The 72,089-nt window shown below is 32.9% G+C and overlaps 8 protein-coding genes across 8 annotated transcripts in view; 5 read left to right on the forward strand and 3 right to left on the reverse strand.

Annotated features, from left to right (window-relative positions):
* Window positions 1-7,799: 7,799 nt before the first annotated feature.
* Window positions 7,800-15,878, reverse strand: LOC114167110 (calcineurin B subunit-like protein). Its single transcript, XM_028052068.2, has 14 exons — window positions 15,322-15,878; window positions 14,019-14,199; window positions 13,858-13,917; window positions 13,232-13,395; window positions 13,078-13,141; window positions 12,907-12,972; window positions 11,983-12,078; window positions 10,706-10,750; window positions 10,225-10,295; window positions 9,345-9,411; window positions 8,942-8,992; window positions 8,632-8,742; window positions 8,497-8,544; window positions 7,800-8,396 (listed from the first exon to the last, which is right to left on the reverse strand). The coding sequence occupies exons 1-14, from the start codon at window positions 15,711-15,713 to the stop codon at window positions 8,235-8,237; spliced, it is 1,578 nt and encodes a 525-aa protein (XP_027907869.2). The 5' UTR covers window positions 15,714-15,878; the 3' UTR covers window positions 7,800-8,234.
* A 3,860-nt stretch (window positions 15,879-19,738) lies between these two features.
* On the forward strand, window positions 19,739-24,976 carry LOC114166530 (subtilisin-like protease SBT4.14). Its single transcript, XM_028051280.2, has 11 exons — window positions 19,739-19,926; window positions 20,454-20,545; window positions 20,643-20,740; window positions 20,838-20,981; window positions 21,100-21,205; window positions 21,777-22,290; window positions 22,733-22,830; window positions 22,907-23,131; window positions 23,268-23,376; window positions 23,474-23,687; window positions 24,101-24,976. The coding sequence occupies exons 1-11, from the start codon at window positions 19,807-19,809 to the stop codon at window positions 24,631-24,633; spliced, it is 2,253 nt and encodes a 750-aa protein (XP_027907081.2). The 5' UTR covers window positions 19,739-19,806; the 3' UTR covers window positions 24,634-24,976.
* A 1,007-nt stretch (window positions 24,977-25,983) lies between these two features.
* Window positions 25,984-28,854, forward strand: LOC114167111 (putative receptor protein kinase ZmPK1). The gene is made up of 2 exons (XM_028052071.2): window positions 25,984-26,686; window positions 26,791-28,854. The coding sequence occupies exons 1-2, from the start codon at window positions 26,166-26,168 to the stop codon at window positions 28,712-28,714; spliced, it is 2,445 nt and encodes an 814-aa protein (XP_027907872.2). The 5' UTR covers window positions 25,984-26,165; the 3' UTR covers window positions 28,715-28,854.
* A 3,121-nt stretch (window positions 28,855-31,975) lies between these two features.
* LOC114165554 (receptor-like protein 6) lies at window positions 31,976-35,021 on the reverse strand. The gene has a single exon (XM_028050146.2). It carries the CDS (start codon window positions 34,997-34,999, stop codon window positions 31,976-31,978), a length of 3,024 nt encoding a protein of 1,007 aa, XP_027905947.2. The 5' UTR covers window positions 35,000-35,021.
* A 10,415-nt stretch (window positions 35,022-45,436) lies between these two features.
* Window positions 45,437-48,442, forward strand: SBTI1.1 (subtilase family protein). The gene is made up of 2 exons (XM_028050719.2): window positions 45,437-45,611; window positions 45,963-48,442. Exon 2 carries the CDS (start codon window positions 45,968-45,970, stop codon window positions 48,257-48,259), a length of 2,292 nt encoding a protein of 763 aa, XP_027906520.2. The 5' UTR covers window positions 45,437-45,611; window positions 45,963-45,967; the 3' UTR covers window positions 48,260-48,442.
* A 1,833-nt stretch (window positions 48,443-50,275) lies between these two features.
* LOC114166001 (kinesin-like protein KIN-14C) lies at window positions 50,276-55,545 on the forward strand. The gene is made up of 17 exons (XM_028050655.2): window positions 50,276-50,411; window positions 50,487-50,726; window positions 50,813-50,957; window positions 51,413-51,522; window positions 51,615-51,734; window positions 51,927-52,130; window positions 52,464-52,673; window positions 52,747-52,821; window positions 52,946-53,092; window positions 53,181-53,310; window positions 53,426-53,535; window positions 53,706-53,867; window positions 53,952-54,166; window positions 54,482-54,563; window positions 54,644-54,748; window positions 54,834-54,941; window positions 55,111-55,545. Exons 1-17 carry the CDS (start codon window positions 50,403-50,405, stop codon window positions 55,297-55,299), a joined length of 2,361 nt encoding a protein of 786 aa, XP_027906456.2. The 5' UTR covers window positions 50,276-50,402; the 3' UTR covers window positions 55,300-55,545.
* A 5,701-nt stretch (window positions 55,546-61,246) lies between these two features.
* On the reverse strand, window positions 61,247-62,225 carry LOC146883341 (uncharacterized). The gene is made up of 3 exons (XM_085667516.1): window positions 62,118-62,225; window positions 61,783-61,914; window positions 61,247-61,738 (listed from the first exon to the last, which is right to left on the reverse strand). Exons 1-3 carry the CDS (start codon window positions 62,223-62,225, stop codon window positions 61,247-61,249), a joined length of 732 nt encoding a protein of 243 aa, XP_085523642.1.
* A 5,086-nt stretch (window positions 62,226-67,311) lies between these two features.
* The window catches only part of LOC114166574 (phospholipase D gamma 1-like), a 9,511-nt gene continuing 4,733 nt past the window's right edge, over window positions 67,312-72,089 (forward strand). The window contains exons 1-3 of the mRNA XM_028051322.2: window positions 67,312-69,089; window positions 70,122-70,238; window positions 70,564-70,758. Coding sequence (XP_027907123.1) covers window positions 67,632-69,089; window positions 70,122-70,238; window positions 70,564-70,758 — 1,770 coding nt within the window. The 5' untranslated portion in view covers window positions 67,312-67,631. The remainder of the gene's footprint in view (window positions 69,090-70,121; window positions 70,239-70,563; window positions 70,759-72,089) is intronic.

Raw genomic sequence — 72,089 nt, forward strand, 5'->3', positions numbered from 1 at the left:
AATATGTATAAATTATACCCAATGAGTGCTTGGATGGGAAAGATCTTTATTAGTAAATAAAATAAATTATTTGTATTTATAGAAAAAAAAAATTACATTGATTGTTATTGTTTAACATTTACTTTCATTGTACTTTTTTCTTACTAGTAATTTGTCTTCTAATTTTAAGAATAAACTATTGTATTTAAGTACAATTTGTAATGTTTATTATAGACTTTAGTTAGACTTTTGCAAGCCCAAATATTATTAAATAGTGTGGTCAAGAGGAGTACAAATAGAGAATCATAGGTGTAAGGATGAGGTAAAGAAAAAATGGCCAAATATTTCATACCTTCTCATTTTCATTGAAGATGAAAGGAAACAATGTGAAGTCAATGTGAGGCAAGCATAGGGAATTTTACACAAGAATGAAAAATATGAGATTGATCTTAACCCTTTATCTAGATGTAGAAACTTTTGAAATTCAAATTTTCCTTTCCTTTTCTTTTTTATCCCTTTTCTTCTTTGATTTTTGTCCAACACATTAAGAGATTTAGATCTAACATTTACATGTCATTATAAGTGCATTTAGGTATCTTTTAATTGTAAAATTTGGATGGCTTTGGTTATAAATAGCCATCATCACCTTTTGTAAATAACTTTCGAGATATATGCAAATTTGAACTTGCGAGAGCACTTTTAAGGATGGTTTCTTATATTTTTAATCTTATCATAATATCTTATAAGAAGCAAGTGTTGATTCTTCAAAAGCTCATTACGAAGACAAAGATAAGATCTTCATCTTAAAGTGGTACTTTTACTACAAGAAAATTGTGTATTACTGACAAACACAATTCGTCGATAGTAGACAAAATTCATCAATGATTCAAGTTTACTAATGGCAAAATATTTGTCAATAAAATGGTCGTTGATAAATTTCACCACCGAATCATGAAAACCGTTGGAAATTATCAATGACCACTTACCCATCGGTAATTATCCGTTGGTACTTAATGACAAATTCTGACTATCGATAAAATATGTTGGTAAATGTCATGATTGAGTATAATTCCTCCTCATCTTCCTTTTTTTCTCCCTTGTTTCTTCTTCTTCCTCCTCTCCTTCTCCCCTCGCTTCCACTGCCTTTGTCACTACGTCCATTGCCACCCCCTTGTGCTCCTCCTCCTCCTTTTCTCCTTTAACTTCAGCCACCACAATCATCGAGCTGTCATCGCGCCACCTTCAATGATGCACCACTCTCATTATTAGCCTCCTCCTCCTCCTCTTTCGCTTCCTATTTCTTTTTTCCCTCCTCATATTCCTCATCCTCCTTTCCTTGTCCTTCTCTTCTTTTTATCACCCATATCTCCTTAATATATAAAAATAAAATCTCATTAGACTTGGTGATAATTTTTTCGATCATTTTACCAATGAATTTATTGACAAAAATATCCATCTATAATAGAAATTATAAATTACCGACAAAATTTACCGAAAAAATTGACTGTTAGATACATTAAACTATTGATGAAATTTACTAACGAAATTTACCATCAGATACATTATTCATGGAAATATTCATCGGTACCGATAGATTAACTACCGATAAAAATATTTATCGATAATTTAAATCTTAAAATTCATCGGTAAAATTCGTTAGTAAATTTGAGTTTACTGATGAGTTCCTTTTTCAATTGAAATCATTGATTCAAACCTTTGATAGCATACACATAATTTATGAAGGAATGATTGGTGTTGTTTTTGTTTGTATAGATACACATATCTAAATACGTACTTCATCCTTATCATGATTGACTACAAGTTATCTAACTACTAAGATCAATGAAAATATGAGCACTCAAAACATATCCAAAATTCCAACTTTCAAAGTCATTGTATGAATTTATTCAAACTCACTTATAATTTAAACTCAACATCTCAGCTTCAATATATCGATGCAAATGTTTCTTGCCAATCATTTAGTCTTATAACTTTTTATGATCCAAAACACGCTTGAAGACATCATATATAATTTAGCATCCACATCAATCATTAAAATAACCATGTATTCACATATCATAAAAAGCCATCTATTTGAGAATTACATCAACTTAATTTAAATTTTCAACACATGAAAATCGTATATGCCAACATGCAACCCAAATGTGTTATACATGTCTAAAACAAAATTTAAATGCTAGTTGGATTTACTTACCTTAATATTCCTTGTGATCTAAAAAAAAACTAGAAAATGTAAAGAAAGGGTGAAACAAAACGTCAATATAGCACCTTGATCAGCTAAAAAGGTCTTAAATATTAAATACCCATAAGATGTAATATTTAGAACTTCCATTTCTCCCCACAAAAACCTAAAACAATTTCATTCAAAACCTTTAAGAGAACTTGGTCAAAGAAAATACTTCAACTCTTACTAGTTAAGTAACTAATAACTTGATCTATTGGAGGCATAAGAAAATTAGAGATGAGAACTTGGAATCTTTGAAGAAGATGAAAGGGAAGGAGAAGAGAAAAAAAAAAGTAGAATTATGGTTAAGTTTCTTGTTTTGGAAATGAGAATAGAAATTCTCATAAATGGCACCTTCATCCCTTTAACCTTCACCTCTCTTCTTTTAATTTTCTGTCTAAACTGATTCCAATTTAAAACCCATAACTTTATCGCTAAGTACACCACTCGTACACTACAAAATTTTACTATAAAATTATATTTATAAACTTCCTTAACCATGAGTAAAGAGATTTTGTTATTTGAAGAAAATGAAATAGTATATCTTGGATATATTAGATAATCAATTATTATATAATGAGATATTATATCTTAAAGAAATAATAAAATCTTATAAATAAAATATATTATTTTATAAATATCTCACAAAATACTAATTAATTTTATAAGTTCAGTCGAACACTGTGCTTTATTTGTTTTCGTGAGTTTTCAATCTTCTAAATCGTCCAAATTATTCGGATGATATTAAATAAGATATTCCGAGGTTCAAGTTAATTTAAGTTCGAATACATATTATAATAAATATTATATATATATATATATATATATATATATATATATATATATATATTTAACATCATTTGTGTTTGTTTGTCCCTTAATACCAACTTAATATTAATATTTAAGCGGCTTAGTCTATTCAAACTATACAAAAAACACTTGATTTCAACTTTTTAAGGTTCATAAAAATTTACACAAAAATTTTTACTCTAGTTTGTATAAAATTGTTTTATAATTATGTATTAAAAACCACACATCCTAATATTTTGTTATATCAAATCAAAATTTTAATCTTACATGACAATAAGAAAATAGGTAATAATGACTAATTTGTGAGTAGTTAAATTTAATAAATTAATTTCATTAGTAACCAATTTAAAGAAAAAAATTGTATCCATCACTATAACAAATTTAAGGTAAACGAGAGAATCAATGGCTACTACTCAAAGATTAAATTAGAGACTAATTGGTTTAGTGACTACAATTTGGCAATAGATTGATTGATTAATTAAGTGATTAAATTCTATTTACTGAATTTGTGACCATTCGAAGGTGTTGGTTAGTGATAGATTAGACGATTGATTTGACAATTTCAATGGCGATAATGCTATTTTGGCAATATTTAGAGAATAATTAAGTTTAATGATTAGTAAGATTTGTTATGTCCTTTAGCGACTGATTAAGTTTATTATCGGTCACCTATTTAAGATTTTTTATACTATTGTTTTCACTTTTACAAAACAAACGTAGATCACAAAAATATAAAATTTATGACAATATATTGATACAAAAAAAATCTGGTAATGAAGAACATGTTTTTTTAAGAATTCGTTGGTCCAAGCAAAGAATAAAAAAATGGTAAAATCATGATGCATAAAAGTATCATAGTACATCAAAACATAGATATTTATAATTTTATAAACTTCCAAGTCGTACTTTTTTCAAACTTTATTTCATTAATCTTGTTTGGGAGTAGAAGAAAGTTGCATTTCAAATAAAACAAAGTATATCTTTTTCATTAATTGGTGGAAGAGTTTTTTGTTTTGTTGTACATCTCTCATATGGTTTAATATCTATTATGAAGATCATTAATCTTGGTTTCAACAAATTCCAATTTAAATCAAAGAGTTAATTATGTTTTTCTTTCTGAATTTTGATGAGAAATTGAGATTATTTTTGTCCAAAATTTTGATATATTTTGGTTCTCAAATTTTAAAAATAGATGGATATGATCATTTTAACTTAATCATGTTAATTTTTTTTTATCTGTCAAGCACATAAAAAAAATTAAGCATAATTGAGTTAAAAAGACTATATCCATTCATATTTTAAAATATAAAGACTAAAATATATCAAAATTTCGGATAAGTATGAATATCAATTTTGAATCAAAATTTAGGAATTACAAACATATTTAACCCTATATAAAAAAAAACTCTACAAAAATCATGCCATGAAACAAAATCTCATATCCATATCCATGACCGACCCAAGAACAAATTACCATTTTGTTAGTACTCTACGTTGAGAAGTGATATATACATATATATATATATATATATATATATATATATATATATATTACTTTTATATTAATGTATCTATACATATTTAAGATTTAAAATTAACACACTTATGTATTTTGTTTGAAATTGAATATGTTTAGTAGTGATGGGATATGGTTTGCAGCATTCTTGTAAAAGCATAAATTAAAACAAATTAATTATGAATAATTTGATGAACAAAATTAATTGAATAAAGGGGAACAATGAACGAAGACAAAAGAAGTCTTAAATGGAAATACATAAAATATCAATACTAAGAATGAAGATATGACAATTGTATTAATTATTATCTAAATTGTGAGGATACAATAAAAACAATGAATTTTCAAACCCACCCTCTCTCTAAACATGAAGAAGCAAACCCTAACCATGAAAACTAAAAAAGACAGAAAAAAAAGTGTCATACCTACATTTGAAGGTTGTACAAGGAGAAAGATGACAAGGACACATGACAATGATAACATAAGTGAAGACAAATAATTTATATAAAAAATAAAATAGAGTTTGTTATGATTGTTCTAAGTCCATACATATATCCACACCTCTGTTCTATCATAATCTTCTTATCTTTCTAGCACATACATTATATTTCCACCACATATACTTAAACATAATATTACTTATTGCATATGTTGATTTTAAATTTTATTTGATTGAAATATATTATATATTGTAGTTTGAACTTTAATTTTAATTCTTGTGAATATATTTAACAATTAATATCATATATTCAAATTGATACTTTTTTAAATTAAGTTTTTGTTGATAAAAAAGCATTGTTTAGTAAACATAACAATTATGAGAAATTTTGATTAACAAACTTAACATTTATAAGATTTAGTTCAAAGGGATATAATTGTTTTTATTTTATGCTAAAATATAATAATATAACACGTTAAATTCAAAATAATATTCTCTTAAACATTTCATGAATGATAAATATAAACAGTAAACATAAAATGACATGACACGAAAAACTATATAAATAATAATATTAAAAATAATCATAAAACTGACATGTCATAACTATGTTTTATGTTACTTAACAAAAAATATGTTTTATAAAAATGTAGCAAAGAAATAGAAAAAATAATATTAGTTGTATTTATGTACAAGTGTTTAGCCATCGAAATAGTTCAGTAGAAGAATCAATGCTTTCATACATACCAATTTGTTTTTTTCGATATTTGAAATGTTCAAATACAAATTAGCAACCGAAACAGTTTCCATCACAAAAATCAATTTAATATTAAATCACAAAACCAGTTGCGACTGAAATAATACAGTCATTAATCGTTATTTATTTTTTTTTATCAATCAACTTAATCAAAAACTTCATTACGAAATTTTATTAATTATTTATTTATTTAATATTTAAGACTTTAAAATATTTACATTTTTAACTTATTCAATCTTTACTATAAAACAAATTTGTCAATATTACCATACCATAGTTAATATATAAAATTTTAACAGCATATTTCTATTTAGTAATATTGAAGAAGTGATAAAATAGTTTTTAGGTTTAAAATTGTAATTTTAGAACATCTCAAACAATTCTCTTGCCCCTTTTCTCGGGTGAATTAATCCACATTTTTGTTTTTACATAGCATATCAATTCATCATATAAATACTTAATCAACCATATGTATTTTTGACATCTTTCAAATCATTCTAACTCATGAAATAAATTATAAGTTCATAATGATGAATTTAATTACCACTATATTAGATATATTATGACAAAAGTAAGGTATTTGTGTGTTGACATTGGAATTATAGGATGAGGGGATTGGTTAGGTTTTGTTTAATGGTTAAGGGTAATAATTTGTGTGATCAACATTTATACACATCATTTGATAAAAATGAATGGTGGTGATGATAAGTTGAAGATACCTTACTTTAACTGAATAAGATTTTCCATCTAATTGTGGAGGCAAGTGTAGTGGAAAAGAGAGACAAGTTCATTCATGTCAATTTGGTGGTTAGATACAATCTATAGTTACAAATCATTTATGGAATTTCAAATTTACAAAAAATTAAATGTTTGGAAATTGAATTGTTTTAAAATGTATCTTTTAAGATTATGGATTGTGTTGGGTATAGCAATTTAGTTTTTACTATATGAAAATGTTAAAATATATTTGAAAAGTAAAATTTTTTATATTAAGTTTTATGAAAATAACTAATATTTGGATTCCTTAAACAAGATTTCGATATTTAATAAAAAAATCTAATTTGAAACTTTATATGTAAATTACAATTTTAAATTAATTAATATATAAAAAAGTTATATGATTGATAAGAAAGAGAAACTAAAGTTATTTATAAAATAAATTTTACATTCAGTTATATATCATAATTTTATTTTATATTTGGTAACAAACTTTTTAATACACTCCTCACATTATTAACTAAACATCTAAACATCTTGAATGCATAACTATATAAAACTCGTAATATGTGGTACATTAAATCTAACAAACTTAACTAGTACAAACTTTATCCGATTTTAATATCATTTCAAAAAATAAAATTTAAATTTAATTCAACATTGCACAATTAACTTATAATGTAAATTATATATCATAATCCAAACGTTTCATAATTCAAAATGAACCTATAACACATATTATGTTGCTAATTTTCGTATATATTATAATTTTAATTCATTGAAAAAGTTTGGTATCACTTTTTCTTTCAATAAATTATGGGTCGGTTTGTGGCTAAAATAAAGGGTGGCCTAAACTTTTTTATGGAAATTACTCACCATAATTACCTAAAAATAAAATATTGTTTTAAGATGGGTTTAAAATTTAATACAATGCTAATTAAAAAAATCTACCTTTGATTTATTATATGATTCCTTTATATGATTTATTAAAAAAAAAGATCTATTTTAAATTTCTTAACCAATTTAGATCTAAATAGTTTTAACACGTAATACTAATAATAGACTTTAACATAATTATTACTAAAATAATATTTGATTACATTTGGATAAACATTGTTTAGAATAAAACATGATAATACATATTTGATTTCTTTCAATATTATTTTCTTTCCATCTAATGTAAGAGAATGAGAATGTGCTAACTCTAATTCTTATATATTAATTTCTAAAGCATGGAGGTTGTTAATCTGAGAGTTATTTCTCAACATAACAAATATACGAAATTATGATAACATTCTAAAGCAGCATATGTCAGTCTTTCATTGAGACTCAAATCTAAATCCAACTTTCATCATGTTCACATCTTTGAAAATTACAGTTATAATGTTTGTTACAAATTGACACGATGGCTCAAACTCTACATGAACCACACTGACCCATCTGAACCAAAACTCAAATGTAAACTCAAATGTTGGATCAGTGTGATCACAACACCCAGGTTACTCACATCTACCTGTGAAAACTCACCTATAGCTAAATATTAAAAAAAAAAGAAAAAGAGAACGGATGGCACAGATCTTCATAATATTTAAGCTTCATGAGTAATTAATCAGAGCAAAGTAAAAAAATTGAAAAAAAAAAAATGAGGCAACTGCACCCTACACTGTATGTATTCACCAAGAATCCCCTACTGATTTCTTTTCTTTGTAGTCCACAAAAAAGACAACATCCTAAAAAGCCAGACTATCTTATCAAATGTGAGATTCATTCATCACACTATCTCTATCACTCCATTACCTTCAAATTCCTTTTGCTTTGGTTGAGGTGTAAAAAATGCAATGAGAAGAGGATTTCTTCTAAGGCATGAAACAAAATCATTTTTGTCAACTCTTCCATCGTTATCGTTATCAAATAACATAAAAAGTTCATTGACCTACAAGTAACCAGTTTAAGTCAGCCAAGCTACAAAGAGTTTAAGAATTTTAATTTTTAATGACAAACAATGCAGAGAAAAAAGATTAAATGTAAATCACCTCATCCGCATTCCAGCTGATGATAACAGGTTGGATGAAATCTCGTAACTGAGTTTGAAGGGAATTGAAAACATGTTAGAGATAACCATACACTTTGTAAAGGCGAATGAATAGGAAGGTGAAAGATTACAATACCTCTTGTTCTACAATATAGGGCTTTACTGCACCACCACACCCAGCAAAGGCTTCTTCACAGGCTTGATGGAACCCTGGTTGCGACATCACATGGGCAGATCCATACAAGAACTGGAAGCAACATGCAATTACAAGCGAGTGCACAAGACGTAAGTGTTGTAATCAAACAAGAACAATTTGAACCTTGTGTTGCAGTTATTGGTTTTGCACAAAAAAAAAAAAAGTGCATACAGATGTCATAGTATTATTTGCTACTAACAATCTTCTATATAGCACAGAAACGTGGTACATCATCATCACAGATAGTTACCTGTCTGAAAGTAATTGTCCCACACTTCTCCACATCAATGAATGAAAATATCTGTAATAAAATATAAAACATAATATAATAAGATGAAAAAGGCAGCAAAGTGAACTCTCAAGTCACGCTCGAGTTCAGGTTTTGGCAACAGAAAGTAGACAAATGAAAAAGAGGAAATTAGAATAAATTTTGCTAAGCTGAAAAAATGCCACAGAAAAGGAAGAAAAACTGAATGCAGAAAACATTATTTCAAAATTCCAAGTAAAAATCTTTTAGCATTCTAATAATAATATACCATAAACCATGTCACGCAAATGGAAGTACAGAATGTAACAAGATATGCAGATCGCAACATCAAATCTTGATTTAATCCCTCGATATTAAAGAAATTTCAAGCTATTTGATGACTTACCTTTGCAGATAGCGGGCAAGCCTTAAGTCTTAAAACCCTCAAGAAGTCATGATATTGGGCACGACCACTGTAAGCAAGATAGAGAGTCCGTGATACAAGTGGTAAAGTTCACCAAATACAACATATATAGGTTACAGTTGCTAGTAAAAAAAGCAAAAAAAAAATATTGAACTAAAACATGGATGCAAAAACCATTATCTTACTTTAATGTCTTTACCCCAATGTGTATAAATGCAAATGCAAGATGGATAGATTTTTAGCTGAGAATTGCCAGCAATAATCACGGACAGGAGGATTAACTAGCTTGCGATAGGTTTCTATAGCTCAATGGAGAGGTACTTGGTGTACTTGTACCTTATAGATTATCGTTAAAGATTCCCGTTATATATATATATATATATATATATATATATATATATATATATATATATATATATATGGGAAGGATAGGAGAAATTCAGATTTGATGACATTGTAAATTGAAAGGAGATCCTTCGTAAAGGATAAACCTTCTGAGAGAGTGCTCTCCTATTTCTTGTTCTTTTGATCACATTCAGTCCAAAATTTATTTTCTTTCTCATTTCAATTCTTGGTTTCTAAGACTTCCTGTGAAGAATTTCTTTCAAGAGACGTCTTGCAAGGATATACATTAAGTTAGCAACCGTAAGTATTTCAACAACCATGTCCACAAAGAAGGTTATTTCGTTTTGGAATGTATTAACACCATTAATTCAAGTAAAAACTCAACACTGATTATCATCAATATTTCAAATGCTTACCACCAAATATCAGTTAATAATGTTAGCCTCCCACTGTACTAAGCAATACACGTTTTTCTAGTTAGCTACAGTTACAACTTACAAGAATGTGACCTTAGTACCTGGGATCAGGATTCATGGCCAAGAATTTATCCAGAAAGTCCACCACTTCCATGCTGCTGACATGAAATGACTGAAAAGTACAAAATCTCTATTATTATTCAGTAATAACACATAGGAATATCCGTCAACGAGATAGGATGTGTCATACTAACACCATGATTAATATACCACAATACATAATATTGTATCCCTTTCACTAGGATTACTATTAGGCTCAAACATTATGGAGCCAATCTTGGCCACTTATCAGTTACCTATAGCATCCACTGGCATAGACAAAGGATTACAGTGGCATTTGCGTATACTAAAAAGGAAACAGATTTAAAAAGTGTAACCCAAAAGCTAACTTAAGTCTTAAACAAGCTGAGCAAAAAATATAATTTGCCAGAGACTTGACAATATCAGGAAAGAAAAAAAGAAGTCAAGGGTATATTTAGAAATAGAACATCAATCCAAACTTGTTTTATTTAAGGGACTCACTGCTTCAAACTTAGTTACTTCAACCATATAACTTGAGGGGTTCTCCTGAAAAATTCAATCAGGTTAAAATGTCAGCAACAACAAAGTTGGAATGCTAAGCATAACTTGAAATTTTTAAAGCAATGATGTAAAAGAAAGGAAATATTAAACATAATCCAGATTCCTAAGGTATCTATATTTTGCATTAATACTCTACCTTTTATTCCTTAAGGTGGATAATTAAAGAAATACACTGATTTAATCCAAAAAAAAAAAAACTCAAAGCATCCCCCTATACATATGCAAGTCACTTCAAGAGTGGACACATGGAGATTTAGAAAATAGTCGTGGGACTGTAAAGCTTAAAGAAAGATAAGTTAACCAATGAGAATTTTGATTTTATGTAAACATCACTTTAATAGTTAAATAAACAAAACCTTGCGAGGAAAAAAGAGGACTTCAATGGAAGCATGTGGCGATGTTAAAACTGCTGGGTATTATCTATATTAGTAGTAACAAAGAATTAGACGGAGATAAGGATTGATGTTAGCAGATAATAACATGACTAGGTTAAAAATTGACCCGCTTGTTCTCTCAATTAGAATAATGATATGATTAGCCAACAACTGTTTCCCATATAAATTTTTTATTTCAATTTCATAGTAGAAATTTCAAGTTGCTGCATTCAAAATCCATGGCATTTGTCTCCATCATCAAGAAAGATTTCTAATATCAAGCCCACAAAAATATTTTTGGTACACATCAAAAGAATTTCAGTTTAACCCAGATTGCCATTCGACACCAAGAGGAGTCCTTCACACATACCACAGCACATTAAAATCATCAATCTTCATGAAGAAAACAGTAAGTAAAAAAAATAGTATGCTAGATTTGTTTACTTGGTCGTCTCTTCACAAGTTTCACTTGTGACAAACTTCTTGGTTTTCTTCCCTTTTTGTTGGCTTCTAAATGTAAGTGAATACATATGTAGGTGATTAGAGACTTACTCTTAGGATTTTGATAAGAGAAAAAAAGGGAGATACCCATGTTGTCACTTTAGTAGAGATTACATGCAGTAGACAACATTTACTGAAATATAAAAATGTTTTTAAATATGTGAAACTCTGGATATTCATCATCACATACACAATAATATATAAATGCACACCATCCTGACACTTGATTTTCATGTTTGAATTTGACTATTATATATAATAGAAAACGAACAAATTTAAAAGTAGAAAAAAATTAAACTGACTACAATCAAGATATAATTGAAACCAATAGGAAAAACACACCTGTTTTGCTTCTTGTGCTTTCAAATAAAGCATTGTGTCTCCATAAGAATGTCCTGTCTGGACAGCATTCATTGCAGTTGCAAGAGCACGGCTAGTCTGCATTTATCCACTTATTAATTGTTGAATAGATACTAACTAATACACGGATTAAATTCAAATCATCGAGTATACTTCTATGTAACAAAAGAAAGTGATAGAAGAGATTAAAAGGGAAAAAGGATGCAATATTTAGAAAATATTAGATGAGATTTGCTCAAATTCCCTTAGATAGGTGTTATTATATATATATATATATATATATATATATATATATATATATATATATATATCCATTAATCCACTTCAGCAGTATCATCTCAGTTTAATGTATTGGTAGCATGCCATTTATAAACATTAACTAACATGGAGCATTGCTAGCCCAAATATTTGACCAGTAGAATTTTCCTTTAACTTTGAAAGGCACTTTGTAATACTAGTGAGTCACGATATCTAAACCAATCAAATTTTCCATCTACCGGAATCCTGTGTGCAAGCGCATCATCCCCATTAAATCTTGGCATCACTTTGAAAGATGGATCCTAGAGACCTAGACCCGGCAATCCATCAGATTAGTGCCTCCTTGAAATTTAAGGTGAAAAAATTCAAAGATAAATTTTTTACAATCTTTAACATCAAAGTTCACCCTTAATGTGTTCACCCCTTCATAAGGAAACCAAAACATCAGACTGACCCAGAGGTAAATGAAGATTCCAAGATTTCCATAGACAAACCTTCTTCAACTCATTCACAGCAGAAATTTATAGACCAATAGAGATTTCAAGGATCATACTGTTACAATTGTTTTCAGCATTTACAAATATGAGCGTAAATATTAAAATCCTCTGACAACATATGAAAATTGCACAACAAAACCAGAAAACTCACCCTCTCCCGAAAATGAACTGCAGTTTCCTTATCATCCAAGGGATAAACAACTGGAAGATATTCTATCTGCTCAATTCAATATAAAAGTTCAAAGTCACTTCAAAAAAATAATAAGTTTCTCAAAGTGATGGATTACTCTATTAAGAAAACCCAATCCATAAGAGAGTATACCTCAAAGAAATTGTGAAATTGAGTGAACATCCTGATCATAAGCTTCCCCAAAGAAACATTACCCCTAACAAATTTGCATGTAAAACAATTATTTTGATATTCTATTCTTACAAACAACAGTAATGAATTGCAAGGGCTTTCACAAATAATTTACCAGGATTGGTCAAAGTGCACATGAGGATAGCGTACAATTACAGGCTGGATTGGGTATCCTGGGATAAATGCACCAAGTTGGAAGGAGATAAGGTTCCTGCCATTGGTTGTCGTCCCCTCAGGAAATAATAAAACTCGAGGAAATTTATCACAAGAGGCCCTTCTCTGTTATTCAGTTCCTTAAAAGCAGATTTCTGTATCAAATAGCTTATAAAATTGATAACATGCAAATTATATAAAGTAATTCATGCCCAGCTTATCTGTTGTTCAGCCCAGTTAGTTAAGAATAATTCTTGCTATTCAACTCCACAATCTGAAGCTACTGTTACTTTACAACTTGCTCAACCCTCACTCGGTCCGTGGTTTTTTCAAGATTTTATGGACAACTAGACTTTTCCTTACTTATTAACACATTTTATACTAATAACATATTTAACTACACCTTCCAAAGGCCAATAGAAGAAAGAAAAATAAGGAAACACTTTATTGCACATCAAATATATTTTACAAAACTTTTCTAGAGATTTTATTAAAAAGTAGGAGTGTCAAAAGATGAGAATAGATAGGCGATAGCAATCTCCATATATAGATCAAATAACAATAGCCATGCAAATAGAAGTGTTTTACCTTTATTTCCCTGATAGCCTCCCTCCTTGATGATGGTAAGAATCTGTTAACATATATGACCTGAAAACATAGAAGTGGAAGAAATGGAAAATGGCTGAATGGCAAGTGTACTTGTATTTGTGAATGTGCATACATAAAACGTAACCAAGAAATGAGATTACCTGCATTGCTCTTATAATGGTGCCAACAAAAGGTATGGAGTCATGAGACTCAGATGCCACAATAGTGGGAAATAATTCGTAGAAATAGAAGATAGGTTCAATGTATGATACATGATTGGATACAATTATAGGAGCAATTTCCCTGGGTGCAGGTTTTCCTTTCCGTTTTATCCACTGATAGCTGCAATGAGCAGAAGGAGACAACAATACAAAGATATTCATGTTTCAGAACCAAAATAAGGTGTGTAAACAATGTAGAAAACAAAAAGAACCTTCAAGTAAAAACAACCGAACCATCATATGCTTACCTGAATGAGACAACATAAACTAGTATTTACCTGAGGTTTGTGGTCATACAATACGCAATGGCAATTATTTGTTTCCTTCAGTCTTTTTTTCTCTAATTTACTTTTAGTTTTTACTGATCTCTCTAATGAAATTCTTATACAATTATACACACGTGTACACTTACATGGCACACTCTATGCCCATATGCTACCTTCCACAAAACATAACACTACAAGGAAACCTCCAATTCTTATTCATAAAACTATAAAGAATATTTCCTTCTTTTTTACTCGTCCCGGTCCTCCCTTAAACAAAAGGATTACTAAAACTATTTGCACGAAAGCCAATTTTAGCATTTCTCTGGCATGCGATTCACCTATTTTTCCCCCATCATTACCCACCGCCCAACCCAAGAATAAAACAAAAAAAAAAAAAAATCACTGACAAACATATCTGCTGAAATAACGAGAAAATCACCCGCCCCATTTCCACCATTCACAACCGAAAAAAAGTCCCTTCCGCCATTCTCACTCAACTTGAATCTGTCCTTTTTCTCACCAACCACAGTTATGAACTTCACGCCCTCCAATCCTCATTAAGCAATTCCCATCACAACGTAACAAATTACCATGTCCACAGGAGCAATAATAGCATGTGCCCAAATGCCACATCAACGTACTCACCGCACGTACCCTAAACCATTGTTTTCCCTTGGATACACTCTAATAATTCCAGAAAAAAAGAAAAAAAAAAAACTTCCTTCCAAAACCCCTCTTACCAAAAAAACACATAAATAAGCAAACAAATCAGTCCGTGTTAGCTAAATAGTCATTCTCCCAAATCAACAGTACAATTCTTGGAAACAATCATTAAAGAACAGTTCCAACTTCCCAGAAAGCACTTAATCCTAAAAACAAAACAAACATCTAAAAAAAAAACGGTCACTGAAAAAAAATTAACTAAGATCTAAAATCAGTTGAAAAAATCGTAATCGAAAGAAAAAACAGAAGAGTACCCAAACGAAAACAGAATGCATCGGGCGCACATTCTTGTGATCCACATAACCCTACACCTCCACTTCGGCATGGGATTCTCCTTGTCCTTCCACCCTTCCAGCGCCACCTTCGTCGCCACGTACCCGACGGCGAGGCACAGCCCGAACAGCGCGAGCCGCAGCAGCGCCACCGGCAGACACAGCACCGTCTTCACCCACTCATACAGCCCCTCCACCGTCGGCGTGCCGTTGCGGAAGGGGTCCAGGGTTGCCGGAGGCGGCACAAGGAGCTCGTCGTCACATCCGAGCGCGCGGTAGGGGTTGCCATCGGCGGAGGGAGCGGCGGAGGAGTGGACGGTGAGTACGATGTGATCGGGGGAGAGTAGCGGGGCGGTGAGATCAGCATCCGCCATTGGCCGGTGTAGAAGACCGTAGAGATACGGTATAAATACTGTATAGTGGGAGTGGACTGAAACGTGGCTAGGAAGAAAAAGAAGAGCGCAAAAGAAAGAAAGAAAGAAAGAAGAAGAAAAAGCGAGTGTTGTTGATGAATCAGAAAATGCAACGGTGCCTCATTTGTGGTGCTGCTGCATCATTTTATTTCCTTTTCTTTTATTTTATCGTTTTTTGTTGACGTTTGTGTCGCTTTGCGGAAAATATTCAAAATTAATTTCATTATGTTATTTATAATTCCTTTTTTTCAATATATCACTCATTCCTTTGTTGTTTTAGGCTTAATTATTTCAATTATTTCAAATCTCTGCTAAATTTTTTTTCTTATCTTTTAAATTAGAATTAAAATTTAATTAGACTTGTTGATAATATATAAAAATTAGGTCGGTTTAGTGCGGTGACGACAAGTGGGAAGATGGCATATGTTGGTATTATTATTATATATATTATATATTATATATTTATTTATGTTTATATAAGAATTAATTATTAATTTAAGAAAGCGTTTTGCACAGAGAAACACGATCTAGCCATGGATGTGGACGGCGTGTTTCGTCTCTTTCACTTGGTTTTCACATGGATTCTTCAAAACCTTAATCCATGGATTTGGAGAAAAAAATAATATTTATATGTTCTTATTATTACTATTATTATTGTATAAATTATGTAATGAAAAATAATATTGTTGATGCTTGGAGGAATGCTAGTTTGTTTGTACTTTGGGCAGCAAAGTAGTTTGGATTTTGGAAACTGAAGAACAATAAAAAGTCTTAAAAAATTTAATGTGATTGGAAATGCTTAATTTATAGATACTATAAACTAATAAATGGTTTTTTTAAGAAAAACATGTGAATTATTCTTTAATAATATTATAAAAGAAGTCAACACAAGCACGAGTTTATTTTTTATTAATTTTTTTCTATTATTTTTTATTATACTTTTAAAATATATCGATTATCACTAATTTTAAAATTTTAAAATATATTAAAATTATCTTTAAATATTAAAACAGTGTGTTTTTAGTGTTTAGTAAAAGATAAAACAGAAAAGTTTAACAGAAAAATGAAATTCATATAATCACGGCAATTTTATTGTTGTATTATTTCTTTTTACTTTTTTTTATATTTAAGAGTGGCATGAAAAGTCTTGTTTGAATGATGTATTTGTAAAAAAATTGTATTGTCCTTGTCTTAAAAATAATTTTGGATTTAATTTTTTAAGAAAAACGTATATCTCTTATTCACGTTGGTGTTTGGAAAAATAAATGATACATTGATAAAAGTAAAGTAAGAGTTGGAAAAAATTATTTAAATGAAGCATGGGTTTTGGTATGATCTAATCGTGTTGGATATGGTTTTTTTATGTTTAGATCATGTGATCACATAATAATTATTAACTATTTCAATGTAAAATTTTATCATGAAACTAAAATAAAGTCGATGCGATCAACTAGGGTGTACATATGAAATGAATTTTTTTTAAGAATTAATTCAAATATAATCTAAAAGTTTAAATTTATATTTAGTGAACATAATAAATCTTAAATTCTCATCATCATAACAGTTGAAAAAGATTACTTTGTTTTTTGTTTTTATATAAAAATTTAAAAACCAGAAGAAGAAAAAGAAGGAATGACCAAACACTATTGTGTTTTATACCATTGGTGGCAAACCAAATTAATTGTCATTAATATTCAATTCAGCGAAAGGCAAAGTAATATTTAGTCTAAAATTAGAAAGTTGCTAAAAGAAAGGAACACAATTTTAAGAATATTGTTTGAAAAGATTTTAAGATCTCATAATAAAATGCTGAATGAATATTATAAATGTGGATCACAAACCTCAACAAAATAGTAAATGAAATATTATTTCGTATTTATATAATTATAATTTTTTAATATTTGACATAAAAATAAATATGTATTCCTTTGTATTAATTATTTAATAATATCTATTTTATTTACTATTATTTTATATTTTTTAAATTATTTAATTATTATTTGATACAATAAAAAAAACACTATAATTGTTCCAATTCTCTCCATAAAACACCAAAATTTCAAATCTATCAAATATAACAATAAGAATTTTTTTTTTTTTACCGAACCGTACCTACTCCTCCCATCCCCATTTTTAGTAAGTTGAAATAATTAATTCCTAATCTTTCTAAATTTGGTCGTATTAGTTAGTTACGTTAATTAGGTAATTAGGATATGATTAAAGTTTTTTTCCATTCACATCACTACTTGGGTTTATTCTTTACGTGTTATGTTTTAGTTCATTCTAAAGTTTTGGGTCAAAGTTGCATTATTTTATGTTAGAGTCAATATATTTTGTTAATTTTATATATGATTTATCCGGTTGCAAGTTTTTTTATTTAAGAAAGATCGTAAAAAGCTATTTTCTATTTTTAATAGTTGTTGATGAAATTAATTGTCAATTTCGTGATTATATTTGTAGTTATTTGAGTGTTTATTGCACAGTTTATGGCATCACATGTTAACCAAACATATTATACGTATCTAAGACAAATTTGTAATATCTGTTTTTTAATGTAAAATATTTAGAACATTTATGATAATTATTAAAATGATGGGTTTGATTTTTGTGTTATCTTTCAAGTTTTAGTTCTCTTCTAGTTTAAACTGAAAGATTCATCGAAGTCTTAGCATAATTAGGTAAAATCATTAAGGTAATATATAAAATATAATCTAAGAGTGATAAAAACACAACTATATAAAAAATAATGAACTCGTGCTATTTATAACGTGATGGAGGTTAGTTGAAGTATGACTTTGTATAAGATTTTTATTCTTTCTCCTTTTTGCCAATATGCCAATAGTTAATTCTATGGTCAAATATGTTTTTTTCTCTTGTGCTGAATTTTAGAATTAGTTAATTTTAAAATTTTAGACCAATTTAGTCTTTCATATTTCAAAATACATAAATATAGTTTTTTTAATCAAATTTTGTTAAGTTTATTTGATGTTTCATACACATTTGAAGATTGTATTTAAGTTGTTTATATTGTTTTTGACACATTTTTTCTTTAATGTTAAACTAAATACTATTATGAAACGTGTACGAAATATCAAATTAACCTAAGAAAATTTGATTAGAAAGACTAAATTTACATATTTCGAAAAATGAAAGACTAAATTGGTCCAAAGTTTCGAAATAAACTAATTCTAAAATTTACTGAAAGTTAAAGGACCAAAAACATATTTAACCCTTAATTATAATATTAACTTCAAATAATATGCCCCGTTTCGTTATCTAATTAATTATATTTTTTTTAATAATCAAATAAACAAAATAGAGAATGATATATGAAATATTCATCATTTTATCATAGTCCTTTCTCACAACAAACAAATCACGCTTGGGTAGAAAAAAATAGTTTGAAAGTTATAAGTTAACAAAAATATGGAGAAAGCTTTAATATAAAAAAATGTAAGATAACTTTTTGGATATATATATATATATATATATATAAGGTAATAAGAAAAAGCTGAGTATCACATGTTTAATATCAATTTGTGATTGATTTAGGTTAAACTTCAAGCCATGCTAATGAAAAACAAATAATATTTTCCAAATGGTTAACTCTCTTGCATTGGAATTCAAGAAATAAGGTGTTCTTAATGCAAATGACTCTTTTTTTAAGCAATGTCTCTGCTACACTTAACAGTGACCTCCCTACAGTTTCAAAGCTAATAAAATTGTCCAAGTTAGATAAAAATTAGTGAAAGGAGTCAAAGATAAACATAATGGGAAATTAATCTTCATTAACACTGCTATTTGATAAGGCCAAGAAAGATAATGAAAATGAGAATGTTAATGGAAGTTTATCCTGAAGAAGCAATGTGATGTTGACTGTAGTCAAAGGTGGAATCAGAAATTCTGTAATCTGGCTTGCAAGTTTCCCCCACCAAAAACCTTCATTAATAAATTGGAAGAAGCAAAACTGGTTGAAACCTGCTTCTGTATTCTTCCTTTTCTATAGTATATAAGCTTCTTCTTGGAAGTTGTACACTGTTCATCCTGTGTGTTAATGAATTATAAGCCTAAGATGTCACTATGTTCATGCAGAAACTTTCCTGCTCCTTTTCTCTGGTTTCCATTGTTGCTCATTCTGCTCAGCAATGCTTCAGCTGATGCTGTCAAACAAAAGGCAATCAATTTGTTCTCCTTAATCATTCTTTATGTCTGCACACACACACACACACCATTATTTTAACTTTGGCTTAAATACGTTCTTAGTCCCTGAATTTGAATGTGAAATTGGAATTCATCTCTATCTCAAACTTTGATACATTTTGATCCCTAAAGTTAAGAAATGAATGTATATAATACTTTTAACCCAACGACGTCAACTTCTTTTTACGTGTTAAATAGTATTTCAGACTGGCTTTTGAGTTGTTTAGATGAGTTGACACATTCCAACTCAAATATCAATTTGGAACACTCTTTAACACCTAAAAAAATGATATTTTTGGGTTAAAAGGACTATATTCATTGGTTCTTGAAGTTTGGAAATCAAAATGTGTCAAATTTTGGGACATGGACGAATTTCAGTTTCGCATCTTAGGAACTAAAAACATACTTAACCTTTTATTCACGGTTTATGCTTAGGTTCTAACATGTCAAATTCTGTTGTACTCTATATGATTGTAACCACAACCTTTGAGATGTATGCAGAACTTTTACATTGTTTTCCTGGGAGATCATGCTGGGAGTAGAGACATAGCACTAGACACCCATTTAAATATTCTCTCTGCTGTTAAAGGAAGGTGGCCAAATAAAATCATGAACATTTTCTTATGCTTTATTACTCTTCAACACATAAAAGTGACAGTGTAGCTCTTGTTTTAAACTATGTTTACTTAGCATCTTAGAAGCCAAAGAATCCATGGTATACAGCTACACAAAGAGCTTTAATGCATTTGCTGCTAAACTGTCCAAGGATGAAGCTAAGAACTTATCTGGCATGTGATCATTTTTCTCTAGTTCATTCATGTTATTTGTCAATTAGTGAGTACTTTTACTCATTTTTTTTTTCACTTTCTTGTTTTCTATATTTAGCCATGGATGAAGTGGTTTCTGTTATCCCTAATCAGTACCGCAAGCTACACACAACAAGATCATGGGACTTCATAGGATTACCTTTGACTGCTAAGAGAAAACTGAAATCAGAAAGTGACATAATTGTGGCACTTTTGGATACAGGTTCATCATACCTTACATTCCATTTTCACTATTTCGTACTTGTTTTTGATATCACACACACACACACACACATAGTGAAACTTACATGGTTTAACTGACATTGTGTCTCTCCACATAGGGGTCACTCCTCAGCTTCAAAGCTTCAAGGACGATGGATTTGGTCCTCCACCTGCTAAATGGAAAGGAACTTGTGATAAACATGCAAAATTTTCAGGCTGCAATAAGTAACATCCCTATTCTCCTGTACATTTTGTCACTGTTTTTTTTAATCTGTGATCATGTTTTAGTTAAATTTTTCATGTACTTAACTGAAAGTAATTTACTTCAAACTATTGATATAAGTGGGTAGAGGAAAAGATTAAAAATAGGGTTAAATATGTTCTTAGTCCTGAATTTAACATGAAATTGGAATTCTAGATCCTTGAAACTTTGATACATTTTTGTCCCCAAATTTTAAAAATGAGTAAATATAGTCCTTTTAACCAAATTATGTTAAATTTTGTTGGCGTTCAAGTTGCATTCCATGCTAGCATTTGAAACCGTTTGACACGTTATTCGTTCAATGTCAGTTGGGAACGCGATTAAAATATTAATGTTAGTTGGAAAACGCATCTAACGCGTCAAAAAGATCAACATGTATCAAAGTTTCAAATATGAACGAATTCCAATTTTATGTCAAAATTCAAGAATAAAAAACATATTTAATCCTAAAAAATAATTACTAATATTAATCATTTAATAGTTGAATTAAATACTACTATTCTGTGACAACATTTTCTCCTAAATGTCTTGAAGCAAGCTCATAGGAGCCAGATACTTCAAGATTAGTGGAAAGCCTGATCCATCTGACATATTAGCCCCCATAGATGTGGTTGGTCATGGAACTCATACTGCATCAACAGCAGCAGGAACTGTTGTCCCAGATGCAAGTCTCTTTGGCATAGCCAAAGGCATGGCTCGTGGTGCTGTGCCATCAGCAAGGTTGGCAGTTTACAAAGTCTGCTGGGCAAGTGATGATTGTGCAGACATGGACATACTTGCAGCATTTGAAGCTGCTATACATGATGGTGTTGATGTCATATCCATTTCCATTGGTGGAGGGAATCCAAACTATGTGCAGGACTCTATAGGAATTGGATCATTTCATGCCATGAGAAAAGGCATAATCACTGTGGCCTCAGGTGGAAATGATGGACCATTCATGGCAACTGTTGCAAATACTGCACCATGGATTGTAACAGTGGCTGCTAGTGGCATTGATAGGGATTTCAGGAGCACCATTCAGTTGGGGAATGGAAAGAATTTTTCTGTAAGTTCTTACTTTGCCACTCACATATGTTCTGCATAACTACAGCAACTTTACCATATTTTAAGATGAAAACACTAGTGTTCACAATTAACCAATTTTTAGTTTCACGTTGTTAAAAATCCTACATCGACTAGAGAAAAGTATATATGTGGATGCAAAACCTTACCTTCCAAGTTGTTTATACCATTTTACAAGTTTCAGCTCAAATGTGAACTTAGAACACCGTTTACCACGTAAGAAAAAGTTAATGTCATTGAGTTAAAAGGACTATATTCATTTACTTTTAAAGTTTGAGAAGCAAAATGTATCAAAAAATTTTAATTTTGCGTCCAAATTTTAGGGACTAAACAGATATTTAATCCTAAAGAAAATCATATAACCACCCTTATGGTTACTAAAATCCACTCTACATTCCTATACATCCAACTGTGTGAAAATGCAGGGGGGAGGGCTGACCACCTTCAATCCAAAACAAAAACAGTATCCCCTTGTCAATGGGACTGATGCAGCCAGAAACTCTGGAAGCAAGGAAAATGCTAGGTATTCTTTTTTGATTCTTTGAGAGCACATAGTTATGTTTTCCATATGAACAAAGAACAATTCAATGCATTGACAGGTTCTGCTTTGAAGGCTCCTTGGATCCAAATAAGGTGAAAGGAAAACTTGTATACTGTAGTTTAAGTGGCTGGGGCAGTGAATCTGTTGTGAAAGGAATTGGTGGCATTGGTACTATAATGGAAAGTGACCAAGTGTTTGATATTGCCCAAATATTCATGGCTCCAGCTACCATAGTGAATAGTAGCATAGGTCAAATTATTATGAATTATACACACTCCACAAGGTATCATAAGATTCTCTTGATTTCTCTATCCATATTTGTTTTCCCTTAACAAGCTTATCATAAATGAGTCTTTGTTACAACACTCTTCTACTGAATTATCTCTAGATGACTTATTTTAATTTCTTGTTAAACAAAGATCACCATCTGCAGTAATACATAAGACACATGAAGTAAAGATTCCAGCTCCATTTACTGCTTCATTTTCATCTAGGGGTCCAAATCCAGCATCTAAACATATTCTAAAGGTACCAGAGGCTGCAATCATTATGTTATCTGTTTGTATATTGAGCATTTAGCTACTATTTGAGGAACTGAGCAAGTTTTATAATCTATTTGCTGCAGCCTGATATTACAGCTCCTGGCCTTAACATCTTGGCATCTTATACACCTATGAAGTCAATTACTGGAGAGAAAGGAGATACTCAATTTTCAGAATTTACACTTATGTCTGGAACTTCTATGTCATGCCCTCATGTTTCTGGTGTAGCAGCATATGTGAAATCATTTCACCCAGATTGGTCTCCTGCTGCAATCAGATCAGCCATTATTACCACAGGTGAGAGTCAAAACCAAATTCCACTTTTGCTGGTTGTTTTGTTTCATCTATTGGGAATAATCTTGAGTGTGAGTCTAAGTCCTATATCGGATAGAAATAACAAAATTAAACCCCACGCAAGAAAAAAGATTTATAAACTCAATGTTTCAAGGTTTTGGATTAAAAGTTTTATCAATCCCTTACGTGGATCAGACTGAATTTAATTTCACACACACACATAAGTAGAATGAGAGTGAATGCTTTGTGTTGGTGATCAACTTAGACCATTATGATAACAACAACAAAACACAATATGTGGAATGAGAGTCATTGATTCGTCTTGGTGATCGACTTAGACACTAGCAGCAGGAATTAGACAGTATGTTTTAAGATGGCTTGAGTTGTGACTTGTCTATGTGTACTTCTTTGTTAAGCTAAACCTATGAGCCAGAGAGTTAACAAGGAGGCAGAATTTGCCTATGGTGCTGGTCAAGTGAGCCCTACAAGAGCAGTGAACCCTGGTTTGGTGTATGACATGGATGACTTTGCATATATCCAGTTCTTATGCCATGAGGGCTATAATAGTTCCACTCTATCAGTGTTAGTAGGCTCTCCTGTGAACTGCACCTCTTTGCTTCCAGGACTTGGCCATGATGCTCTCAACTATCCCACCATGCAACTAAGTGTGGAAAACAACTCAGGCACAACAGTAGGAGTTTTCAGGAGAAGAGTTACCAATGTTGGTCCTGCTCCAACCATCTTCAATGCCACCATCAAATCTCCCAAAGGAGTGGAAATCACAGTGAAACCTACAAGCCTCAATTTCTCTCATACTCTGCAGAAGAAAAGCTTCAAGGTAGTGGTGAAAGCAAAATCTATGGCAAGCATGAAAATTGTGTCAGGTTCCCTTATTTGGAGAAGCACACGTTACATTGTTAGGAGCCCTATTGTTATCTATAGTCCATAAGGTTACTGTTAAACTGTGGCCATAATCAAGCTTGTAGCATTCATTGATTGTGTGCTAAAACATATGGCTCTTCTTGTGCTCAATGTTGACATTTTGTTAATAATGAAATTGTAATTCTTTGACCCTGTGATTTTACTGTGGCTATGCAAGCATCAAATGAGAATCTTAAGTTATGATCTTATAGAAGTTGCAGTTTAGGTGTTTTATTCATGAAATCAAACCTTGCAATCACAATGTTGTGAATATATTGATGGCATGGAGAAGGATAATACTCTGTTTTGTTCATTTGTGAGGATCAAATAGCATCAAATTAGTCTTTATGAGAATCAAAGGCCAGAGAAACTTAGCAGTGGATTTCTTGTCTTGTTTGAACTTTGGTTCATTGAATTTTTCAATCTTTTTCTTATTCTCTCAGCAGAATCCACCATATAATGACATTACAAGGAGCTTCCAAAATTCCATAAATAACATATTTGGGAGTTGGTTTAGATGACGAAAAAAGAAATTAAGAGAAAGCATATTATTTTTAATAAATCCTCACTTATTTCTTAAATTTCAAAATAGAAAATGAAATGAAATATCAATATGTATTTATGGAAGGGACGACTTTTTAATTTAAAAACAAAAGTCATGTTGATATGATACTTGAACTTACTTATTCTCTCACTAGTCTTTTGGGTTGAATTTTCTTTTATGCTTAAATCTTAAGAATAACATACTCCAATCACAACAATATCTTTAAACAAGCACCAGACTTAACTAATTATAGGAACTCAGAATAAGAAGAAAACTAAAAAAGAAGTCCAATAAAGGATCAACTTTTTGTTCTCTTGCTCTTTCTTTATGAACCTTCAGAAACTAAGAAGACAAGCGCAAAATATCTGAGTTAAACCAGAAAGAACATCACTTCATTGAACACGAGTAAAGTGAATAAGATTCATAGTATCATATAGTTCATTGAACACAAGATGCTTACGAACAACATACTCCAATCACAACAATGTCTCTAAACAAACAAGGTCCTTGGTTGTCTTTCTTTATCTTTCTTCAGAGTTGAAACAGAAGCATGAAAGAGTGAGTTCATCCATGGCTCTCCTTCCACACCAAAGGTACAATTCCAGATGCAAAGGAATACGTAATGTTTGACTTCGTGGTTATACAAACTTTCTTATTTCAAGTGGATCGTATATAAAATATTACAGTCTATGCAGTACTTCTTTACTTTACTTTCTTTATCTTTATCTATAATTGGAAAGTCTGCATTCTTCAAATTTCACATGCTGTCGTACACGGCATCCATTTCTTTTTTTTCATTCCAAAGTTATCTCTTTTATCGATCAAACAATAAAATATCATTTTTTTAGATTTGTATAAACAAGAAATATGAATGTGAATCGAGAAAAAAGAAGAACGAAAGAACCAACGAAGGTCGTAATAATCACCCACATGTGTCTTGTCTACATGCAAGGTACGAACTTTCTTTTTCTTTTCCCACACCCAGTTGCTATTTTCACTATATAATATATATCAGCATGGCTACTACAAATTCATCGAATCACTTTGCCGAAATCTCCAACAACGTTTTCATGGCTTCTTCTTCAACAACCTTCATGGCCATCCTCCTCCTTTTCTTGTACTTCCATTCTTCGGCGGCGCTCCCCCTCTCCGTGGAGAGACCCGACGAAGACGTGATAGTTTCGTCGCCGAAGGGGACGTTCACGGCGGGGTTCAGGCGCGTGGGGGAGAACGCGTACTGCTTCGGCGTGTGGTTCTCGCAGGCGGAGAAGCACGTGGTGTGGATGGCCAACCGCGACATTCCGGTGAACGGGAAACGCTCCTCGCTCTCCCTCCTCAAGAACGGCAACCTCGTGTTGTCCGACGCCGGACAGTTCGACGTTTGGGACACCAAGACTCTGTCGGAGAAGCCGTTGGAGTTGCATTTGCACGACACCGGGAACCTCGTGCTCCGGGAACAGACCAATAGAAGCTCCGTTTTGTGGCAAAGCTTTGATTTTCCCACCGATACACTCCTACCAGGCCAGCTTCTCACCAGGTATATATAATATCACCATTTTTTTTCACACTTTCTCTTTCGTTTTAGTGAAATTACACGCTAAATTGCTTTTGGGTGATTTAAAATCGATTTGATTCACGCAGGTTCACGAAGCTTGTTTCGGCGAGAAGTGAGGGCAACTATTCCTCTGGGTTCTACAAGCTCTTCTTCGACAACGACAACGTTTTCCGTCTTCTGTACGAGGGTCGTGAAGTTTCAAGCGTTTACTGGCCGGATCCTTGGCTGGTTAGCAACAACGTTGGGTTCGGTAACGGAAGAACCTCGTACAACAGTAGCAGAGTTGCAGTGCTAAATGACTTGGGCCAATTCAGTGTTTCTGATAAATTCAGTCTCACCACAATCGATCATGGGTTACTCCTTCAACGAAGGTTGACCCTTGACTATGATGGCAATGTTCGTATCTACAGCAGAGAAAATGGTCAACAAGATTGGTCCATGGCAGGGCAATTTAAGTCACAACCTTGTTTCATTCATGGGATTTGTGGTCCGAACAGTATATGCAGTCATGACAAAGCAATTGGTAGAAAGTGTGATTGTCTTGAAGGGTATAGCTGGGTCGATAACCAAGATTGGTCTTTGGGTTGCAAACCAAATTTCCAACTTACCTGTGATAACAAGACAGAATATCGCGCTGTACCACTCTACGAAGTAGATTTTTATGGATATGACTATGGAACTTCCTTTGAAAACTACACATATAAACAATGTGAGAAACTGTGCTTGGAAGTGTGTGAGTGCATGGGTTTTCAGTACAGCTTTGCTGTAGAAAATGGCCACTTTTGGTGCTACCCAAAGACGCAGTTGCTAAATGGACACCATTCACCCGGTTTCCCAGGACAGTTTTTCGTGCGTCTGCCAAAAGAAACCGCTCAAGAAAACCACCTGCAAAACAACAATGGCTTGGCTTGTCCGAGAAATGCAGAAAAACTACTCGAAAGACCGTATGTGAAAGGCAAGGAAAACGGGTCTGTGAAGTTCGTGCTTTGGTTTGCAGTTGGGTTAGGAGGGTTTGAGGCGGTGTGCATCTTTCTGGTGTGGTGTTTCTTGTTCAGGAGTAGCAACCATTTGGTGAGTGCAGACCAACAAGGGTATGTTCTTGCTGCAGCCACAGGGTTCAGAAGGTACACGTACTCTGAACTGAAACAAGCCACAAAGGGTTTCAGCGAAGAGATTGGAAGGGGTGCGGGAGGGACAGTGTACAAGGGTGTGTTATCAGATAACAGAGTTGCAGCGATAAAAAAGCTGCATGAGTTTGCGGAGCAAGGAGAGAGTGAGTTTCTGACTGAGATGAGCATCATTGGGAGGCTGAATCACATGAACTTAATCGGCATGTGGGGGTATTGTGTGGAAGGAAAACACAGGATTCTGGTTTATGAGTACATGGAAAACGGGTCTTTGGCTAATAATCTTCCATCGAATTCACTTGATTGGAGGAAGAGGTACAACATTGCAATGGGAATGGCAAAGGGTTTGGCCTATTTACATGAAGAGTGTTTGGAGTGGATCCTGCACTGTGATATCAAGCCTCAAAACATTCTTCTTGACTCCGATTACCAACCCAAGGTGGCTGATTTTGGCTTGTCCAAGCCCTTGAACAGAAACAACCTCAACAACTCAAGCTTTTCCAGAATAAGAGGCACAAGGGGTTACATGGCACCAGAATGGGTTTTCAACTTGCAAATCACTTCCAAGGTGGATGTTTACAGCTATGGAATTGTTGTGTTGGAGATGATAACTGGGAGGAGTCCAATGATCGGTGTTCAAGTCACAGAACTAGGGCAAGAGTCGCAAAATGAGAGGTTGGCAACATGGGTGAGGGAGAAAAGAAAGAAAGCACCAGAAGGAACATGTTGGGTGGAACAAATTGTTGACCCCACTTTAGGATCAGATTACAACTTGAAGCGGATGGAGATTTTGGCAACAGTGGCTTTGGAATGTGTTGAGGAAGACAAAGATGTGAGACCTAGCATGAGTCAAGTCGTTGAAAGACTCCAAAACGGTTCTTGATTAATCTCTTTCGCACATTTCACTTTCCTGGTTCTTGATATTTTCTCCAGTTTTGAGAAAGAGTTTTTATTTCTCTGGTTGAACACTGTAGTTTTGATTAATGAGTAAGTGTTTATAAATCCATTTTGATCTTGAAGTTACACTATGATGTAAATATGAAAGTGTGAATTTGCAACCACTATGATTTGAATATGATACCAATTTATAAAGTAAGAAAAATTGCAAGGAGTTATAAATTCTGATAAGAAAAATTGTCAAATGGTCGTCGAGTGTCAAACAATATTTTTCCGTTCTGATATGTGTATGCCATAATTGACAGAGACGTATATCAGCCACCATAATTGAATCGTCTTGAAATCACTGTGATGAAAAAGGTGGTGGAGCCTTTCACACTCTAAACTAAGCCATGCAAAGTTTAAGGCTTGGAACGAGTCTCGTCAAAATAATTATTTTCTAAGAATGACAAAAAGTAAGATCTATTTTTTTCTAAAGAGTAAAAAGCTTTTTTATAAAAATAATTATTTTCTGAGAATGGGAAAAAGTAATAAGATGTATTTTTTCTAAAGAACAACAAGCTTTTTGACAATTTGACCGAGGTAGTCAATGCGTAGAGGTTGATGACTGAGTGTAAAGAAATGATATTCAATGTCAAAAGAAAATGTTAATTTTCCACATGAAAAAAAAATCGATTTAAACACAACTTGATAACAAGTGTCCTAATTTCACAAAAGAGAAATAACATTTTTTTTTTCTTTTCTGGGAATTTAATTCAACCCAACAAGTTAGTTTAAGAAGTGAAGATTATCTTCATTTATATTTTTAAAAACAAATTTCAGTTTGAATTACAAACATAGTTTATAATAGAATAGGGACATGCTTGGTGGAACAAAGGGTTGACCCTACTTTGAGACCTCAATAGTTATTACGTATGATAAGAATGGGAAACCTTAGTTAGCTCTTAAGGAAGTTAAAAAAAAATGTTAAATATGTTTTTGTCTCGTAACTTTCATTAAATTTTGGAATTAATCTATTTTAAATTTTTTTTGTCAATTTAGTCATTCATATTTTAAAATACGTAGATTTAATCCTTTTAATCAAATTTTGTTGGGTTTATTTGATGTTTTGTACGCATTTCAGAATTGTTTTTGAGTTATTTATACTGTTTGACATATTTTCGCTTTAATATTAAATCAAATATTATTATGAAATGCACTTGAGAGGTCAAATAAACTTCACAAAATCTTATTAAAATGACTAAATCCACGCATTTCCAAAGATGAAGAACTAAATTTGTCCAAAATTTCCAAATGAACTAATTATAAAATTAACCTAATTAAGGAAAAAAAACATATTTAAAAAAAGAAAACTAGCGAAAGACAATAAATTAGTGCACATGGAAAGACAATAAAACCCCTATATTTAAAGTTACACCAAAACAGCAACTACAATATTTTGATAAGAACTTTACTATTTAAATAGTTGAAAAGTGGATTTAAATTAACATTTGAATATAATATCTTTTGTACCCCAAATGCCACTAATATTGTACTAAGGTGAGGGTCCATTTGTAATTAAATTAGAGGGAATTGATTTCGCTAAAAATAATTAACATATATTTTTGAGTGATCTCCTTAGCAAGCAGAAATTAAATAATTTAAATGCAATTTTAAGTTTTTTTTTTTTCTTTTTCGTTTTTTACTAAAAGTAATATGCAGCATTGTTTCCTTTATACACAAAATTATGTATTTAATGTGTCGAAATAAAATACCTATGTTTCTTGTAAATTTTGTTATTTATGTAAACGACTCAGTTTATGAGATAAAGCAGAACAACCTAATGCAGCTAACGTTTTATATATATATATATATATATATATATATATATATATATATATATATATATATATATATATATATATATATATATATATAAATCTTTGATAAATTCAACAATGAGCTATTAGTATCTTATAACTTTTATAAAAAATGATATAACTTTGATATATGTTTTATTAGGTTCAGTTTGACTTTGAATAAAATGATAAAAGTCTGAAGTAAATTGATTAATTAACTGATGTGCGACCTTTTGAGTTCTAAATGTGTAACATTTGTAAAAAAAATGGACATGTTGTAATAATTATATTTGGTTAAAAGATTGTCATATATTAATGACATATATATATATATATATATATATATATATGTCATTAATATATATATATATATATATATATATATATAGAGAGAGAGAGATTTGGTTTTTCAAGAACGACTATTTATTTAGCTATTTATTTTTCAAAGGTTAAATGATTTTTTGAACAATCTTATTTGCCAACTTGTTTTTTCTAGAAAAGGTAATAAATATTAAAAAATACAAATTGTCAACACTTGATAGACACTCTCATGATAAAATTTTATGAATATTATCATGACTTTTAATTTTGAACTTTTTTTTATTCTTTGATGTGAATTATTGTATGTAATTGATTAATGTATCACATTTTTCGTTTAAAAGAATTATTGATTTACAAAATTGAAAAAATGAGATTCATAAGATAATTTTTCAAATTTTACTGTAGCTTACAAAATTGAAAAAATGAGAGTCATGAGATAATTTTTCAAATTTTACCGTAGCAAAAATAAGTCAAAATAAGTCAAAAGAGACATTTTAAAAGAATCTCATCTTTTTCAAGGATAGAACTAAGAGAAATTTACCATTGAATCTGAAAATTATAATTTAAATTAAAAATTTCAAATGTATTTAATTTAAAATTTTACCCTTTGATTGTCTTATAATAATAAATACTAACTTTTAATTTTTAATATCATATTTCTCTTTTCCAATTATTAATTAATTAGTAAAATTATAGTGTCGTTGAGTTTTCTTAAATTTACCAATTTATTTATTTATATAATGTATATTTACGTATTATTATTATTATTACTAATTATAAAATAAGAACTAATTTTATGGAATTAATTTAAATTTAGATGTTGTATGTAGTTTCCACATAATAAAAAAGAATATGTTGATTAAAATTAACCAATTGTAGTTAATATTTTAATGTTCTGATGTTGAATGAATGAAAATACAAGAGAATTACAGACAAAAATTCTGAATGCCATTAATACTGCAGTAATCTCCTATATATATAGCTTGTGCTGTTGCAACAGTTATTAACTAACTTCTAACCAACTTCTAACTAAAATGTCTAAGTACAACACCTGACCCTGTTGTTGATCATAATATTGTAACATAGAATCAATAAGGGTTCCACCTCATGATTCTATAATTTTGTCCCACACGATGCACATAAACAAAATCAAGCTGAGGAACAATCTTGCAGAGGATGTTTTCCACATGGTTGGAATACCACATTCTCCATCTCTTCAAGAAAATGAGTGGGAATATGTAAATTCCAAAGCCAAAAGTAAACCCCAATTCCACACTTAAGACATTCCATTCAATTGAACCCTTTGTATCAGAATCAGGTGTTTCAGATGCTGGTGGTGAAAGCTTTTTCCTTCCACCATCACAGTTCTGGGTTAGTGGAGGTCCACATAACCCTTCATTCCCCACAAATGAATCACCCTCAAAGGTCTGAATTTGTGTGCCTGTGGGTATTTTGCCCACCAAATGGTTGTAAGAAAGATTCATGACAGCAAGAAATGATAACTCTGCAAGCTCTGTTGGAATCTCTCCACTCAAAGAGTTTTCTGACAAGTCCAAGGACTCAAGGTGCTTCAGATTGCCTAAGGAAGAAGGGATGCTACCTGAGAAAGTGTTCTGTGACAAGTTAAGAGCATGCAGTGCAGTGAGATTCATAAGCTCTTCTGGTATTGGCCCTTCAAAACTGTTTGATGAGAAATCCAAGGAAGTGAAGGCAGTGAGGATTTTAACCAAATTTAACTGTCTACCTTTGTTCACAATTGTAACCGAATCCTCATATGTTCTCACACCAACACCTTCCTCAAATACATGAGAGATTATGTGGTCTATTATAAGGGTTGGCTCTGATGCTATAACTTTTGCTAACTCTATTTGTAGCTCACTACTGAGATCTACAATTGCAGTTATGAAATTCACAGGATTAAAGTCATCATAGAGATTGAAGTATAGATGGCCAAATCGTCCACCCTTATCTTCATCAAGCATCAGAGTTTTCCAACTCAGTAAGAGTGATGATGGTAATGTGCCACTGAAATTGTTGGAGGCTAAATCAACAATTTGAAGTGTTTCCCAATTGCCAATGTTATTGGAACATCCAATACTCCCATGCAATTTGTTTGACCTTAAAATCATGACTCTGAGGGAGGAGATGCTCTTCAAGAAGCATGGAAATCTGTCAGTTAGTTGATTGTTTCCAAGGTTTAGAACTTGTAGTTTTTGGCAATTAGCTAGAGATTTTGGGATGGTTCCCCTTAGAAGATTCCCACTAAGATCCAAAAACCTTAGAGAACATGAAGTTGAGAATGTATCTGAAATGTAACCATCGAGTTTATTTCCACCGAGATTTAGTAGCCTGAGTTTACTACTTCCTGTCAAACACATTGGAATGAGGCCTTTGAAACTGTTATGAGAAAGATCAAGTGCTCGAAGATCTGAAATGTTACAAAAGGATTCATGAATTTTTCCATGAAAACTGTTGTTTGAAAGGGAGAGAAAGTACAAGAAAGGAATGTGATTAGCAATGTCGACAAAGTTAATAGAGCTGAAGTTATTGCTTGAGTAGTCCAAATAAATGGCATTTTTCAGAAAAGTAGGAGCAGGCCCTTGGAGACTGTTTGAGTGAAGGTCAAGTTTGAACAAATTTGAAGTAAGGTTTTGGAAAGGCCCTTCAAAATCTGTCAGAAAGTTGTAAGAAACATTCAAAATAACCATACTGTCAAATTTCCAAATCCAGTTTGGTATTGTTCCTTCAATGTGATTGCTAGACAAGTCTAGGTAGAGCAGTGAAGATTTGTTTCTCAAAAATTCAGGGAATGCTCTCAAATTGCATGAACCTAACCAGAGAGTTTTCAAACTGGGAAATGTTGATGCATCATCAATTCTTGCATCAACTGACAAGTTATTGTGTGCAAGATCAAGTGAAGACAGATTCTGCAGCCTCCCAATCGCACCAAGCTGTAGAGTGCCATTGAACTTATTTTTGGAAAGATAAAGCAAACGAAGTCTTTTGAGTTGAAAGACAGACATAGGAATAGGCCCTTCAAAGTTGTTGCCACTCAAATCAAGCATCTCTAATGATGACACAGAAGCATTTGGAAATTCATCCAACACACCATCAAATTTGTTGTAATAAAGCATGAGATGTTGAAGAGATTGAAGTCTTGATAAAGATGAAGGGACTCTTCCATCAAAGGAGTTATCTCCTAAATCAATGCTTATCAGATTTGTAAGGCCTTCAAAATGAGTAGATGGAACTGTACCTGTAAAATGATTATGATTAAGGGATAAAACTACCATGGCCTTGGATTTACTAAAAGATGGAATAGGACCAGTAAAGTTATTGTATGATAGGTCTAGATGAACAAGTTGGGTGAGATTTGACATTGAATAAGGAAGTGTTCCTCTGAACTGGCAATTTGATAGGTCTAATTTAGACAATTGCTTCAAATTGTCAATAGATTCTGGCAGAGGCCCAGAAAAATTTGTGTGGCTAAGGTTGAAGTTGTAGAGAGAGCTTTGACTTGGAAAGTTTGGTAGAGAGCCATGAAGACTTGGATTATAAGACACATCAAGCACCTGCAATGATGGTATTTGGAAGATATTTTCTGGAAAGACTCCATTCAAACCATGTTTTGAAGTAACTGTGTTAGACAAATCAAGAGTTTCTAACTTGGTCAGGAAAGAAATCTCAATTGGAATTTGCCCCTCAAATCCAGCATTTGACAGATTCAAATGCCTCAAACTCTTTAGCTTTTTGAACTCTGGAGGAATCTCAGAATGAAAATCATTGTGGGCCAAATTCAAACTCTGCAAATATTGCAACTTGAAGAGACTGCTTAAATGATCAGTACCTCTAGAGATGGATTCTTGGCTCAAGTCAAGACCTATAACATGGCCTTTGTTGCATGTCACTCCAGTCCATTCACAACAATCATCACTTTGGTTCCAGTGAATCAGTTTTTTGGACTTTGTTGGATTGAATATGAGGTTGTTCCTCAAATGCAGCAACAAAGATTGTTGATGGCCAAGACAATGACCAGTTACAAAAATGTTGTTGGTGCTCAAGTTTAAGAGGCAAAAGGGTAGCAACAAAATCAACAAGGTAATAATACTCATTGGATATATGATTATGAGACTCAACCCTACAACAATTGACAAATTTTAAGGTTGTTGTGCCTTTTAGGAGATGATCTCTTTCTTATATAGATCCTAATTATCAATTCACAAGTTGACTAAATCTAACTTGATGTGTTGCTCTCCTTGGAAGTCCAAGATATATATGTAAACATCACATTAGTCAGATTCATGACTAAATTAATTAGGTTATTTTCCAACAAATTTGAAATTTTAAGTGGCAAAGAAAAATGCAAACAATTTTGCGGTACAAATAAGATGTTGAAAACAAAATTAGAGGGGAGAAGACGAGTTCCTAATACCACCACTAACTACCAACTGTATAGTCTAAACTTTGAAATATTATTTTAGTCATATGTATGAGTTATTGACCAACAAAATCTTCAACAACCAATATTAAACTTGGTAATTATATTATATACGATCGAGATCATCTTGGACGAAATAAAGTAGTATCGTGTTAACAAGAGCATCTCAACGAGAACTAATAAAGATCAATTATAAGTACCGCAGATTAAAGCACAAAATAGATTAGTATAACTCTAAACAAATTAACGAAGGTAATCATGACTTAGACAATTTAGATTTAACAAGATAAAAACTCATAAACTTATTATAAATAATATTACTCACAAGATAATTAATTTTATACTTGCAAAATTGACGCATTTACATTTTTCATTATTTATATTTCAATTATGAGAATGGGTGAGTATTTTAATTTTTTAAATTTGATAAATATAAAACAAACATATTGAGAACATCATTCTTGGGTATACTATTCCTTTCTAAAACTAAAAGTAATATCATAAAATAAAATAAATATTCTCTTAGTTAGCAAGCATTAACATTTGCATGTGTTTTTTCTTTTACAAAAGAAATATTAATATTTCACGACATTTTTTTTTATTAAGTTAAAACTAATTTAGGTAAAATTAGTTTACTCAACATAATGATTAAAAACCCGACAAAACAACTTTGTTGGCTAAATTAAGTAAGATTATCCTTTGTTCAATTCGTTTAATCCACGTTTCAAGAAGTTAGGCTGAGTCAACACACTTTATAAAATAATTATTATATTTAAAAAAGTAACATTATTTTATTAAAATACATCCATGTATTACCTATAACCTATTATATTATTATACCTCAATGTATTATTTTTAATTACAATTTTATTTATTAATCTACTTTAAATTTAAAATATATATTGTCTTAATATTTTTATATTTAAAATTATTATTTTATGTATTATAAAGTCATCATTTCTGAAATCAATCCAAATAGATGTGAATTTTTGAAGTCTAGGACATGATAAAAAACCACCACTTTTATTGAACTAAATCATATGTGAACTAAAATTATTACTGTAAATTAATGTGATCACACGATATTTCAAGGTTTTGGCAATGGCAAGTGTTGAGGGGAATCAGAATTTTGAATAACTCTGAATCATCTTTTACGTTTTGACTCTGCATGCATGGGAAGTCAAAATTCTTGGTTATATCTTTCAACTTCATAGTTGAGTAACGACTTATACCGAACACAGAATATTTGAATACAGAGATGCAGATTTTTTATTATTATTAATGTTATTATTAAGAGAAATATTAATAATTGAATAATTATTTAGAATTTGAATACTCCAAAACACAACTCAACGTACTAATTTAAAGCTAAGTAAAATTTAAAGTTAGATTAGGTCTCATACCTTAGAAAGGATAGTTTGGAGAATGGTTTAAATCATCACTCTAATAACTCCTTAATCATCTCTTTAAATATTGAAATCCTAATTATAAAACTTCTCCCTAAATTCAAGCTAAAACTCAATATTCTCTTTTTCTCAACAATCCTATATGCATGCTTACTAGAAATAGAAAAGAGAAAAATAGAATGAGATTGACCTAAAGAAAAGCTTTAACTTGAGTTATACATTCTATGATGAATATCTTGTAGATAACTTTATAAGGAACTATGATAAGAGTTTATAATTGTGAATTTGATAGAGCAAGAGAAAGGGAAAATAATCTTTAAGAAGAATATAGAAGGGAAGAAAAAAAAAGACTTTTGAATTTTACAATCTGAAAATCACTATTTTACATGAAGAAAGGACCTTTGAATTTTATAATCCGAAAGTTAAAATTAAATTTTAAATTTGTTATAAAATAAAACTAACAATATAGAAAAAAATAAAATGAAGAAGAAAAAATGGAGATTAACTTTTGTGTGTGTCTACCGATAGAAATACTTTTATTTACATATTAAAGATAGAATCCATGATCGATTCCAAAAATCAAATAATTAATATAAATATTTAAATTTTATGAAAAGGTATTTAATCGAATGAATAATCATAATAAATAAATTAATCATACCGATCATATAAATAATTATATTAAATCATTGGATCGATCATAAATGTATGGTATGAATAATCATATTAAATCAATAGATTGATGATAAATGTATATGTTTCGGATTGTGTAATCCGATATATGTTTTAAGTTCCTGGTTACACATAAATATTGGGATTTTAATATTTATAGGAGGGAAGAAGAAAAAACAATGGGGTGCAAAAGAAATTACTAATATCATTTTTAACCTGCATAAGGACATACCTAAGGCCGAATATCCTATCAGACCTTTTCTTTCTGCACCCGCATGATTACTAAATGCACCCCACAAATATTTGCGGTAAAGTAAAGTATATTCAATTTTGATTATTGTCCGACTTTTCTTTAGTTTGTATCGAGCTTATTAATTTTCTATACGCCTATGTAATTAAGGTTTGTTTTGAATAAAACGTTTTACAAATATTTTTTATAGATTTATTTGTTTATAAGCTAAAATTATTTATGTCGGTTGTAGGTATAATTATGTGTCGTGTGATGGAGTATTTTTTTTTTAATTTGTAATTAATCTCTTATAGTGTTTAAAACGTTTCTAATGGTCCACTAATCTTTTATTTTACAAGTGAATTGGAGTATATTAAGCTTTTCAATAATAGCCCCCGTGGTATAAGAATTTACGTTTTTCACACTTTTTTTTTCTTGTTTAACTGTGAATCTAAACCCTCGCTAAACATATACCATGGTTGTAAAAATCATTCATAAAACACGTGGCAAATTTTCGGTTTTCAATCATGAATGATTGTTATTGAGGTTTGTTTATTAAGAATAACATACTAACAAAGAACACAATAATATACGATGAAATACTAAAAAAAAAAATCACAGTTGTTATTTAAAGATAATTAATGAATAATCATTATAAGCAAATTTTTACAACACACAAAAAATACTTTCAATTCTGTGATCCCAGCACATTTATATTATCCAAAACAAGAATTTAACTACACCTAATAACAGCCTACTACAAGAGTATAAGAAAAGTCAGACACTAGATCAATGTGTATTTGAGTTGGGACAAGAAGCGTCATGGACTTAAAGTTCATTATATAGTCACTAACCTTCACTTCCTTGCTTATCCTAGGTAAAGTGAGACTTGTCAAGACGTATTATTTTCATCAGTCCAACCTTCTTCATCCTGATTAAAATAAACACATATTCATTGCATATACCGGCAATCATACTCCACTATAAAGAGTATACTAACTTGGAATTAAATCATCCCAAGAATTTTCACTTAAAACTAAACCATCCCAAGAACTTTCACGAACTCCGCATCAATGATAATCAATGTACGTGTATTATCACCTCACACCTTGCATCAATATTAACCAATATTTCGGGCATAAACACCATACATTTTGCATCAATGTTAACCGGTGTCCATGCATAATCCTTGAGTCTAGTTTCTCTGTTGAATTTTTTGTGTTGTCCTCTACTGAGCATTAAAAACATATTATTTTGATACTTTAAATATACTTTTAATATATTTTGAAATTTCAAAATCAGTAGCCATTAGTGTATTTTGAAGACACAGTAAATGAATAACACAGAAAAGTCCAACAAAGAATCTAAATTCATAATCCTCATACACCTTGCATCGATATTAATCAACGTCCGTGCTAAGAAATACTCATCCTACATTTACAATTTGTCCAACTAAGAACTTTCAGGTGTTACAATCCTCCACTTTCAAATCTAAACCAACTTGAGATGTCAAAACCACAATCTTCCACTCACAAATCTAACCAACCAGGAACTGCCATGTGATCACCTTCTTCTCTTCTGCATGCAGATATGAAAAATCACGCAGCCAACCTTCATCCTGTACGCACAACCACACAACCACCACAGCACCACAACCCACACAAACCAGAACAATTTTATTAAAAACCTAATTCTACTGTAGGTATATAAATAAATTTTAAATTTTATTATAAATAATTTTTTATTAAAGATACAAATATTAGTTTAAAAATAGTTAATTCAAAAATTATTAAATGAATGAAACAGCTAAATTTAACATAGCGATTACTTAAAAAGTACAAATGATAAAACTATTGTTTTAATTTATAAAAATAGTTATTTATTAAAAAGTAAAATTAGAAATAAAAATATGAGCATCAAAATAAGATATCCTTTATATACTACATACATGTATAGATAACAATGAAAATTACTTTATGAAAAAAAAAATCTTTATTTATTAATAATTATAGATAATATTATATTTAATTTTGTATTCATATCGTAATATGACAGGACAGTCAATCTAGAATGCATAAAATGATTTTTATAATTTTAATTTTTTGTTTTTAATATATATTAAGAAACGACCATTTTTTATATTAATTTAACATTAATATTTTTTCTATTTTAATTGAAAATTCAGTGTGTTCACAACACACCTCATATAAAAACAATATATGATTTTAACTATTTAATTTTGGTTCACACACATTTTATTTTGCAGAGGGCCAAAAGCTAAATTAAAAAAAAAATTATTTTTATGTATAATGAAGTTGTAAGTGTTTATAATGTTTGATTCTATATAATCATTTTTTAGCAGTTTTTTTTACTGTAACATAACTTTTTAATACGATGCCTAATAAATACTATATTTAATTATTATTTTTATATAATAATTAAACAACATATAATATATATATATATATCTATATATATATATATATATATATATATATATATATATATATATATATATAATAAAGAGTGTATCAGAAAAGAAATAGATTAGATAATTAGAGAGTAAGATATTAATACGTCGGTGCAAAATAATTTTTTTAACGATTTAAATAAATTTAAAATATTTAGATTGACTTTGGTGTCAAGTTCCTCCCAGACATGTCATGTTAGCGATCACTTATAAAATCTAGAAAAAAGAAAGATTAAATTGAACTTCATTATATTTAAAAAATTTAAAATATGTTTATTTACAAGAAAAAGTTATTGAACTAAAGCATGCGTAATGGTAACAAACATGTGTATTTAAACACCAATGAAGACTTACATATAAGTCAGGTAAATATTGTCTTTAAATAAAACTAGCTCACGTACGTATTTTTTAAATTTGTGATAAAATAAAATGTTAATAGATAATAATAATATAATATTATTAAGTTAATATAAAAAATATAAAGTAAAATAAATAAGAAAATATGTGAGAATAATAGTTGATAAATAGAAAAAAAATAATAAAAGTAATTTAAATTTTCTAAAATTTAATAAATAATTATATTTTAAAAAGTAAAATTGATATTTTGAAAGAAAATCCTCTTTATAGATTATTATAGATATTTGGTTTAAGAATATAATCACAGTAAAATAATTATTTTTTTTAAATAGACTTATCTGTGATGCGAGAAATTGGTTGATGTTAATTTTTTTTTTTAAAGAAATAATTGGTTGATGTTAAAAGATTTCCATGGTTCTCTAAAGAAATAATTTATTATATAATGAATCACATCAAAGACAATGCATCTCTAAAAAGTTTATTTATATAAAATTAAATTTCGAGATATTAATCTTTACAAAATAACTAAAAGATAGTTATATAAGTCTTTGCACATTTTCAAGTTTTATGTTATCGTCAAATACCGTTTTATCAAAAGCTTGGATTCTCTATTGATTGTTTTCTATTATTCTTCTGTTGTGCTTTTAAAATAAATTGATGATTATTAATTTTAGAATTTTTAAAATATATTAAAATTATCTTTAAAATATTAAAATAATGTGTTTTTAATATTATGTAAGGACAACACAACAAAACTCAACAAAAGAATATCACTTTTTCTATTTTATCTCACTAAAATTGATAATAAAATTATAAAAAATATATATACATTGAAAAATATTTAGAGTAAATACAAATCTAATCAATTTAAAGATGTGATCGTATATGAATAATTATTGATTTTTCAACTGCAACAAAATCGTATTAAGAAAAAGAAAATATAGAAGCAAGAATTTAGAGAGAATTGAAAGGAAGAGAACAAGAAAAAATCAAGCACAAAATGTTAAGAAAAAAATATTGCATACCGAAGAAAAAAAATAATGTAAAAAATATCCTAACTAAACAAATAATTAGCATATTAGATTAAACTATGACAGACTTCTCTGTAAATAACACTTGAAATCCGGAAAATAATTTTCTTTCACAACATATTAACATATATAAAAAATGGGATAAATATGTTTTTAGTCTCTGAAGTTTCAGTGAATTTTGTAAATGGTCCCTGCTCGAAACTTGATTACCATTTGGTCTCTGCGCTTTTAAAACGTTTATTTTTTCGTCCCTATTTTTGAACGATGTTAAAAACGTGATTAAAACGAGGAATATTTCAGTGGATTAAAACGTTTGTTTTTCGTCCCAAAACAATCGTCGTCGTCTCTATAACGTTCTTCTTCACTTTCGTCCAACTCTTCAACACCACTATTATCCACATCACTTTGGTCGTTCACACCAGCATCATCCTCATTCTCAACATCCCTATGACTGGCATCTCCTTTCTTAGAAACATCAACTCCTTCTAAAATACCATCATCCTCCACTCTGGCATCCCCTAAGTCAGCAACCCCAACTTGTTTTACAGTAGCCTCATCTTCTTTTGCAATGTCCTCCTTCTTAACTCTTGCATCCCCCTTCCCACCATCTCGACATTCAACACCAGCTACCACCACATCAGGCTCCTCTTCACGTCCACCCTCACCTACATTCTGTGTCCATTCAATCACCTCAATAGGTTCTGTTGTACTCACCACATGCACTACATAAATCTGGACCTCTTCTTTCTTTGTTTTCACACAAGCACACAATTGCAATGCATCATTGTCTAATACAAAAGGCCTTAAATCCCTATCATCCAACCTCTCTTCGGCTTCCACCATAGCTTCATCGCCCCATCGTATTTGAACTCCTCTTTCAATATAGACAACGCCTCGAAATAGGACCACCTATCAGGATCCAATCCGTGGAATATGTGTTCTTCACCTCTGTTGTAACGCAAAAACCTCCCCCTAAATGACTCAAATTTTCCCATGTGGAAAAACGCAACTGAGAAAGACATTCTCTGCAAAATCAGAAACCCTAACTTCGTCACCCCAAACGAAAATCCCAAATGCAACCAACAATTTCAAAGCATAAAACGTAAAAACCAGTAAACTAATTGAAAACCTAAAGGAATCGAATCAAACCTTCGTATTTAGTGGAAAATCATACCACGAGATTAAGTCGTCTTTCCCAACCTTTCACGTCCTTCGAACACTATTACTGAAGAAGTAAAATCACCTTTCACGAGATTTAAGTCGTCTTCCCCAATCTCTCCATCACAATTTGTGGTCAATGCTACGCCGCATAATAAAACATTCAGGTGGTCGACGATTGTTGTACCTTTGGACGTCAACAAATTTTACATAGAAAGGTAAATTTTTCATTTACCCTAAACGCGCGTTTCACCCATCTCAGTTAACCTAAAAAGGTTTTTCTAAAAAAAAAATTAATGAGACACGTGTTAATTATGTGTGCATACAGGTGTCAACAGAACTGGTACTGATGTGGAACGCCGTTTGCCATGCAATCATGTTTTTAACGCCATTCAAAAATAGGGACGAAAAACAAACGTTTTAAAAGCACAGGGACCATACAGTGATCAAGTTTCGAACAGGGACCATTTACAAAATCCACTGAAACTTCGGGAACTAAAAACATTTGTGTGTTGATACTGAAAAATAAAAATGGAGAGTTAAAAAAAAGTGGAAACGCAATAAAGTATTAATACTATAGACAAACAACTTATTTAATATTGAAAATTTTAAAATATAATATTTTGTTGTTGTGGGATTATTTTTAATTCATAATACCATTTTATTATTCTTTCTCTTAATGTTTATTATTTGTGATCTATTTGAGTAATAAATTATTTTATATTTTTAAATATTATAGTTATATTAACTATTTATTTTCATTTGTTATTTACTTCAACAACTTATTTTAGAAAAGTTGGCACATATTATATGAATTTACTATTTGTATAACATTAGTAAATTTTAATCCTCGGTATTTTGTATATGATATCACTTTATTGTGATATCAATCTATTATTTTTATTTATTAAATTTTTTGTGCAATGTTTATAATAATTTATATTTCATTTCAGTTCTTAAAATTTTATCTTAAAAATTTTAAGTCTAATTTAATTTTACAAAAAATGAAATTTACATCTACATATATGTTATAAATATATTTTGTCTCTAGTTTTAAATAATTTAACGGAGTAAATATCTTAAAAAAATGTAATATATAAGTTCAAGAATTAAAACTTCAAGAAATTAATTTTTCAATCAAATTAATCTATAATAAAACTAAAACTTCAAGAAATTAAAATTTCTCAATTCTAAAGGTTGGTTTAAGTATAGAAAAAAAAAAAACAAGACAATTGTTTAATTGATTCACAAATTTATTGTCTAGAACACACCCATTTGTCACGTGAATGAATGAGTGAGGAATGCCTTGGATTTGATTCAAGAAAGGTTTGTATCACCATGTTAATCATCATAATATTGTGAGAAGACAATATATAATTTATCTCATTCAGTATATCAGTCAAAAAACTTACATAATCGCTGTTAACTCAAAATTTTAAGACGATAAATTTTTGAGTTTCATACTGATATATTATTCAAAATTTTCATATTTATTTAATAATATCTTAAATCACACTTAAATTCTTAATAATTTATCCTCACTTATAATCTATAATTTGTTCTTATCTTCCTAGTCCAGATGAGATTTCTAAGCATAAATGTGATACACGATGTCAAGCATAGGCTAAGAAAACCCCTTCTATCTTTAACTCTTAAAATTCTTGCATCAATGAGTGCATATCATTCATAAGCACGTTCCAAGCACTGAAGTTGTGGTCCCAAAAAGAGTCTTCGGTTCTTGCTTAGCTGACACGTACAAATTCCCTTAATTACAAAGCTAGAACAGCAAACAATAATAGTAAACAGTTGCAGCATGTGAGCGTGCAGATCAAAAGTGTTGTCTTCCCACTTACAAATCTCCTAATAAAATTTCAGACTCACCATCCTTATGGATCTGAAAATATTACCAAAACTCCACTAAATTGAGCTAAATGGGCAAGCACAATGCCATCAAATCAACTCCTTTTTCATCTTCATACACTGAATAAAGGATCAGTTTGAAGCACACTAGTATTAGTGTGGCTTTAGGTGAATTAGGATGAAATATGAGATTACTTTATCTGAATTTAGATACACTGAATAAAGAATCAGTTTGAAGCACACTGGTATTAGTGTGGCTTAATGTCTGCAACTGCACTAAGATGAAATGTAAAAAAATTCAAACTTAGATACAGTTTATTAACTGTAGTTCAGTCACTTTAGGTGAAATTCCAATAACAATATATAAGGAACTTCATCTGAGATTTATGCTAAAGGAAATAAACAAAAGATCATAAACAGAAAATAAATACTTAGAAGCATAGATTATAAACAAATGTTATCAGTTGCAAAGATAAGTGATGAAAAATTTGCATGAACTTCCACATTGGTGTAATCTGAGGTGTATCTGGTTAGTCAACGTAATGTAAATTACTAGCTGGAACTTAATTAACTGGTGTTGACTGTGTCAACATCCTCTGTTGGCAAGACCATGGTTTGGTGGGGTAGATTCATTTCCATTTACAGAGCTTACTAATTGACTTAAGTAAAATAAGATATGCTTTTGGCCCACATGAACATTGTTAGAACTGTCTCTAAGATACCACAATATTCTATAATGAAGAAATGATGCCATAATTATAACTGTCAATTTGAAATTAAAAGGGTTCTCACAAGAGGATAAAATAATGAAAAAAATTGAAAGTGGAAACAACTATTAAATATACAATGGCCCATGATTGGACCAGTTCCCATCACAATAAGTATATAAGAACTTAAATGGTGCAGTCTTGAAGTAGAAGATAAGAATACAAAAGGTAGACTCATTGCCATTGCAGAACTGCAATTTAATGAACACACAAAGTTTAAATGCCTTTAACTTTTTCAGGCCTGGCTTCTTCTTGTGCTTATTAAAGATTCAGTGTTAGCAGCCACTAGCATTCTTCACCCCACATATCTTTTTCTCTAGTGTTCTTGTGCTATAGGTTTGAACCTCAACCTCCATTCTCTCTGTCACTGTTTATTGGTAGCTTCTAGTTTTTGAGTAAACACTAATTAGCTATTTATCATTTACTCTAGTAGTATTGTTTACAATGTTGCTTGCATGGTATACTTATAAAGTATGATCTACACAAACAGGGAATTTTTTCCTGTAATTTAGTTATACATGTTTCTAGAGTAGGACACATGTTTCATAAAGAAAGATTAGAGATAGCTTGCATTTATAAGGATTATGTCTGTAAAAACCAAACAAAGAGTTCATTGAAGTTTGAACATGTTTGATAAAATATTACATAAAGTGTTTATTCTTTTTGTCTTCTGTCACTTTTGTGTAGGCAACATGAACTTCAGGACACTCCTACTCTTCATGGCCTTTATGGTGACAAAATCGGTAGCAGTAATGGAGAAGCAGACATACATAATACACATGGACAAGACCAAGATGGAAGCCTTAGTCCAATCCCAAGGCCTTGCAAAACCTTGGTTCAAATCAGTCATTGATTTCATCTCTGAAGCTTCAAATGAAGAAGAAGAAGAAGGAGACCCTCAACTCCTTTATGTTTATGAAACCAGCCTTTTTGGTTTTGCTGCTCAACTTTCCAATAAGCAGCTTGAGTACTTGAACCAAGTGGATGGCTTCGTAGCAGCATTACCTGATGAACTATTGACCCTTCACACAACGTACAGTCCCCAATTTCTAGGCCTGCAGGAGGGAAAAGGACTTTGGAGTGCCTCTAACTTGGCCTCAGATGTGATCATAGGAGTCCTTGACACAGGAATATGGCCTGAACACATCAGTTTCCAAGACACAGGTTTGTCCAAAGTACCCTCTCGGTGGAAAGGAGCTTGTGAAGCAGGCACCAATTTCTCTGCCTCAAGTTGTAACAAGAAGCTTGTTGGTGCAAGAGTGTTTCTACAAGGGTATGAGAAATTTGCAGGAAGAATCAATGAAACAATGGACTATCGTTCTGCTAGAGATGCTCAAGGACATGGATCACACACAGCCTCAACTGCAGCTGGAAACATGGTGAAAAATGCCAGCTTTTTCGGCTTGGCCAGTGGCTCAGCCACTGGAATGAGGTATACCTCAAGAATAGCTGCTTACAAAGTATGCTGGCGTTTAGGCTGTGCTAACTCTGACATATTAGCAGCCATTGATAAAGCTGTTGCTGATGGTGTTGATGTACTGTCACTCTCACTAGGTGGCAGTGCAAGACCTTATTACAACGATAGCATTGCCATAGCCTCATTTGGAGCAACACAAAAGGGTGTTTTTGTTTCTTGCTCAGCAGGCAATTCAGGCCCTTTTAGTTCCACTGTTGGAAATGTTGCCCCTTGGATAATGACTGTTGCTGCTAGCTACACTGATAGGAGCTTTCCAACTCAAGTGAAGCTTGGAAATGGAAAGCTTTTCAAAGGGTCATCATTGTACAAGGGCAAGCAAACAAACCAATTGCCTCTTGTGTATGTCAATTCCTCAAAAGAACATAGGACATCACAATATTGCACCAAAGGTTCTCTTGATCCAAAGGTTGTCAAAGGAAAAATAGTTGCCTGTGAACGTGGAATAAACAGTAGAACTGGAAAGGGAGAGGAAGTGAAGATGGCAGGTGGAGCAGGAATGATACTACTCAACTCAGAAAACCAGGGAGAAGAACTTTTTGCTGACCCTCATGTTTTGCCAGGCACATCTTTAGGATCCTCTGCAAGTAAAACAATCAGAAGCTACATTCACTCAGCAAAAGCACCAACAGCTTCAATTTCCTTCCTGGGGACAGCATATGGAGACCCTGCACCAGTTATGGCAGCATTCTCTTCTAGAGGACCAAGTGCAGTAGGAGGAGATGTGATCAAACCAGATGTTACTGCACCTGGTGTGAACATCATGGCTGCTTGGCCTCCCATAACTAGTCCAAGCTTGCTCAAGAGTGACACAAGAAGTGTTCTTTTTAACATAGTCTCAGGTACCTCAATGTCTTGTCCTCATGTCAGTGGTATAGCAGCATTGATCAAATCTGTGCACAAGGGTTGGTCCCCTGCAGCCATAAAATCTGCTCTGATGACTACAGCTTCTGTATCAAACAACAAAGGTGCTGCAATTACTGACTATGGTTCAAAAAATTCAGCATTTGCTGACCCCTTTGCATTTGGTTCAGGCCATGTTAACCCTGAAAGAGCTTCTGATCCAGGGTTAGTCTATGATATTACCACCAAAGATTACTTAAATTACTTGTGCAGCCTGAACTACACACCCTCCCAGATTGTTTTACTGTCAAAAGGTAAATTTAAATGCTCCAAAAACTCTGCTCTTCAAGCTGGTGACTTGAACTACCCCTCATTTTCTGTGATATTTGGTACAATAAATGCTAGTGTGACATTCAAGAGGGTAGTTACAAATGTAGGGAACCCCAAAATTTCTTATGCAGTGAAGGTGGAAGAACCAAAGGGAGTATCTGTCAGGGTTGAACCAATGAATATCAGTTTCAGAAAAACTGGTGAGAAATTGAGTTATAAGGTGAGTTTTGTTTCAAATGGGAATACAACAGTTACTGGAGGTTCATCATTTGGATCACTTACTTGGGTCTCAGGTAAATATGCTGTTAGAAGTCCTATAGCAGTGACATGGCAATGATTGAAAAGGTCTTTTTAGTGGTAGTATTTGAGAGAAGCAGAAGATAATTTTTAACCTCAGAGCTAGCAGGGGAACTTTATTTGATGAATTATGATGCAGCACACTATTACTGTAACTTTGTTACCATCTTTAAGCTTTATTATTGAATAAAAGAACACCTGTACCATGTTTAAGTTAAAATAATTGTTTTTCTATTCTTTCCTTAATACCGATATTCTCACATAATTTATTTCATAGAATTGAGATGAAGCGAAATTTAAATATTTTTTTTTTACCTTTTTAAGATATTTTATAAGAATAAAAATATGATAGAATTATATATTCTAAAACGGACAATATTTCAAAAATGTAATCGTTAATCACAGAGATGTTGCTGGACTTACTGTCAGAATATTATTATTAAGTGGTCTTCATTAATTGATTAAATTAAGAAAAAATAATATCTATCTCTAATTTCTTTTACCCAGAAATGTATTTTTATCTATTTAAAATGAATATTACAGATGAAATAATAAATTTATATTTTAAATGGGTAAAAAATAAATTATACAAAGGTAATTCATTTACAGTTAAATTTAATGAAACCAAAATCATACTATTCCCCATTCCAAATAAATACTCTTTTTAGTCTGTATATAATAAAAAATAGTTAGTACAAATCACATACACTAAAAAAAAGAGTTGGAAGTAGGAAAAACCTCAGGAAATTTTTTTACTAAATTATATTAATTGAATATTTCTCTATCAGTATATAATAATCTGCCAAAATTATTGTTTTAGAAAGAAGAAAGTATTTTTTAAGAGTTAAAAATCCGTTTAAAAAAGATAATATAACATTTGTAACATCATTTGTGTTACAATGCATGATATAATAATACGTTCACAGTATAAGAAATCAAGGAAAACTTAGCCAAGAGAAAGAACAGACTAAAAACACAGTGAATTATATCAGATATTTTCACAAAAAATAAGAATATTATTATCACCTTCAGGGAACACAAGGAACAGAAGAAGAGAGTAACTCAGTGTTCCTTCCTCCTATGTTCTGCAGCAACAGCAAGAGAAAAAGCAATCAGATCAAACACAAATGTAAAATATAAATAATAATTTTTTATTTAAGTTTATTGAGTTTAATTAGACAATGTTAATATTGAAGGCGAAAAAGTAAAATGTGTTTTAGAGTTAATTAAGTCCAATTGAAACTTACTTGAATCTTCACTAAGTAAGAAAATAATACATAATTTCAAACATATTTTATAATAACATTTAAGCTGATTACATCATCATTTAAGTATACATTTTCGATTTAATGTTGGCTGAAAATCGTGTTTGAAATGTCTTAACAAAATTTGGTTAAAAAGATTAAATTCACGTATTTTTAAAATTAAGAGACTAAATTAGACCTAAATTTTAATGACTAAATTGGGAGACAAAAATATATTTAAGTGACATGTATTTAACACCATTTGATACAATACTAATACTAATGACAAAACCTAACAATTTTTAAAAACTTGAAACTCAATTGGAAATTTTCAACTAAAATATAAATTTAGGATAAGAAGACTATTTTTTTTATTTATTTTTTATTAATATAAAAATTTATTATTTTAATAATTAATTTATTTTTAAAAATAGGTTGTTAAGTAGTATCTTGGTGTGAAAAAAATATTTTTTTTCCTAAAATAGATGTCTAAATTTATATGTGGATTACTATTCTAATTCAATTTTTTAAATTAAATTTGCGAATATAGTGGTTAAATACATATAATTCTTACACTGCTAAAATATTTTTAGTTTACTTGACAGTTTATAAAATTTATGTAATTATACTATTTTATTTTTATTATTTAGTATTAAAGAAAAAATGTATACCAGTTTTTAATATATTTTTTCATTATATTCTTTTAAATTTTTTATTTTTTATAAAAAACTATTTAACAAATATTTAGACCTATTATCGGATAAAGAAAAAGATGTGAGATGTCACGTTTTGCTGATAAATAATAAAAAAAAAAAAGGTTCCGTTAGTTTCGAATTCAAATTCAAACGTTCACGCTCATCTCTCCCTCTCTTTCTGTGAGCCCTAATCTACCAATTCCTTCAATTTCTCTCTTCGAAACCTCCGTTTCCCAAGCCTCGCATGGCTTCTGTAAGTAAAGCCTTTGCTCCTCACACTCCAATCTTTATTTCGTTTTCCTCTAAACCACTTTGTTTTCCCTTTCAGAAAAGGGTGCGCCCCGAAGATGCTTCTCTGGACAAGCGTCGCAGGGGAATCGGAGCTGAGAAAATGGAGCGACAGGGTGGTGCCGCTGCTCCTGGGAGGCACAGAACACCGTTTTCCGTTGTCACAAATCGCTCCGACCTTAACACGACGAGCGATGTCAGCGAGGCGGTTGATTTCACGAAAGAGGAGGTGGAGGCTTTGCTGAACGAAAAGAAGAAGGGAAATACCTATGATAGTAAGGTTTGTTCTGTGATGTTCTTGATTTAATCAATTAGTCAATATTTTTTTGTTCTTTTTGTTCTTGATTGTTGTGGTTTGTTTGGCAGAAAAAGATGGAGCAGATGACGGATCTTATTAAGCGCCTTAAGGCCTGCGTTCGCTGGTATAAAAGGATAGAAGAAGGGTATGTCCAAGAAAAGGAAAAGCTTCAGTCTGAGCTAGAGGCTTCTGAGAAGAAGTGCAGTGATACTGGTGTGTTTTATCTCTACGGAAATTTTGAGAATAAGTTGAGCTGATATGCTGATATACCATTGAAAATTTCTTATAACTGTGTTTAGAAGCATGCTAGCTACTATCTGTGTTGGATGGGAGAAGGAATTCGTATATTTTTGTATTGTTTGCTGTGTGGCTAGAAGTAGGTAGGGATTTAGGTGAAATAGAATTTACACATAAATAGTGACATTCATTCTTCAATATACAGTGAAATAGTTATCGAGTTATTGTACTTATTTGGTGATGTATTTATCTTGTTGAGTATTTCTTTTTTTAATTTGTTCTATTTGAAAGACCTGGTGATTTTTATTTTAAATCTATGATTGACTCTATAGCCCCTTCATGCCCAGATAGAATTTATCATTGGTTGTCAGATCAGAAAATTCATATGGAAAGCAAAATTATTTTATGACCATACAATTCTGTTTTCTCAGTGACTGAGATGAAGAATAAGATTGATGAGTTGATGGAGGCTCTATCTGATTCGAGGAAGACAATTTCTTGTCTAGAAGAGAGAATTGTGAAGGAAGAATCAGATAAATTGGTAACGCTGTCTGCCATCTTTGTTGTGGAGTATGTCAAGAGAATTTTCTTTATTTCCCAATGACCTCTTTTTTTTGCGGCTTCAAAATCTAGGAAGCGATTAATTCTTATGGTAAAGAAAAGGAAGCCAGAACTGAGGCTGAGAAAGTTCGGGATGAGAAGTCAGCTGAGCTTGAGAAAGTTCGGGATGAGAAATTAGTTGCTGAGAAGAAGGTGATTTAATAATATTTCTATATAAGATTTTTATTTGTAAAATATTGGACTACTGAACTTTACCCCCGAGTTACACAAAATTATTGACCTCTTGGGTATATTCTGCACTAAAAAGATGTTTATATTTTCTGCTATTTGAATCTTACAGACTCCCTCATTATCTATTCCTTTTGAAACCATTGAGTTTTGCAGGCCATTTCAAACGAAGATTTGTACAAGCGATCACAGGAGTATAATATGAGCTTGCAGCAGTACAATAGTCGTCTTCAGTTTGATCTTGAAACAGTTAATGAGGCCCTTAAACGGCTTGAAACTGAGAAAGCAACCATTGTTGAGAGCCTTAGTAATTTAAGAGGCCACAATAAGGCATTGCAGGATCAGTTGGCATCTCTTAAGGTCAGTTGTATCTGTATTTTCTCTCTACTTCCACGTGTTGTATGAATTTTTGCCACTGATTTTAATAAATATTTAAAATCAAATGAATTATTATGTGAATATTGTGATAATTATTTTGCTACATTAAGTGTGAAATGGAAGTGATTAACTGGCACTGATTGCTTACCTTATCCTTCTTAAAATCTCATAAATAAACTTGTTGTGAAGAACCTATTGCATTTTACTGGTACTGTTACTATTAGCATTTCTGTTGCATTGATGGCGTATATTGATAGCCGCTTCCTTTTGTGTTTGTTGCCTCTGTTCTTAATTTTTTCTTAATTTGTTTTTCAGGTTTCACAGGACGAGACTATAAAGAAGAAAGAAATTTTAGTAAATGAGCTCAAATGTCTTCGTGAGGAGTTAAAGCAACTTAGAGATGATCGTGACCGTCAGTTGGAGCAAGTACATGCTCTAACTGGAGAAATAGCGAGACACAAAGAATATACTGGGAAAACATGTACACAATTGGATACATTGATGATTAAAACAAATGCTCTTGAGGTTTGTTCTTTTATTTCATTAATAGTGCACTTCTGTGTCTAGTGCATTTATGTTATGATGGGTTTCTTTATAGGAAACTTGTTCATCTCAAAAGGATCAAATACACATACTGCAGCAGCAGTTGTTTTCTGAAAGAGAGAAGTTAAAGGTAATGTAGTTGGTTTTTATTCTTTGCATCAAAAAGTTGCTTACCATATAATTTTATTGCAGTGTGCTTTAGTGTTTTTGACAACTACATCTGAAACAAAACTACTTTATTTTCTTTCTGTTAGAATACCGATCTATCAGCTTCAGAAACAAGAACAATGTTTGAAGAGCAGAAGAGAATTATACAGGGGCTACAGGAGCGGTTAGCAGATAAAGAATTTCAAGTCGTAGAAGGAGAGAAGCTAAGAAAAAAACTGCATAACACTATTTTGGTAGGTATTTCTTGCTTTTTATATATATTTTCTTTGAACTTTATAATGTAAATCTTCACTTATAGGTCAATGATATTTTCTATTTCAGGAGCTCAAAGGAAATATTCGTGTTTTCTGCCGTGTACGGCCGCTCCTACCAGATGACAGTGAGGACACGGTTGTTTCATTCCCTACTTCAACAGAAGCGCTTGGTCGGGGCATTGAATTGTTACAAAACGGTATATATACGAACATATTTGTAACTCTGCAGCTTTTGTATTTTATGATTTACGTGTTTAATGTAGTATACATGCTTAGGCAAGCATCACAATCCCACCCATTAATGTTGAGCAGGTCAAAAATACAATTTCACTTTTGACAAGGTGTTCAATCACGAGGCTTCTCAGCAGGACGTTTTTGTAGAGATATCACAGCTGGTACAAAGTGCACTTGATGGCTACAAGGTAATTTCTAGTTTGCTTCCTTTCCGTTCAGTATTTGCCTGGCAGATCACAGTACACAGGAAATAATTATCAAAATGGCTAGCAAGAAAAGAAATAATTTTGTTGCTTTTGTTTGTGTATTTGGGTCTAAGCCGTGTCTTGACACAGAGGGCCATGGTTTGCTATGACAGGTGTGCATCTTTGCATATGGACAGACGGGTTCAGGTAAAACCTATACTATGATGGGTAGGCCTGATGAGCCAGATCTGAAAGGGTTGATACCCCGTTCTTTAGAACAGATATTCCAGACCAGCCAGTCTCTAAAAGATCAAGGATGGAAGTACACAATGCAGGTTAGTATACTGCATCCTGATTTTCAATTTTCATTTGGTCACATCTACTTATGGAAACTGAAAAATTTAATTGAACAATTCCAGGCATCAATTCTGGAAATATATTGTGACACCATCAGGGATTTGTTATTAACCAATCGGTCAAGTGATCATGCACGAACGGAAAATAGTGCTTCCACCAAACAGTACACTATAAGCCATGATGCAAATGGAAACACACATGTTTCGGACCTCACAATAAAGGATGTTTGTAGCGCAGATGAGATTTCCTCCCTCCTGCGACAGGCAGCACAAAGCAGGTATATGGTCTTTAATATTTTAATCATGCAAATGGTTGTATTGGAAGGTTCTTTGAGTGAACTTTCTGGATAAATGTTTGCAAAATCTACATGTTTTCTTCTTCCATATGAATTTTAGATGAGTTGTTATTCATTTTCAACTAATCAGTCAAAGCTGCTAAGTTTCCGTTTATGGTTTATAAGTGTACTCGATTCAGTTAGAAAATCTAATAATTTATGGACAACGTGCTCTTGTTATTTTCTACAATCTATGTATAATTGGATCATATTCATAAATAAAGAAAATTACAATTTGTGGCACTCATGTTTTTTCAGGTCAGTGGGAAGAACACAAATGAATGAAGAGTCATCCAGAAGCCATTTTGTCTTTACACTGAGAATTAGTGGGAAAAATGAGGTACTTTCTTAATACATATTTTGTTTCTGTTCTTTTGTCCTGTTGACATTATTTCCTGACTCACTTTCTCTATTTTGTAGAACACTGAACAACAAGTCCACGGTGTCTTAAACCTGATCGATCTTGCTGGAAGTGAAAGACTCTCAAGGAGTGGGGCAACTGGAGATCGGTTGAAGGAAGCTCAGGTATTCATTGCTATTAACTTGGGCAGCCTGCCAACTATTCTACTTTTCTTGTGATAACAGCGTTTTTATTAATTGTCACGTTCAGGCTATCAACAAAAGTCTATCGAGTTTGAGCGATGTGATACTTGCTTTGGGAGGAAAGAAAGAAGATCATGTTCCTTTTAGGAATTCAAAGCTGACGTACCTTCTCCAGGTTTGTTAACCTGTTAAAATTTTCATTGTTTTTGATGAAAAATTGATGTGGTGGTTGTTATCATATTCAAACTAGAGAGTGAAAATGTTACACTACTTAAGTATGATCAACTTTATATGTTGATAAAGGAAGATCTTAGTTTAAAATTGCTCTGTTCAATTCATGGCAGCCATGTCTCGGTGGCGACTCCAAGACGTTGATGTTTGTCAACATCTCACCCGATCAATCTTCCACTGGTGAGTCACTTTGCTCCCTACGCTTTGCAGCCAAAGTCAATGCCTGTGAAATTGGGATTCCACGGCGTCAGACTCATACATCATCATCACGCTCCTCAGAATCCCGTTTGAGCTACGGTTAAAAGAGAGCTACGGTTTCATCCATGACCAAAATTAATTGTTTATTTTTTGTTCTGCTTTAGTGGCAGAATGAAGAAAATATATATTCTTTTTTTCTGCTATGATAATTGTATGAGTGTAAAATTTAGAGAATCTAACTTGTGTAAATTGGTTGTAGAGGCCTGGCTTTAGCCTCCAATAGTATGAACAAATAATTTGTGTACCATTCAGGTGTGACGTGAGAGATAGATCTCAATTTGGCTTTTGCACTTGTTTATTCTAATGATTCTTGCTCACAAAGCGTTCTTTATCCACAAAAACTCATCCCAGAAGGTTAACAAAATTCTTGGTCCTTTTCTTCCCTCACTATTTGAGGTTAAACTTCGTTTTGGCATGATTTTAGACGACACCTGTAAGATGAGCCTTGAACAACGCAACAGAGATGTGTATGGTGGGTTCACAGATCATCCTTCATGTATTCTAATAAAAGATTTTTGTGCTGGTTGAATTGAAGTTTGAGTTTTGATCTTAAAATTTTCAATATTTTCTTTCAAGACATTTTAAACAAGACTATTATTTAATGTTTAAAAAATGAAATAAAAATATTTATAAATATAATTTTGGTAAATAAATTAAGATAAGTTGTGTAATATCATATTTAATAGTTTTCATGCCACTAAATAAAATATTAATATCATGATCAAACAAAACAGATAGTATGCATAAACAGTTATAGAGTGCTCATACAGTTATTCAAAATAACCATATAAGTCCTTATCAATAAGTAAGGAGAAGTGAGTTCCTACGATTTAAACTCCAAGGAACCTAACCCAAAAGGTCACCACTGAATTCCAAGCTCAATATCAGCTCCTGTTTAGGAAAGGGGTATCTTCATCTGGATTCGGCTCTGCTCACACCAACTGTAGGTGATCATTGCAAAGGAGAACACACAAGGAAAAGCAAACATAAACAAGAAGGGTAAGCTAACTTGAATAAGAGAATTCATGCAGTTTAATATTGAGTATCAATCAGAACTTATCACATTCGCCATAAACAGTTAAGCTAGCTTCCATAACACGGTACAATATACATGACTCTAGACTCAATATCCGGATTATGTAAAAGACATTGGAGCTCTTGGTGGCTTGCACCTATAACAGTTCCCAAACTCTGTAGAGTCTGGACACAAGGGGTTATCACCCGACCGTTCCCTGGGTAAGTCTCCTTCGCGTCTAGGACTTGATCAAGTCCAAAGACAAGGACATCCTGCTACTCCTCACGACATAATCCATTCTGCTCTATCTGAGCGTGAATGATTATTGGAGTTTCAGGATACCAACCAATACGGATTCCTCACATCCTTACACACACTAACATACTCATCTGAATTTCTCTTGAAATTCCATTCAACCACAACCTCTCTTAATTCATGTTCATCAAATTTCACCACACAGAATATTAACATAGCATTTCAAGCATATAAGAGACTAATGGTGCAAAGTTTCATTTAGACATATAACTTCATTCTTTACAACAGAACCACAAACCTCCCACTGCAGTGATTCTCGCTCAAGCTAGACAATTTAGCCCAGGCGAGAGGCCATCTCGCTTAAGCCAGTCAGTCTCGCCTGAGCGAGGCTCTAAACAGTGGCAAGAATAAAAACCTGGGCAAACTCTGGCTCAGGCTAAGCTGGTTCATTTAAATGAGAGTGTCTCTCGCTCAAGCAACTTCAGCTCGCCTAGGCGAGGCTTCATGCAGAAATAGGGTGGGTTTTCTGGTGTTTTCGCTCAGGCAAGAGTCACTCGCCTAGGCGAAAATATCATATTACGAACCTGTTCCCACATGCAAGAGTCCAGATTCTTCACACACAAATCAACACTCACCAATTCATGCAATTCAAACATCATTTCAACACTTAAACATGCAATTCAGACTCATTAAGCAGATTTCTATATGAATTTGAGTAAAAATGGTTAGCTTCCCTTACCTTTGCAATTATCACAAGTAAGAACTCTTTCACCTAGGGGCACCTCAATCTCACAACCTAAGGTATTGAATTACAAATGTTAAGTGTAAGAACAGGCCCAAACTCAACCCAGAAAGATGGAAGTCTCAAAATTAGAAATTTGGAAGGCAAGGGAGAAATTGAGATTGACTTACGCGTAGGGAGGGGAGGCTCAGCTTGAGGAAGTGGTCCTGAACTAGCCTCAAGTCTGAATTCTGTAACAAAAGAGAATGATTCAGACTTTTGGACAAAAATTCAGAATGTTTTTTGGTAGAGAGAAGGCAGAGAAAAGTAGAGAGGGAGAAGGGTGCAAGGTGAGGGTGAAGTGTTGTTTCTGTGAAGTTGGTAGCAGAGAGAGAGGGTTTATGGATAAGAAAGAAAATTAAAGAGGGGTTCTCACATTCTCCCCATCAACAAAAATTTTCGACCCGAAAATTGAGACTTACCAGAGAATAGGTGTGGATAAGACTTTCTCACGTCCTCTTCTAATTCCCAAGTGGAATCGCCCGTTCTCTTGTTCCAGATAACCTGGACTAGATCGATGGACTTTCCTCTGAGCTGCCTCGTCTGGCTATCTCCAAGACCAACAGACTGAACCTCCATTGAGAGATCTTCTCTAATCTGTAAATCTTCTGCCTCAAGCACATGTGAGGGGTTAGGCACATATTTCCTGAGCTGTGAGACGTGAAATACTGAGTGGAGGTTGGCCAACTGCGAAGATAGGGCGATCTCATAAGCCACCGATCCAATGTTCCTCAAAATCTGATATGGACTAATGAACTTGGGAGATAGCTTTCTCGAGCGAATAGCCCTTCCTACACCAGTAGTCAGGGTAATCCTCAAGAAAACATGGTCTCCAGCTACAAACTCCAAAGGTCTTCTCCTTTGATTAGCATAGGATTTCTGCCTGCTCTAAGATGCCTTCATCCTATCTTGTATTAGCTTGACCTTTTCAGTAGTCTGCCTCAGTAACTCTGGTCCCACTACCACTGACTCACCATCTTGGTACCAACACAAAGGAGGCCTGCACCTCCAGCCATAGAGAGCTTCATATGGCGTCATGTCAATGCTTGCATGGAAGCTTTTATTATAGGTACACTCCACCAAAGGCAGGACCTTGTCCCATGCACCAAGATAATCAAACACACACGCCCGCAAGAGATCCTCAAGAGACTGGATTGTCCTCTCGGACTGGCCATTTGTCTGGGGGTGATAAGCTGAGCTCATAGTCAGTCTGCTGCCTAGGGCACTCTACAATGTCTGCCAGAAATGAGATGTGAATCGTGGATCCCTATCAACGATTATGCTCGACGACACTCCATGCAATCTCACAATCTCACTGATATACAACTGTGCCAGTTTCGTCATAGACATCCTCAGATTCACTGCTAGGAAGTGGGCATTCTTGGTCAGACGGTCTACTATAACCCATATGGCATCATGGCTCCTCACCGTCTGTGGTAAATGGGTAACAAAATCCATAGCAATGTTATCCCATTTCCACTTCGGGATCTCCAATTGTTGCAGCATCCCTCCAAGTCTCTAATGTTCCGCCTTAGCCTTCTGACAGGTCAAGCAAGATGACACATACCGAGCAACATTTGACTTCATTCCCGACCACCAGAAAGATTCTTTCAAATCATGATACATTTTAGTCATGCCTGGGAGCATGCTAAAACGACTCTTGTGCCCCTCTTCAAGAATCATACCTTTCACCTCCAAATCTTCAGGTATGCAGACCCTGCCTCTGAACCTTAACACCCCATCACTTCCTATCATAAAGTCCTTGGCTTTCTCAGTTCTAAGCAACTCTACCGTTCTCTGTAGTTTGGGGTCAGATAGTTGCCTCTCCTTTATCAGGCCAAGGAAATCACTAGATGCAGCTAGGTGATTGCATCTAATGACACCTTCTCCTAAAACAACCTGCAACTGCATGTCTCTGAACTGCTCCACCAAATCCAATTCCCTAGCCATCATATAAGATGCATGGACTGTTTTTCGGCTTAGGGCATCAGCCACCACATTTGCTTTTCCCGGGTGGTACAACAACTCAAAATTAAAGTCCTTTAAGAACTCCATCCATCATCTCTGTCTCATGTTCAACTCTTTCTGGTCAAACAGGTACTTCAGACTCTTGTGGTCACTGAAAACCTGAAATTGAGCACCACATAGATAATGTCTCCATATTTTCAGTGCAAACACTACAGCTGCTAACTCCAGATCGTGTGTGGGGTAGTTCTTCTCATGACTTCTCAGCTGTCTTGAGGCGTAGGCAACCACTCTTCGTTCTTGCATTAGAACGCACTTTAATCCCTGATGGGAGGCATCACAGTAAACCTCAAAGGGTCTACTCGTATCATGAATTACTAGCATGGAGGCACTAGTCAACTTCTGCTTCAACTCTTGAAAGCTTTCTTCGCAACGGTCGGTCCAAGCAAAAGGCTGATCTTTGCGAGTCAGTTGAGTCAAGGGTGCTATAATCTTGGAAAATCCCTCAATGAACCTCCTATAGTAGCCTGCCAACCCCACAAAGCTCCTAATTTCAGTCGCTGATTAGGACGCTCCCACTTTAACACAGCTTCCACCTTGGATGGATCCACAAATATGTCCTGAGCTGAGATCATATGCCTTAAGAATTGGACCGTGGTCATCCAAAACTCGCACTTTGACAGTTTTGCATACAGCTGCTTCTCTCTCAAGATGCTCAGAATTGTCCTCAGATGCTTTGCATGCTTTTCACGAGTTCGGTAGTATATCAGGATGTCGTCGATGAAAACCACCACAAACTTGTCTAGAAACGGCCTGAAGATTCTGTTCATATAGTCCACGAACAAGACATAGGCGTTAGTCATACCGAAAGGCATCACTACGTACTCGTAGTGCCCATATCTAGATCTGAAAGCGGTCTTCTGCACATCATCAGACTTAACTCTAATCTGATGGTACCCAGATCTCAAGTCGATCTTAGAAAACACCGCAGTACTGTGCAACTGATCCATCAAGTCATCTATCCTTGGCAGAGGATATTTGTTCTTGATGGTCAACTTGTTTAGTTGCATGTAATCCACATAGAGCCTAGAACTGTCGTCTTTCTTTTTAACCAACAACACTAGCGCTCCCCAAGGTGATACGCTCGGTCGGATAAATTGTTTCTCTAGTAGTTCTTCTATCTGCTTCTTCAACTCTACTAGCTCGACAGGAGCCATTCTGTAAGGTGCTATTGATATTGGTCTTGCTCCAGGCACCAGATCAATGGGGAACTCCATCTCCCTAGGAGAGGGTAGGCCAGGTACATCTTCAGGGAATACATATGAGAAATCCCTTACCACAAGCGTCTCAAGATTCCCATCTCCACTCTCAACAGATAGTTGAGTCAGAATTAGGAAACACTAAGATCCTTCCTTAATTGCTTAATCCACCCGCTGTGAGGACAACAACAAATCTTCATCCTTTGAGCTGGGAAACAACACCTTTTTTCTCATTGCAATCAATGAGAATGTGATTAGCAGATAGTCAATCCATTCCCAAGATTACATCTAACCCTTTCAGAGGTAAACAGATAAGGTTTACCCTGTACTTGCGTCCCTCAACCTCGATCAAACATCTAACACACATTGTCGAGGTTCTGACCAACCCAGAAGCAGGCGTGGACACCACCAGGTCATACTGGAGTTCCCTCACCGTAAGACCCAACTCTACCACTTTAGATTCTGACACAAAGGAGTGTGTCTCTCCGGAATCATATAAGACATGCAAGTTCCTACCAACAATCACACAAGACTCGATAATGAGGTTACTTGATCCAGCCGCCTTTGTACCCGTCATGGCGTACACTCGACCAACTGTCTGAGGTCTTGCACTTCCCCGTGTCTGTTGTGGCTGAGACTACACTCCTACCAGTGGGGCAATCTCTGAGGAAGTGGCCCTCCTGGCCACATCTGTGACATGTTTGCCTGTCGCCAAGCTAAGGGTAAGCACTCCTCATGTGGGGCCCTCCACAATAATAACATTGCAGCCTGTGAGATTGATGCTGATGAGACTGACGTGAGAATCTACTGGACCCCTGAGGTTGAGGTCTAGAGTAGGGTTTCCTCCTATCATCCTGTCGACTCGTGGAACTCAATGGTCCTCCCACCTTCTGTTGAGGCTGTTGTTGAGCTTCAACTTCAGCTTTTAACTTCTCCATTACCCTTGCTTTCTCCACAAAGGCAGGGAATTCCTTGATAGAGAGTGGAGCCACCATGAGTTTGAGATCACCTCTTAACCCATTTTCAAACTTCCTACACTGCCAATCCTCAACCATCCTCAAGGTGTGGAATCTGCCCAGGTGCTTGAACTTTTCAACATACTCTGATACTAACATATCTCCTTGCATCAGCTGCAAGAACTCAACCTCTTTGACATACCTCACACTATCTAGGAAGTACTCAACATAAAACTTCTTCTTGAACAACTCCTAAGTAACAGACTCTGTGTTGTCTTCTAGCATCATCTTCATACTAGACCACCAGTGGACAGCTCTCCGACAAGCAGATACTCAGAATATGCCAGCCTATTCTCTACTGGGCACCTCTTAGCATCATAAATCCGCTCCATATCTCTCATCCACTGATCTGCCTTATCCGGGGTAGTCTTGCCATCGAAGCGGGATGGATGATGTTGAAGAAAATCCTCCAAACACCACTATGTACTCGTGGTGGTGGAGCTTGGGAAGATCCAGCTGTGGAACGATTCTCCCCCATCTGATGCAGGGCTTCCAAATGCCTCTACTGAGTTGACTCCGCTGCTAGCCTAGCAGAATCCATCTACTGCAAGGCCAGGTTGTGTTGATTCACCATGTTAGCATTCTGTTGCTGCATGGCTCTTATCATCGCCTCAATGGTCCCCACCAAGTGAGAGTTATCCAGGTTTGGAAGAGGAGGAGGGGGAGGCCTAGGTGCCATAGCACTGACCACACAAAGAGAGGAACCATCAGTCTAGCTAACACATACCACAACTACACCAAAACACTATGAGAAACACACAACAGAAACTAAGCAAGCTCACACCTACAAACCCTAAAGGAACTACTGCTCTGATACCAAAAATGTATCATCATTTTAATAGTTTTCACGCCACTAATAAAATGTTAACATCATGATCAAACAAAGCAGAAGTATGTATAAACAGTTATAGAGTGCTGATACAGTCATCCAAAATAACCATATAAGTCCCTATCAACAAGCATAGTCTATACAAGGAGAAGTCAGTTCCTACGACTTAAACTCCAAGGAACCTAACCCAAAAGGTCACCATTGAATTCCAAGCCCAAGATCAGCTCCTATCCAGGAGAGGGGTATCTTCATCTGGATTCAGCTCTGCTCACAGGTGATCATTGCAAAGAAGAAAACACAAGGAAAAACAAACATAAACCAGAAGGGTAAGCTAACTTGAATAAGAGAATTCATGCAATTTAATATTGAGTATGAATCAGAACTTATCACATTCACCACAAAAAGTTAAGCTTCCATAACACAGTACAATATACATGACTCTAGACTCAATATCCGGATTATGTAAAAGACATTGGAGCTTTTGGTGGCTTGCACCTGTAACGGTCCCCAAACTCTGCAGAGTCAAGACACAAGGGGTTATCACCCGACCGTTCCCAGGGTAAGTCCCCTTCACGTCTAGGACTTGATCAAGTCCAAAGACAAGGACATCCTGCTACTCCTCACGACATAATCCATTCTGCTCTATCTGAGCGTGAATGATTATTGGAGTTTCAGGATACCAACCAATACGGATTCCTCACATCCTTACACACACTAACATACTCATCTGAATTTCCCTTGAAATTCCATTCAACCACAACCTCTCTTAATTCATGTTCATTAAATTTCACCACACATAATATTAACATAGCATTTCAAGCATATAAGAGACTAATGGTGCAAATTTTCATTTACACATATAACTTCATTCTTTACAACAGAACCACAAACCTCCCACTGCAGTGATTCTCGCTCAAGCTAGACAATCTAGCCCAGGCGAGAGGCCATCTCGCTTAGGCCAGTCAGTCTCGCCTGAGCGAGGCTCTAACAGTGGCAAAAATAAAAACCTGGGCGAACTCTGACTCAGGCTAAGCTGGTTCGCTTAGACGAGAGTGTCTCTCGCTCAAGCGACTTCAGCTCGCCTAGGCGAGGCTTCGCGTAGGAACATGGGTGGGTTTTCTGGTGTTTTCGCTCAGGCGAGAGTCACTCGCCTAGGCAAAAATACCAGATTACGAACCTGTTCCCACATGCAGGAGCCCAGATTCTTCACACACAAATCAACACTCCCCAATTCATGCAATTCAAACATCATTTCAACACTTAAACATGCAATTCAGACTCATCAAGCAGATTTCTATACGAATTTGAGTAAAAATGGTTAGCTTCCTTTACCTTTGCAATTATCATAAGTAAGAACTCTTTCAATTAGGGGCACCTCAATCTCACAACCTAAGGTACTGAATTACAAATGTTAAGTGTAAGAACAGGCCCAAACTCAACCCAGAAAGATGGAAGTACTCAAAATTCGAAAATTGGAAGGCAAGGGAGAAATTGAGATTGACTTACACGTAGGGAGGGGAGGCTCAACTTGAGGAAGTGGTCCTGAACAAGCCTCGGGTCTAAATTCTGTAACAGAAGAGAATGATTCAGACTCTTGGACGAAAATTCAGAATGTTTTCTGGTAGAGAGAAGGCAGAGAAAAGTAGAGAGGGAGAAAGGTGCAAGGTGAGGGTGAAGTGTTGTTTCTGTGAAGTTGGTAGCAGAGAGAGGGTTTATGGATAAGAAAGAAAATTAAAGAGGGGTTCTCACAAGTTGAATAATAGTTATACTAATATTATTTTATTAATATCACATGATTTAAGTCAAATTAAGCATTGGGTTAGACATTATTATTGAGATTGAATCAGTTCAGTTTCAATAAATCATGAACTTAATTTATTTGTGTTGAATTAGTTCAAATTAAGTAATTGGAATGTATGGCACAATTAACGCTTCTAAAGTGAATAGAAATTGATTTGTTAATGAGTAATAATGAAATACGGAGGAACGATTATTTCATATGTAAATTTTACAGATAAAGAAAAGTATAATAAGATTTATATTTAAAATTACTTTTTAGCTTCAATACATGGTATTTTTAATCTTTTTTTAATTCATAAGAGTGGATAATATAAATTAGAGATTAAAAAAATTGTATACACTGGAAGGAATGTTTTTTAATCAACTCTGGGATTTATAAATTGTATACACTAAAAAATTATATACACTGTTCTTGTTATGCTTATTAATAACTTCACATTTATAAATTCAATTCTAAAACCAGTGTTACAAATTATAGTATGTGAAGTAAATTAAGCAGGTTTAGTGAATGTATAACATCACTCCACGGATTAAAACCATTCAAATAGTCCGTTTTCAAGACCCTCAAATCCATCCTTTTTCTTCCTCTCTTCTGATTCAATCTTCCAAAACACCATTCCACTGTTGCAAGTCTTTGAGGTACACCAGGTGAGAAAGACAGCAAACAGCATAGTAATCAACCATTCTGGGAATACAAGGTTGCATATGACTCCAACATTCACTCCTGGTAGCATACATGGTTTCGAAAAGGGTGCTATGTCATAGTCAATCAATGACTTGCAACAAAATTTAAGAGTTGTTACTCAAAGATTGGCCTGACATTTGCAATAGACTCTCTTCTGATCATGAAAGGCAGAGGGTCGAGTTGAATTGAAGATCGAATCAGGTTAGCTCATGAAAGTTGAGACGGATCGTTACCGACCAATGATTACACCAGACCGTCACGGGTCAAAGATTGAGTTTGGTTAGTACAAGTCGAAGGTTGAGACATGTTGGTCCGGACCGAAAGTCGAGATAGACTGATCTAGACCAAAGCTTTAGACGTGTCAATCCAAACCAAAGATTGAGACGGTTGATTCAAACCGAAAGTCGAGATGGACAAACTCAGATCGAAGGTCGGTTCAAGCTGAAGTTTTTGGTTTTTTTAGTAATTGTCACTTATATGTTCAATAATATATTTTATAAAAATATATTTTTTCATGCTTAAAAAAAATTCAATGAATTAGTCCTTGAAGACAAGACTTTTTGCGATATTTTGGCTATAGACTTTTTCACTTGAGAGTTTTTTTTTTTGTTTTATAAACTTTTTTTTATTCCAACCCATGTGGATTAGAGTCACACTATATGAGATGGATCAAATTGACAATTCTACTAATTTAGTGTTTCTTAAAAAAAACAAAAAGGCAAATCAAGTTAGTAAGATCAGAGGAATTTATATAACTAGCTCGTATACTTTACAAACCTAAAAAGAAAAAATAGAATTAGAGATTTGAAAGAAAGGAAAAAATGCTTTAAAAAAAATATGACACAGAGATTTTCTATTTTCTATTGTCTTCTACTATACTCTAGTCAAAGAAAAAAAAAATAAAAGTTAAAAGTTAAAAAAATAAAGAAAATATATTGAGAAATATTTAAAGAGAAAACGAAATTTATAAAATGAAATAAAATAAAAGAAATTTTAATTTATATTTAAAATATAACTTAAAATGTTAATCTTCATCATTTTTAAACCCCATTTATACTAAACATCTAAAAAAGCTCTTTGAAAAATATTTTAATTTAGAAGCTTTTAAATTCTTAATTTTAATTTAAAAATATATTTAAGTAAGAAATATACCAAAGAGGACATTCTAGTGAAACATTTGATACAAGAGAAAAATTCACACCAAAGATCATTATTAATGAAGTTGATGAATGAAAATAGTTATATCTTATTTTATTAATAAAAATATTATTAATAACAAAAATTAAACTTTTATCGCAATAAATAATCTACTAAAAATGATATGATGTTTTTTAACGTAGAGATTTTTTTTTACTATACTGTAGAAATATTGAATTCTCACTTTTTTATAGATATAGTTTCATGCAAAATATTAACTTAAAACTTTTTTTCTGTATAAAGGATTATATTTAAAAATTAAACCAGACATACAAACACATTTTTCAATTTCAAATGAACTAAATAAAATCTCATAAGAAACTTTTCATCACCATATATACCATTGTACATAATCTAATTCAATAGCTTTGTTGTTGGCAATGGTAACACATGCGAGTATTATTTATGACGGTTTGAGGCACCAATAGTTTATGTTTTCTGTATCGAAAGTTGTTTCCGTTGCTAATACTTCTGAGGATTATAAAATAGTTCTGAACTTTGACTTTACATATTAACAAATATTAAACAGAATCAGATATTTTTTGTTTTCTTGTCTTTTTGTCTTCGGGTAACCGACTGCGCAGGTAACATTTTAATTCAACTTTTTAAAAGCATCAAAATTAACTTCATTTATTTATTTTTTTATATTTTATTATTTTTTTTACCAAAAAACTTGAATTATTATTTAAAAGAATTATCTTATGAGAAAAACTAAAGGCATTTTGTTTTAAGTAAAAGTACTTATTGTCTTTATTGTTACACATATACGCTAAATCCGTTTGTGTTCTTTTATGTATAGTTCTCACATTTTAAATATATTAATACAAAACTGATTATAAGCTTAAGATAAATTTTCTTTATTTTATGAAAAAAAAATTATTGGACTACTATTCGTTTAGTTTAAATTTTAATTTATACTTGAAGTCAATCCAAATTACATACCAAAATTTAATTAAACATTTATCAGGTTTAAATAATTGATTGGAAACAAAAAATAATTGTATACTCTCTTTGACTTTTAAGTTTTTCATACCGAAATTAAGAAATGGGATTTAATTTTAGATTTTTAATTCTTTTATCATTTATATTATTTAAAAAAGAAAGAATTAAATATATTTTGATTTTGGAGATATTAAATTTATCATTCTCAATTAATAACTATGAAAAAAGAAAAAAAAAAAAAAAACGTTCCTTAACTTGGTAGAAGTTATCAGTGGGACCAAGCTGAGAGAGATCCATTTCCATGCAATGCAATGTAATGCATCTTCTTCTTCTTCTTCTTCTTCCTCGTCGAACCTTCGAAATCATAAACCTTTCTCTCTCTTTCCTCAAACAATTATTGTTTTTCACCCAACTTCCTTAATTCTCTGGTGCACCTTCTATTTGTATTAACAACATTATCCAAAAATTTCCTAATAATTCTTCACGCGATCAGTTTCAATTCAATGTTTTCTTGTGTCGTCTGTGTGCAATCAATTGCCCTTGTGCTAATTCCATCTGGGGTGTGACCCTTTTGCATGAAAGATCAAATCTTGAAGTTAAACCGATAATTCAATTGTGAGTTGTTTTCATCAATGGACAATTATGGGTCTTCACAACCTCCATATGGGTATCCAAGCCCTTATTTCTACCCTGGCAACACCCCTCAATACCCTCCTCCTGATCCATATGCACGACCACCGTATCCATATCCACCAAATGCTCCAGATACCTTCAACTACTCATACCCCCCACCTTCTCCACCACCCTCAGCACCTTATTCTAGCCACACACGCCATTTCACATACCCTTCTCCTTCTCATCCTCCACCATCACCACCATCTCATGATTCCTATGACATTTCTATGCCTCAATCAACCGATACTTATCCTTACCCTGACCACGATCCTCCAAGTAGTGATAGTTATAAGCCTCCTGTGGTTTCTATTCACCCTCCTTTGGATGATCACATGAGCATTGTCAGGCTGTCTGAGACCACAAGTACACTTGCATTGTTGACACAATCCCCTTCGATTTCAAATTACTATAGAGATGAGTTTTTTGGATTCTCTATCTACTCCCCCTCAGATTTGGATAAAGAGGACCCTACTAGACCTTCTGCTCAATCTGATGACTCAATGAGTAATCAGAGCTTGCAGATTGTCCCAGTTCAGAACAAAGCGTCTCTGCCAGTTCTGCTCCTGCATGGGAATTTGGATATTTGGGTTCATCGAGCCAAACACCTTCCAAACATGGACATGTTCCACAAGACTTTGGGAGATGTGTTTGGGAAGTTGCCTGTAAATGTCAACAAGGTGGATGGAACGGTGAGCCGGAAGATTACCAGTGATCCTTATGTAACAATTTCTGTGTCAAATGCTGTAATTGGGAGGACTTCTGTGATTAGCAATAGTGAAAATCCTGTGTGGGAGCAACATTTCTATGCTCCTGTTGCACATCATGTGGCTGAAGTTCATTTTGTTGTGAAGGACAGTGATGTGGTGGGTTCGCAGCTCATTGGTGTTGTGGCAGTTCCAGCTGAACAAATATACTCAGGGGAAAAGATAAATGGGAACTACCCTATTCTGAATAGCAGTGGGAAGCCTTGTAAGCCAGGTGCTGTCTTGAGATTATCCATTCAGTACATTCCAATTGAGAAGCTCATCACATATGATCAAGGAGTTGGAGCTGGTCCTGAATATCATGGGGTTCCTGGCACGTATTTTCCATTGAGGAAAGGGGGAACTGTAACTCTTTATCAAGATGCTCATGTCCCAAGTGGTTCTCTACCTAATGTTATGCTTAACCATGGCTTGCATTATAATCATGGAAAGTGTTGGAATGACATCTTTGAAGCCATACGTGCAGCTCAGAGATTGGTTTACATTACGGGGTGGTCTGTGTGGCACAAAGTTAGGTTGTTAAGGGATACTGACAATGCAACAGATTCCACCCTGGGTGAACTTCTTAGGACTAAGTCATCGGAGGGAGTAAGAGTGCTTCTACTTGTATGGGATGACCCTACATCAAGAAGCATTCTTGGTTACAAAATGGTTTGTAATGTTTCTTTTATGTTGCCTAATACTGTATTTCTGTTTTGGGGAGGATTAGGTGTGTGTTCGGTTTATTGTTTGCACTCATTCCAAGTCAGTTGAACAGGAAAGTATGTGTTACAATGGATTAATTTGAAATTGATATCCAATGTAGGACATGGTTTGCAAATGTCTGCATGTTTAAGTTTTTGCTGCATATTGTTATCATAATTAAGTCATTCTATTTCTTTTGGAAATTTTTTCATTGTGACAAGTGACAGCTTTGAAACTAACAATGGAAAGAAGTGGATGATGTTGGTTATGCAAATAGAAACTGAAGAACGTAAAAATTGTTCAAGAGTTGATTGTATATTTAACAAGGGCAAGTGAGTTCACTATTCATCTTGGAAGCCGCACTCTAAATTTTAGGAGAATCGGAGCATCTCATTTATTTTTGAAGGATTACTGTCATTCATTCTAATCTTTATTTTCATCTATTGTTTGTAATTTTGTAGTCCTTAGTTAATTCTGAGAATATGCTACTTATAATTTCCTTTTCTGTGGTATTCCTTCTTTCTATAACATGTATCATTTCTCACATGAAATAATACAGAGATGAAATGGCTTTCTTCATGCTCTGATCATAGTTCAGTAACAGTTAGTAAAAGCTATATTTTTGTCTTTCCAATGACTGACATGGGCCTAAATAGGTCAATGTTATCTTCAAATATATCTCTGTTTGCAGTTGGATATTGGACTTTATATATATTGGCTTGTGGTTTTTCTTTTCCATATACAATTAATCTGTCTTCAAGTAATACTAATAATAGGTAACTTTCTATTGACCTAATCTAAATGATTGTTTCCATATGGTATGTGATCTTGCAAAGTCATTATTTTGTCCTTTTTTATTAACATTTCTAGCTTGGTTTATGAAATATACTTTATTTTGATTTTAAGACTTTTAAATAAATTTTGCTTTTTTCATTGAAATCTTAGTTTTATGATATGATTTTATTTTAATTATGCAAACTTATTTTGTTCTACATACAGGATGGTGTAATGGCAACTCATGATGAGGAAACTAGACGATTTTTCAAGCACTCTTCTGTGCAAGTGCTGCTTTGTCCCCGCATTGCTGGAAAACGACACAGCTGGGCCAAACAAAAGGTTTGGTTTGACAATGATTCTACCGTTAAAATATTTTTATTTACTGGAACAGTTGATTCATTGTCTTAGAAGATTTTAAACAATCTCCTCCTGTTCCAGTTCAGTATATATAGTTTATGATGGACATACTACTACTGATGGGGTGGTTCCATTTGGTAGTTTGCCTAACTTCTTGTTATGAATGACAGGATTTATGACAAGGTTTAGTTTCTGTAGCGGTTTCTATTTCTGCATCTTTGCATTGGTCTCTGTATATAATATGTTCACATACTTCTACAACTCAGTTTTAGAGTTCGAAAATAATTTTTTTCTTTCTAATTATCAGGAAGTTGAAACAATATATACACATCATCAAAAAACTGTAATTGTGGATGCTGATGCTGGAAATGGCAAAAGAAAAATTGTGGCATTTGTTGGTGGACTTGATTTGTGTGATGGGCGATATGATAATCCTCACCATCCTATCTTTAGGACACTGGAGACACTGCATAAGGATGACTATCACAACCCTACTTTCACGGTAGTATATTTGTGTTTGGTTGTATTATTACTAGATTTATCCATCAATCATTTTGTAAGCAACAAAAGTAAATGCTTAAATTAAAGCCACAAAGGTTTATAACTCCATTTTCTAGTAGTTCTTGAAGAAACCAAATTACAACAAAGAAACCAAGCTTTTCCACTCATATGTAGAGCCTCACATATAATTAGAGTTGTCAAAATGGACTACTCAGTCTGGCCCACCAAGAGTTGGCAACTTGGTGGGCCAACCTAGTTGTTGGTCTCTTGGCAAGCGTACCAAATATTAACTATAGTATAATGATTTTGAAGTAAGAGTGTCGATCCCACAAGGAACGAATTCAATAAAAATAAATAATTATCTCAATCGGCGTATATACAAAGATATTCATTTGATTCATCATCATTTGTAATACTAAATTTGCATACAAGTAACACAGTAAAAGTAGAAAGTTTAGAAAAAGTTCAGTAGGAGAATATAAACATACAACATTTGAATTTACCAATATTGATGCAACACCCAAAAATCATTTATACTGATTCCTCACATATTGAAATCTATTCCTAGCATCACAATACATAAAGTATCATTGTTCAGATCAGATCTTCAGAAATATTTTCCGGTCAGATCTAAAAATCATAATTAGGAGTCTATTGATCAGATAGAATCAAGCATTAAAAACAGACAATAATACCAATATTGAGTAGAAACATAAATGTTATATATAAATATCACCATATTACATCCAAATTTGAATTGATTACATTCAATCCCAAGAGAAAGGATTAGCCATACATGGCAGCCATTGAAATCCTAAGAGCTAAAGAAGAATATATAAAGATGATGCTTCATCTGCCCTTTCCGTGGTTCTCCAGCACCTGATGCAAAAGTTCTTGCTTTCTCACCTTTTCACTTTCTGAACTCAAGGAATATATATACTGCATGAGTTTTCGCATAAGCCACCTGATTCTCGACTAAGCGAGAAGATACTTCATGCTGAAGAAAAGTCATCTCACTTGAGCGAAGCTATTCTCGCTTAGGTGAGAAATGCCAAACTTAACTGTCTTCTGCTTGAACTCTCGCTTGGACGAGGTGCTTCTCGCTTAGGCGAGAATGGCTGCAAGTGTTCTTGCTTGGGCAAGATTGCTTTGGCTTGAGCAAACTGTGGCAGAAATTTTTCCCTTTTTTCTCTATTTTTTGATTTCTCATTTACTCTTCTTAAGTTCTTTCCTCTTCTACTTTAATTTATCTGAAAATACACAAAATAGGGATCAAATGATTTCTTTTATGTAGAAACTTGGACACATGTGGTTGAAGCTCATTTTTCTTAG

This window comes from Vigna unguiculata, chromosome 10 (assembly GCF_037176805.1).
Source record: "Vigna unguiculata cultivar grain cowpea cultivar isolate G323 ecotype 2 chromosome 10, ASM3717680v1, whole genome shotgun sequence".
Taxonomy (NCBI): Eukaryota; Viridiplantae; Streptophyta; class Magnoliopsida; order Fabales; family Fabaceae; genus Vigna; species Vigna unguiculata.

Coding starts and splice junctions, on each gene's coding strand:
- LOC114165554 (XM_028050146.2), bottom strand. CDS start 34,999: ATGAGTATTATTACCTTGTTGATTTTGTTGCTACCCTTTTGCCTCTTA.
- LOC114166001 (XM_028050655.2), top strand. Junction 52,822..52,945: donor CTGAAAGAGAGAAGTTAAAG/GTAATGTAGTTG, acceptor TCTTTCTGTTAG/AATACCGATCTATCAGCTTC. Junction 54,749..54,833: donor ATCGGTTGAAGGAAGCTCAG/GTATTCATTGCT, acceptor TGTCACGTTCAG/GCTATCAACAAAAGTCTATC.
- LOC114167111 (XM_028052071.2), top strand. CDS start 26,166: ATGGCTACTACAAATTCATCGAATCACTTTGCCGAAATCTCCAACAAC. Junction 26,687..26,790: donor CCAGGCCAGCTTCTCACCAG/GTATATATAATA, acceptor TGATTCACGCAG/GTTCACGAAGCTTGTTTCGG.
- LOC114166530 (XM_028051280.2), top strand. CDS start 19,807: ATGAATTATAAGCCTAAGATGTCACTATGTTCATGCAGAAACTTTCCT. Junction 19,927..20,453: donor CTGATGCTGTCAAACAAAAG/GCAATCAATTTG, acceptor AGATGTATGCAG/AACTTTTACATTGTTTTCCT. Junction 22,291..22,732: donor GGAATGGAAAGAATTTTTCT/GTAAGTTCTTAC, acceptor GTGAAAATGCAG/GGGGGAGGGCTGACCACCTT.
- SBTI1.1 (XM_028050719.2), top strand. CDS start 45,968: ATGAACTTCAGGACACTCCTACTCTTCATGGCCTTTATGGTGACAAAA.
- LOC114167110 (XM_028052068.2), bottom strand. CDS start 15,713: ATGGCGGATGCTGATCTCACCGCCCCGCTACTCTCCCCCGATCACATC. Junction 9,412..10,224: donor GCCATGAATCCTGATCCCAG/GTACTAAGGTCA, acceptor TCTTGCTTACAG/TGGTCGTGCCCAATATCATG. Junction 8,993..9,344: donor CTTGCCCGCTATCTGCAAAG/GTAAGTCATCAA, acceptor ATTTTATTACAG/ATATTTTCATTCATTGATGT.
- LOC146883341 (XM_085667516.1), bottom strand. CDS start 62,225: ATGGCACCTAGGCCTCCCCCTCCTCCTCTTCCAAACCTGGATAACTCT. Junction 61,915..62,117: donor AGCAACAGAATGCTAACATG/GTGAATCAACAC, acceptor TTCGATGGCAAG/ACTACCCCGGATAAGGCAGA. Junction 61,739..61,782: donor AGCTGTCCACTGGTGGTCTA/GTATGAAGATGA, acceptor TCTGTTACTTAG/GAGTTGTTCAAGAAGAAGTT.